Source organism: Pipistrellus hanaki (assembly GCF_964339955.1).
Source record: "Pipistrellus hanaki genome assembly, chromosome: 4".
Classification (NCBI taxonomy): domain Eukaryota; kingdom Metazoa; phylum Chordata; class Mammalia; order Chiroptera; family Vespertilionidae; genus Pipistrellus; species Pipistrellus hanaki.
This window is the reverse complement of record NC_140506.1, coordinates 2,734,971-2,804,351: the sequence shown is the minus strand read 5'-3', so window position 1 is coordinate 2,804,351 and position 69,381 is coordinate 2,734,971. Positions and strand designations below refer to the sequence as shown.

General features: G+C 54.2%; 2 protein-coding genes across 4 annotated transcripts in view; both read left to right on the top strand.

Moving 5' to 3' along the window:
* Positions 1-1,298, top strand: part of ZFR (zinc finger RNA binding protein) — a 169,083-nt gene extending 167,785 nt beyond the window's left edge. For both annotated transcript variants that reach the window (XM_084881002.1, XM_084881003.1), the window contains one exon: positions 1-1,298. This exon is cut by the window's left edge and continues 219 nt beyond it. The gene's annotated coding sequence lies outside the window, so the exon portion shown is untranslated.
* Positions 1,299-12,139: 10,841 nt separating this feature from the next.
* MTMR12 (myotubularin related protein 12) lies at positions 12,140-53,930 on the top strand. 2 transcript variants are annotated; one of them, XM_084881006.1, is made up of 16 exons: positions 12,140-12,341; positions 28,187-28,247; positions 30,830-30,969; positions 31,768-31,840; positions 32,551-32,681; positions 34,332-34,425; positions 38,636-38,765; positions 41,279-41,354; positions 43,422-43,528; positions 44,392-44,516; positions 45,184-45,262; positions 46,152-46,222; positions 47,752-47,924; positions 48,958-49,125; positions 49,835-49,996; positions 51,400-53,930. In XM_084881006.1, exons 1-16 carry the CDS (start codon positions 12,261-12,263, stop codon positions 51,985-51,987), a joined length of 2,259 nt encoding a protein of 752 aa, XP_084737132.1. In that variant the 5' UTR covers positions 12,140-12,260; the 3' UTR covers positions 51,988-53,930. The 2 variants fall into 2 exon arrangements, with proteins under 2 accessions (XP_084737132.1, XP_084737133.1); XM_084881007.1 differs by lacking the exons at positions 12,140-12,341; positions 28,187-28,247; positions 30,830-30,969; positions 31,768-31,840 and having other exon boundaries at positions 32,624-32,653.
* Positions 53,931-69,381: the final 15,451 nt, after the last annotated feature.

Genomic DNA, 69,381 nt, shown 5'->3' with positions numbered 1-69,381 from the left:
TGCCCATTTGTTGGCTTTTTTTTTCATTCATAATAATGTCTACTTTAAAAAATTTTATCAAGAATTTCATGGAAGAACCAAGTTTTTCTGTGACATTAAAATCTTCATGTACAGTGTTAGGTGTTATATGAATGGAAAGACACCTCCCAAAATTGTGCTCCAGCTAGGGGGTAAGAACAATGGTTCAGATTCCCCCTCCCCTATTATTTTGGTTTTATTTACTAGTTGCCCTAGTTTCTTCTCTTTTTGTGTCTTTTATTGACTAGTCTTATTAAATCTTCACTGTATTTAATGCAGTATTTGTACTTCAGTTACTCTGTGTACTTGGATATGTTTAGTTAGAGGTTTTGTTTGTTCTTTGACACTAGCTGTTTGTGTTATAGATGATGTCCTTTTCTCCTTACTGTTTCACAGCAGTCTATTTTTTGTAACGTGAGACTGCAGAATTTTTTCCTGTTTTGTTTTGTTAATCTATATGTGATGAATTATAACACAAAAAGTTATCCTGCCATTTAAGTGCTCAGAACTGAATGTTTCTGCAGATCTTGTGGCATTTGTCTCTCTAGTGTGATATATAAAGGTGTAATTAAGACAGATTTCTGTTAATCTAATCAAGTTTGCTGTTAGTTGTGCATTAGCAGTATAAAAGCTAATATATACTATGGTCTTGCAACAGTTTTAAAGCCTCTGCATAATTAATAAAAATGCATGACATTTTTGTTTTTAATAGACTTTTAAAATTATAATTTTAGGTTTGACACGTAGATCTTTGTACAGTTGACTTTTTGACATAGCAAGGCAAAAAATAACTTTCTGAATATTTTTTTCTTCTGCATAATTGGAGAGGACATTTTTCATACTATAAGTGGGCTAACCAATATTTTGAAAAGAACTTTATCATTGTGCAACTAACAACAGTAACTAGCCCTTAATTATGATGACAGTTCCTTATTGGTGTGTGTGAGATTACTCTAGCAAATATTACAGTATAACACAATTGAATGATTCCTTTCCCCTGTCCCCATACCCTGTCACCCAGAGAATTTACAGTTCTATTAACAGGTTGATAAAGTATTACTGATAAAAAATTAAGATTATCTAAGGAAAAAAAACAAACAGAAAATTATTTGGTGTGGCCATCTTACATGCTTATGTGTCCTACAAAAAGCTAAATATTCTAGCAGTGGTGTAATGAGAAGTTACATCTTACTGTTGATGTGTGTATGCTCTGGTATACAGGTGTCATTTTCTTGTCACAGCACTACAATGAAATACACAAATAAAAATTTAAATCATATGACTTAAATCTATTATATGTTAGAATTGACATAAACTACTTTTGCTTTGAAATGACTTATGCTTTAGTAAAACTATATTCAAAAGTATTGGGTAGTTATATTTTGTTATTGCTGATAAATGTTTCGTTGCCTGAGCACATTATTTCCAGAAAATTTTATAATTTTCAATACTCTATTGGTTCAGTATACTAGAGTTTCCTGAATTGGGTCAGATCATCAGAGTTCTATTGATTTAAAAGCCTGAGCTTTTATTTATTTTTTAAAGATATTTTATTGATTTTTTTACAGAGAGGATGGGAGAGAGCTAAAGAGCTAGAAACATCGATGAGAGAGAAACATCGACCAGTTGCCTCTTGCAACTGGATGTGCCTGCAACCAAGGTACATGCCCTTGACTGGAATCGAACCTGGGACCTTTCAGTCCACAGATCGACGCTCTAGCCACTGAGCCAAACCGGTTTTGGCTAAAAGCCTGAGCTTTTAATCTTTAAGCAATGTGTGTCCTATAGATGTGTTTTTAGCCAACCCTCTTTCTGTAGAATTTAAATGCTCAAGACATGGCATGCAAATTGATTTTTAAAAATATATATTTTATTGATTTTTTACAGAGGAAGAGAGGGATAGAGAGTTAGAAACATCGATGAGAGAGAATCACCGATTAGCTGCCTCTTGCACACCCCCTACTAGGGATATGCCCACATCCAAGGTACATGCCCTTGACCAGAATCGAACCTGGGACCTTTTAGTCCGCAAGCTGACACTCTATCCACTGAGCCAAACTGGTTTTGGCACAAATTGATTTTTAAAAAAATATATTTTATTGATTTTTCTATAAAGGGGAAGGGAGAGGGATAGAGAGCTAGAAACATCGATGAGAGAGGAACATCAGCCAGCTGCCTCCTGCACACCCCCCACTGGGGATGTGCCCACAACCAAGGTACATGCCCTTGACAGGAATTGAACCTGGGACCCCTCAGTCCGCAGACCGACGCTCTATCCACTGAGCCAAACCGGTTTCGGCGCAGATTGATTTTTTAAGTACCCCAATTTTGGTCTACTCCACAGGCCTGCCCATCAACCTTTCCCACCCCTATTCTTTTTTTTTTTAAAGGTTATACGATTTTATTTATTTATTTATTTAATATATTTTATTGGTTTTGTACAGAGAGGAAGGGAGAGAGATAGAGAGAAACATCGATGAGAGAGAGTCATCAATCAGCTGCCTCCTGCACACCCCCCTACTGGGGATGTCCCCGCAACCAAGGTACATGCCCTTGACCGGAATCGAACCCGGGACCCTTCAGTCCCCAAGCCGACGCTCTATCCATTGAGCCAAACCAGTTTCGGCCCCACCCCTATTCTAAAGAACTTACAAAGCTATCTCTGTTTCTGAGGTCAGTGGTTACGTAAGGATGGGAACATAAAGGGAATCTCATCTCCTTTGCTCTGCATTTTAACCTCTTCCAGAGCCAGCAGTCAGAAAGGATATTGTCTGTACTATATCCATAATATAGATGGCAGTTACTCCTCCCAAATTCTGTTAGAGACTCCGAGCCAATATTAAAAGATTTTAAACAAAGAAATCCTGATTTGACTTCTCTTGAAACATTGGCAGAACTGATGACACAGGACATGTTACTACATGGTGTTACTTAGCTAACGCTGAAGGTCATGGCTACTCCCTGGAGGACAGATTTGAGACAAAGCCTCTTCCGAACAGTGGCCACAGCCTTCTCCTCTGCTCCCGGTTTTCCTCCCAGGCGGCCCTGTGGGCATGTAGTTGTGTCACAGTGCGGATGCCGGCCGGTGGGCTGTTTGCCTGTGGCCCTCCCAGTCTGTGTGTGTGACCACATCCGGTAAACTGAGGCTCGGAGAAACTCTAAGATTACTTCGTTTCCAAATCCTTATGTTCTGTGATCCTGCGCTTCCTGCACTAGCACACGTGGTGTTATCACGTGAGTGTAAAGGGCAGTCATAAAGCAACACCTGCACTTCCCTCGGTGGTGGTTTGCAGAGAAATGTCAGGAGGCGGCCTGAAAGTCAAGCTTTGGTCTTCCTTTCAGCTAGGCACAACCCTGTCTCCTGAAGCTCTCCCATCGGAGCAGCCTCCTGTCCTGCCTGCGTTCTGGACCAGGAGAGAAGAGAAGGTGCGGGAGTGAAAACAAGACGGGCTAAAAGGAAAAGAAGACTTCCTAGCTAGGAAGATTCTTGGTTGCATAGGTGCTTCCGTTTTTTTATTTTTTGAAATCTTATTGTACATCAAAAGAGATGAAATGGAGAGGGCTTAGTTTATGGTGAAGTGGAAAGGGAGAGGCAGCTAAATTATTAAATTGAGACCCAGTTTGTGAGTTACAGCTCTGGATAAGATGAGGTAAGCACCCTCTTCCATGTCTCTCAATGCAACTAGAAAACGGGGATAAGATGCTTCGAGCAGCAGTGTGAGGACTCGGGCGTAATTAGTAGCAGAGAGTTCGGAGAAGACTAGCAGGTGACCCTCCAGAGGTGCACTCCCTGCCTAGCATGGGCATGCGTGCAGCCATGGAAGAGCATAGTAGCGTGTGGTAATGAAAGCCTGGATTTCTGGCCAGAGAAGGAAAAGAGCCCTGGCAACTGGAACATGATGGCAGGTTGGGAGGGAGGAGTGAGGGTAAGTGACCCCATAAAGTTCTTGTGAGTAATTTTGTAATAGGTTTTTTTCCCAGGGCTCAACCCCAAGTTATTTTGTAAGGCTAACATTACCCTGATTAACATTACACGATTAACAAAAAAAAAAAGAAAATGGAAAAGTTAAAAAAATATATGCAAAGCTGATTCAATATGTGAAAATCAATACATGAATTTTTATAATGTTAACCTATCCTAGAATAAAGTTTAAAGAAATAACTGGGAAAGCCATTACAACATACTAGACTAGCTGAAACCGGCTTGGCTCAGTGGACTGAAGGGTCCCAGGTTCGATTCCGGTCAGGGGCATGTACATGGGTTGTGGGCACATCCCAGTAGGGGGTGTGCAGGAGGCAGCTGGTCGATGATTCTCATCGATGTTTCTGGCTATCCCTTTCCCTTCCTCTGTGAAAAATCAATAAAATATATTTAAAAAAAACAACATACTAGACTAGGAAGTTGATATTGATAAAGATGTTCAAATCATTTGAATCTGATCCCACTAAGAATTGGACACAGGCATAAAGATTTACTACCTAAGTAGTCAAGAATTGCAAAAATGGGTCCAGCTGGTGTGTCTCAGTGGTTAGGCGTTGACCTATGAACCATGAGGTCACGGTTCAATGCCCAGTTAGGGCACATGCCTGGATTTCAGGGCTCGATCCCTAGTGTGGAGCGTGCAGGAGGTAGCCAATCAGTGATTCTCATCATTGATGTTTCTATCTATGAAATTAATAAAACATTTTTTAAAAATTGGGAAAATGGGACATCCATATAGTGAGTGGATCACTACAAATAATGATGTAGCTATGTATTTATCAGCAAGCTGAGACGTTCACAAATAGCATGTGCCAAACCAGCATCACTTTGGCGATACATGCGTCTGCATACACACCCACATACAAAGGGAAAGTCCTAACAAAACTATTGGCGTTGGTTACTCTGGGGTACGAGATCCTGGATGACTTTTTCAACTGGTTCAGAGGTTTTGTCTGAACAAGGAATACTTTGGTAATGAGAGAAAAACTTCTTAAAAATATATATATATTTTATTGATTTTTTACAGAGAGGAAGAGAGGGATATAGAGAGTTAGAAACATCGATGAGAGAATCATCGACCAGCTGCCTCTTGCACACCCACTACCGGGGATGTGCCTGCAGCCAAGGTACATGCCCTTGACCGGAATCGAATCTGGGACCTTTCAGTCCGCAGACCGACGCTCTATCCACTGAGCTACACCGGTTTCGGCAAGAGAAAAACTTTGATGAGCATATTTTTAATGCTGGATTTACCCCGGGCACACATGTTTGTTTCTCCAGTCTCTTGTGGGGCATCTTCTGTGAAGCCCCCCCTTCTGGTTCAGGAGCACTCTGCTCCTTTTCCGTAGGATCCTCTCTGATGGCAGGGAGTGCTCCAGGGCGGGCTCCTCCGCCTGTGAGCCTCAGGCTCTGCCCCTCATCTCGGAGCTGCTGGGGAGAAGCCTGAGACGTGGCTCTGAGGCCGGCCAGCACCGCTCCTGGAGTTCCCTTCCTGCCTCTGGCCAGGAGGGTTTTGGAAAAACAGTTTTGAATCCGTTTGAACCTGGGACAGACAGGCTCTCACAGGGGAACAGTGGCTCTTTCACGGCCCCAGCCGCCCCAGTGACTGAACAATGAGCCTTTCAGGCCGCAGCGGGGAGGGCCGCCAGGCTGGCTGCCAGGGAGGGATCGGATGGCCCAGTGGGGGGCGTCGGCCTGCTCCCTGCCGGGGCCAGCAGCAGCTTCCCCTCCTGGCCAGAGCCCCCGGAGGCACCACACCCGTGGGGCAGGGGCCTCCCACTCTGGGCCAGCTTTTCTCACAGATTCCGCCTCCAGCCAAACTGGGAAGGAGGGAGAGGGCTCCCAGTCCCACCCCCCTTCCCAGGAGCCAACAAACAGCCAGAGGCCGGCCGCCGCCCGGCCAGCCCTGTCCCTCCGCAGTCAGGGTGCACACCGGGCTGCCCGCTCGGGGAAGACTCAGCAGGAATACACGCTACTTCTGTTTTGCGGCACTCGGATGGCTGAATGGCACGGAGAGCACTGGCTACTCCGCCCGGCCATCCGGTCATCCGGTCATCCGGGCCGTCAGAAGCCTCTCCCCCTCCTCCCGAGGCCACCGCCTGGAGTCAGAGGCCAGGTTCTCCCCAGTGAGGCAACCAAAATAACAGGTTTTTCTGCCTGCTGGTTCCACCCCTCCCCACACCCCATCCTCCCCACACAGACACACTGCCACCGCCGTCCCACCCTGCCGAGGCACAGGGAACTTGAAACCTTCCCGGAATTTGCAGAAACCCCTTCGCTCTTCCGTGTCCCCCCGGGGTGAACATGCCCCTGAGAGACCCAGAAAGGGATCGGTGAGCCTGGGTGCTCCTGGGAGGCTGCGGACAGAGGACACCACAGACCAGCGGGAGGAGGACTCCGCTGCCACTGGGGACACTGGCCTGCTCAGAAGCACACGGACAAGCCGTGGGACCACGTCAGGAGGACGGGCCTGGCCCTGCTCCCCCCGGGCCTGCCGCGGCTCGGGGCCAGCCCAGAGCAAGGGGGGCACACGGAAGGAAGGCGTTCTGAAAGGGCCTGACTGCCTCCGACCTTGACCAAGCTGAAGCTCAGGAGTAATCTGGTCACGTCAGGCCACGTGGGCTGGAGCTCGCGCTCAGAAACCAGATAGGACGAGGTGTTCCCCTGCTCTGGCCTTGCGACGTCCCACCCCCAGGCTCTCCAGTGAATGGTGTGTCCCTCTGGGAGTTGTGGTGGCGCAGCGGCTGACACAAGCCAAGGTCTAGTGCATGCTTCATGCCCACCCCTGGGCCCAGAGGAGGCCTGGGGAGGGAGGACGGGGAGGGGCAGTCCCAGGTTCCTCCTCCAGTTATTCATCCCGCACCCAGCCGTGCTTGAGAGTGCCTTGCTGGCTCGACAGTTCCTAACAGCCTGCAGAGGGCACAGTGTCCTTGTCCCAGAGGCTGCTGGTTTCGGAGTGTCAGGTCAGAAAACTTATCCACCCATCCATCCACCCACCCATCCACCCATCCACCCATCCACCCATCCATCCACCCACCCATCCATCCATCCACCCATCCATCCAGAAATCCACCCATCCATCCAGAAATCCACCCATCCACCCACCCATCCATCCACCCACCCACCCACCCATCCACCCACCCATCCATTCACCCATCCATCCACCCATAAATCCACCCACCCATCCATCCACCCACCCACCCACCCACCCATCCACCCATCCATCCATAAATCCACCCATCCAACCATCCACCCATAAATCCACCCACCCATCCATTCACCCACCCACCCATCCACCCATCCATCCATAAATCCACCCATCCAACCATCCATCCATAAATCCACCCATCCACCTACCCATCCATCCACCCACCCATCCACCCATCCATTCACCCATCCATCCATTCACCCATCCATCCATTCACCCATCCATCCATCCATCCATCCACCCATCCACCCATCCACCCATCCATCCATCCACCCACCCATCACCCACCCACCCACCATCCATTCACCGGGTCATCTCTTCACAGCACCGAGCACTGGCTGTAGGGAATACCGGAAGCGCAGGAGGGCGTCCTCAGGCCAAGAGAAGCTCTGGCATAGCGCCAGGGAATGAGGCAAGGCCTGGACCCAGTGCAGTGATGCCAAGGCAGGTTCGAGGTTACAGCCAAGGCAGCGTGCAGCTCTGGTGCCTAGGAATTCAGAGTCTAGATTGGCCCCAACAGTCTCTGAGGAAGATGCCGAGGTGTGGCACCGGGAGGAGACCCTGGCGGACGGGAGTGAATGCCAAGACAAGCAGAGACGGAAAATGGCAAGACTGTTACAGGCTCTTGTTTACAAATTAAAAGTCGAGGTATTTTAATTGTTCACTTTAAAATGACTTTTACCTTATGTGATTTTTGCTTTAATTTAAAAAATCTACACGAGATAGGTATGTGTATGTGTATATACATTTTGATTTATTGTTGATCTAGGTAACAATGCTCATAGTTCAAAATCCAGAGGTAAAAAGTAAAAATTCTTTATTTAAAAATTTTATTTTTCAGTTACAGTTTGCCTTTAATGTTATTTTTATTATTTTTATTTTGGTTTGTTATTTTTGCCCAAGGACACAGGTAAAAGATGCAGGGTAGGCAAGGCCAGCTACATAATTTGCAGGACCCAGAGCAAAATGAAAATGTGGGGTCCTGGCCCATGGCAAGGGAGTCAGTGCCCTCCCCACAGGGTCTGGGCGGCCCCAGGGGATGGCGCCTGTGTGCCCGGCCACACCAGGGCATCGGGACGGAGTGGGTGAGAGGCCCTGACCAGACACTAGGGCAGGGATGGCTACTCATCTCACCACAGACACAGGAATGAGTTGGGGGACTGCACCTAGGCACTCAAGGGGGTGAGGGGTGGATGGTGACAGTGGAACAAGAGAGTCCACCCTTGTCCCTCCTAGGCAACGAGGCCTCGCTGCTCTGTGCTCACAAAGGTTGGCAGCTGAGACTTAGATTGGGTGGGGAGGGCCAGGGTGCCAGGGCATGGTGGGCACCCAGAGGGGGTGGGGAAAGGATGGGAGCTGGCACTTTGCAGAAGTTGAGGCTGCAAGATGCCAGGCTGCCTCCATTGTCTCATCCCACTTCACTCCAAAACCACGGATTAGAGATACAGCGATTCCGAATCTCAAGGCTGCAAGCGCAGAGCCCTTCTAAGTGTGGGCCTGTGGGGCTGCACCAGGGCATGTCCAACAAGCCAGCCCGACCATAGGGACCGCGCTGACATACCGACTCTGGTGGTATCACGGAAAATCCAAATTATTTGAAAAGCAAGGAACTAAAAATTTGCTCAGAACATCAGCCCTGCCCTAACAGGTTTGGCTCAGTGGATAGAGCGCCAGCCTGCAGACTGAAGGGTCCCAGGTTCGATTCCAGTCACGGGCATGCACCTTGGTTGCGGGCACATCCCCAGTGTGGGGTGTGCAGGAGGCAGCTGATGGATGTTTCTCTCTCATCGATGTTTCTGACTCTATCCTTCTCCCTTCCTCTCTGTAAAAATTCAATAAATTATATTTAAAAAAAAAAAAAAGAAGAAGAAAAAAAGAATGTCAGTTCTGGTTGGGCGGCTCGGTTGTGGCAGCGTCGTCCGTACACCAAAAGGTGGTGGGTTTGGTTCCTGGCCAGGGCGTGCACCTCGGTTGCAGTGCCCTGGGCGGGGCTGCCACTTCACTGTGAAAAGTGAAAAACGGTTGTGAAATATAAGGTGGTGTTCTCGGTCCTGACAGAGACCTTCATTCTTCAGCGCCTCCTGAAGGAGAGTCTTTCTTTACGGAGCTTGGCGTGGCCTCCCCCAGTAGAATGGACACTCGCACGGTGCTCTGTCCTAGTGTGCGTAATTATAGTAAAAAGAGCACGGGCTCTGGAGCCTGACACTGGCTGGAATCCCAGTTCTGTCGGTAACTAGCTGTCGGACCTGGGCAAACGACTTACACCTGTTCTCTCACCTGGAAACAGGATAATGCAGCTCAGTGGTGGCGACGGCGCTGGAAACGGGGTGGGCTTACCAGGGGCTGTCTTGTGGGAAACGAGGCTGAGACCGTAGAGGAGTAACACGCACTCCGTCTTCGCTGAAACAACTCCATCTCAGTAAAATTCTGTAGTTAAAATGACCCAACACATCCTAGGATAGTAACATCATGGTCTGCAAGAGAGTTGTCTTGTCAATTAAATGGTAACGAGCGTTATTTTCCAGGCCCTTCGGGGCCCAACGACCATGGGGAACATGGTGTGGCTCCCCCGAGATCACCGCCCCAGAGGGGGCTTTCGGGACAACGGACCTCCGCCTCATGCCCGAGCCCCGCACTCACCCAAGGCTCCTACAAGAACCCAGCCGAACCCGGTGGATAGAGAGTTGGCCTGCGGACTGAAGGGTCCCAGGTTCGATTCCGGTCAAGGGCATGTACCTTGGTTGCGGGCACATCCCCAGTGGGGGGTGTGCAAGAGGCAGCTGATCGATGATTCTCTCTCATCGATGTTTCTAACTCTCTATTCCTCTCTTCCTCTCTGTACAAAATCAATAAAATATATTAAAAAAAAAAAAAAAAAAAAGGAATCCACAAGAACACCCTAGGGAGCTCAAAGAGAGGGAGAGAAGGACACACACACACACACACACACACACACACACGTTTGTTCTCTACTTATTTATGTATTCACTTAAGGCCCGATGCATGAAATTTGTGCAAGAGCAGGCCCTCCTTCCCCGGCTGCGGGCACCGGCTTCCCTCTGGACCTGGGACCCAGGTCTCTCTTGCAGCCCAGCTTCGTTAGGAGGGTTGGCCGAAAGGATGTCCAGTCTAATTAACATATTACACTTTTATTATTATAGATAAGTTGATTCTGGTATCAGCTCTGACAAGGGATTGAACTTGCAACCTTTACGTATCAGGAGAACTCTAATCAACTGAGCTACCCAGTTAGGGCCACAAGCTCTTTTCAATAAAGTAATAAACTCCAGCTGCGTGATCTTGTACTGAATTCAGTGCTCATTTCTATGAGATTGAAACTCAAGACGTGGCATTCAAGGTCTGAGAACAAGGCTATAGGACTTGTCCTAAAACTATGTTTGCAAAAGCAAGTGCATTCATTATCTGTTAGATTTTGTATTTATTCAGAGTTGCTTGGAAGAGTGTGGGTGAGGAGCATTTATGGTAATGAAGAAGGCAAGAGCATTAGTTCTTGACATGGAAAAAATTAACTGCAAATATTTATTAGCGTTTTCCACTAGACTGAATTAAATTCTAGTGGAAAACGCTAATAAATATTTGCAGTTAATTTTTTCTACTGAACCTGGGACCACTCAGTCTCTGGGCCCACAGTCTATCCACTGAGCCACACCAGGCAGCCAGGGCTAGACGGAATTCCTTGACAGCTGTGCCCTGTATTTATTCATCTGAGCCTAACAGTGCGTGGCGCCAAACATGTTATTTCAATGAACTTTCTTTGCAATCTTCACTAAAAATGAGGGTTTTATTGGTAACTTGGGAGAGTGGTTAAGAGAAGTCTCTTACAGTCTTTGAATATTGTCAGAAACACAAAGAAACAAAAAAATTTTGGAAAACGAGATCGACAAGGCCTTTTATAATCAAACATTAAACCTATTCCCAAGTGCCTGTTAACTCTTGGTTTATCTCATTTTTTTTTTCAACATTTAAAATAAACCCGAAGCCGTTAATGTGGATTTGGAACTCACCCGCAGACATCTGACATCCTATACTTCTGCGAAGTTTTTTTTTTTTTTTAAAGTTTTTATTTTATTTTATTATTTTTTAAATATATCAATATATATATTTATTGATTTTTTTATAGAGAGGAAGAGAGAGGGATAGAGAGTTAGAAACATCGAGGAGAAAGAGAGACATTGATCAGCTGCTTCTTGCACATCTCCTACTGGGGATGTGCCCGCAACCAAGGTACATGCCCTTGACCGGAATCGAACCCGGGACCCTTCAGTCCCCAGGCCGACGCTCTATCCACTGAGCCACACCGGTTTCGGCACTTCTGGGAAGATTTCTTTCTTTCTTTTTTAAATTTTTTATTCTTTATTGATTTCAGAGAGGAAGAGAGAGGGGTAGAGAGAGAGAAAAATCAATGATGAGAATTATTGATCAGCTGCCTTCTGCACGCCCCCTATTGGGGATCGAGCCCACAACCCGGGACCGCAGGCCGAGGCTCTATCCACTGAGCCAAACCGGCCAGGAGGCTGGAAAGTCTCATTTCAAAGCAACAAGACAACTGCCCTGAAGCTGCTCCGAGTTTAGTCCCCGCCGGACCATTGGACGACGGCGACATGCTTACTATCCAATCGCCGACGAGCTCCGAGAGAACGCTCTCTGGATTGGTCAGAGGAAACATCTCTCCAGGTGCATTCAAACAGGGGCATGGGGTGGGCCGAGAGCGGTTCTGGCCAATCAGAGAAGCAGGAGGGCGGGCTTTCCCGCTGGTGAATCAGCCAATCTCAGATGGCGAATCTTCGCCAGTTAGACGAGGGGAGTGGGCGGGGCCCGGCGGGGAGTGGGCGGGGCCCGGCGGGGAGTGGGCGGGGCGGGCGGGGAGTGGGCGCGGCGGGCGGCGGGCGGGGCGCGCGGCGGCGCCGGATGCGGGCGGCGGCGGCCTCGCGGGCCTGGGAGGGGCGGAGCCCGCCTGAGCCGGTGGCCGCCGCTCCGGAGCCCGAGCCCAGCCGCCGCCTGTGCCCGCGCGTCGCGGCCCCCGGCGCGGGGATGCTGGGCAAGGGCGTCGTCGGCGGGGGCGGCGGCTCCCGGGCGCCGAAGCCCTCCTTCGTGTCGTACGTGCGCCCCGAGGTGAGCGGCGCGGCCGGGCGGCGGGTCCGGGGGGCCGGGCGGGCGGCGGGTGGAGGGCCGGGCGGCCGGGCGGGTCTGGGGGGACCGGTCGGGCGGGGGCCGGGCGCCGGGGTGGGGGCCGGGCGGGATGAAGGGCCGGAGCCCGAGGTCCGCGGCCGGCGCCGGGGCCCGTCGGGGAGCAGCCGGGCCGGGGAGGCCGGCGGGGCCGGGCCCGCGGGGCCTGCGCTGCCCGGGTTTCCCGCGTCCTCGCCGCTTCCGAGCGCCCGGATGCCGCGGGCGGACCCGGCGCCTCCCGCCCTGAGCTCCGCCGGCGGGACTGCGGCCCGGCCCCCGCCTCCTCCCGGGGAAGTCCCTCCGCCGCTGCCCGGTCCCCCACCCCAGCCTCCCCTTCGCCTCCTCCCCTCCTCCCCAACCTCCCCGCTCCCCGCACCCCACCTTCCCACCGCGGCCGTCCCCCTAGTGCTCCTGCCAAGCCCGTCCATTCACTCATTCACTCACTCATCCATTCACTCACTCATCCATTCACTCACTCATCCATTCATTCACTCATCCATTCATTCACTCATTCATTCACTCATTCACTCACTCACTCACTCACTCACTCACTCACTCACTCACTCACTCACTCACTCACTCACTCATTCATTCACTCACTCACTCACTCATTCACTCATTCATTCACTCACTCACTCATTCATTCACTCATTCATCTATTCACTCATTCACTCATTCACTCATTCATTCACTCATTCACTCATCCATTCACTCATTCACTCATTCATTCATTCACTCACTCATTCACTCATTCATTCACTCATTCACTCATTCATTCACTCATTCATTCAGAACATGTTTCTTGAGCTCCTGCCCTGTGCCGGGCCCTGTCCTAGGCGGTCGGGACCTGCATCCGTGGACAGAAGGGGCATCTGGGCGTCGGAGAGAGGAGCGAGCGGCGGGCAGGACAGCGGGGAGTCCCGTGGAGTGTCCGCAGGCCGCCAGGGTCTGGGGGAGAGCGCCCCCGTTTTCCTCCTTGCAGAGGCCTGAAGGGTGCTCGGGTGGGAGGACAGGCCTGGGTGTGTGTGTGTGTGGGGGGCAGCACCCAGGGAAACCGCCTGGTGTGAGAGGGGCCTGGCGAGGGGACCGCTTGTGGGTGCTGAGGGCCTCTGGAGCAGGAGCTGGCCGGCCCTTCTGGATTCCAGAAGTCTGGTGTCTTCTGCCCGCCTCCTGCGCACTGCCATCCGCAGCCTGGGCACTGTCATCGGCCCAGGCACTGCCATCAGCCCGGGCACTGCCATCAGCAGCACAGGCACTGCCATCGGCCCGGGCACTGCCATCAGCAGCCCGGGCACTGCCATCGGCCCGGGCACTGCCATCAGCAGCCCGGGCACTGCCATCGGCCTGGGCACTGCCATCGGCTGCCTGGGCATGGGCACTGCCATCAGCCTGGTCACTGCCATCGGCCCGGGCACTGCCATCGGCCCGGGCACTGCCATCGGCCTGGGCACTGCCATCAGCCTGGGCACTGCCATCGGCCTGGGCACTGCCATCGGCCTGGGCACTGTCATCAGCCCGGGCACTGTCATCAGCCTGGGCACTGTCATCGGCAGCCCGGGCACTGCCATCAGCCTGGGCACTGCCATCGGCCTGGGCACTGCCATCAGCCTGGGCACTGCCATCGGCCTGGGCACTGCCATCGGCCTGGGCACTGCCATCGGCAGCCCGGGCACTGCCATTGGCAGCCCGCAGAGGCTCTGCCCGCTCTGCCTTCGCCCTCCCGCCTCTGCAGCAGGGCCAGGCCGGTGGGCTGTGAGGCCTGTCTGAGGCCTGTGGGTCGCTATCTTCAATGCCAAGACGTGTGGTGTCTCGGGTGGAGCCGGCGCCGGCCCTGGGGCTGATGGTTAGACCTAATTTTAAAAATAAAGTGCAAACCACTTCCTCTTCCTCTGTAAGTGCCTGATAAGGAGTCAGGGTCACTTTGAATTTCCAGCTGGCTTCCCTTGTCGGGTCCTGGGCAACCCTGAGTCCGTTGTCTCTCTCTCTCTCTCTCTCTCTCTCTCTCTCTCTCTCTCTCTCTCTCTCTCTCTCTCTTTCTCTCTGCGGCTTTTGATTTTTTTACTTATTTATTTTTTTATTGCGCCCTGGTTGAGGTACAACTGATCTTTAACCTTCCCTTGTAAGCGAGGTTAAACTGCAAGTGGAAACTTCTGAAATGTGGCCAGAGTTCAGGAACGCTCAGATTTTTTCACCGGCCAAGTGCACATGTTGTAATTAGGCGTGTTTTCCCTCTGCCCGCAGCGCCGGTTCCCTTTCTTCTGAGGGTGGCCAGGGAAGGGAGCCTGCAGTGACCGGATCCCTACAGCTGGCAGTTTTTTCAGATCCTCATGGCTGGCAGTTTTTTTTCAGATCCTTAAAGTTGGCAGTTTTGTTTTCTTGCAAGAAAATAGTGCTGTGTAGGTTGTAAGCAGTCTCCAAAAATGTTTTGTGACAGAGGGTAAGGCTCTGATGTAAATTGTGGGTGGTTTTTAAGAGACACGCGAGAGCGGGGGTGAGGAGACAGTTGGTGTGGAAGTATGTGTGCCGCTCTGCCAGATGTCAGGCTGGAGATGGTGAGCGCAGCCTGGAGGCCCAGCCTGCGTGCGTCGGAGGGCGCTGGGCTGGGGCACGCTCTGGCTCTCCGCGGGGGAGCTCCTCTGCCCTTTCTCCTTTCCTTGGGTTGCCTTCACCTGCTGCCTGTGAAGGCTGGCTTCCTAGCCCACTGGTCGGCAAACTGCGGCTCGGCTCGAGAGCCTCGGTTTGCTGCTCTGCTGACGAATGAGTTTGCCGACCACTGCTGTAAGGCATTACCCTGACCCAGCAGTTTTGACCTCAGGTTAAAGACATCAGTACATCATTAAAATGTTTTTTAAGTGTTTTTCCCGAAGGCAGTGGTCGGCAAACCACGGCTTGTGAGCTACATGTGGCTCTGGAGCCGCCGTTTGCTGACCACTGTCCTAGCCCTTCTTCGTATGCACGTTCCTTTTGTTAGCGGGAGATCCTGGGTTTGCGGGGCGGTCTGAGCTGCCAGGACAGCCTGCACGCCTCCTGATACCATGGTATCTGTGCCTGGTGATGAACTTGGTCCTGGCCCATCAGGCCTGGGGGCGTTCAGCGGCGGCTGCTTTTGCTATGCCAAGCAATCTGTTAGGAGCCAGCACTTCCTGTTAAAGGCAGAAGTGTTTAACTGGATAATGGATTTGACGATGATGCTTTTCAACATCATGGCTTATTTTTTATTCTTATCAGAAAGGATTGGCTCAGCCGGCCTGGCTCATGGTTGAGTGTTGACCTATGAACCAGGAGGTCACAGTTCGATTCCAGGCCAAGGAGGCAGCCGATCAATAATTCTCATCATTGATGTTTCTACCTCTCCCCCTTCCCTTCTCTCTGAAATAATAAAAACATATTTTAAGAAAAAAAAAAAAAGGAAAGGCTTGGCATTGGCCAGCTTAACACGAGGGCTAGAGATTAGCTCCAATTTATAAAACTGGATCTCTGCCAGAGTAACTGTTCTTCTGTTACTGATCCCTTAGCCGATGAGGGTGAGAGTTAAAATCCTGAACTGTCATGAGGACCTTTGGTCAGTGTGTGAGCTCTGCCCAGAGGTTACAGTCGGCGAAGCTGTGAGGGGAGCGGCGGTGAGCAGGAAGGAGAGGCCTGGGCCTGCTTGGTGGTACTTGACGGCTGGTACATGTCTCCGCGCCCCCATCCCAGCTTAGCCCAGGTACATTGTGCAAAGGGTGCTGGGGAGCCCCTGTGGGGAACCCCTGAGCTGTGCCTCAGGGAGGCGTCTGTGCATTGGGTGCCAGATCCGTTTTTCTTGTTACATAAAATGTTTGAATTATTGCAGGAGGTATAAGTGTTCACTGTAGACAAATCGGAAAATTGTTTGGCTGGCGAGGCTCAGTGATTGGACATCGACCTATGAACTAGGAGGTCCCAGTTCGATTCCTGGTCAGGGTATGTGCCGGGTTTGCAGGCCTGATCCCCAGTGTGGGGCGTGCAAGGGGCAGCTGATCAATTATTCTCTCTCATTGATGTTTCTGTCTCTCCCTCTCCTTTCCTCTCTGAAATCAATAACAGTATATTTTTAAAAAAGAATAAGAAAATATAGATATGCAAACATTTTACAGAAAAGTTATAAGTTTATTGTCAACTTGGAGTGTATCCTATGGGTGTGTGTAGGTGTATCCATATATATATATATATATATATATATATATATATATATACACCAAAATAGGATTGATATTGTTGATTATATTACTTTGTAATCTGCCTTTTTCGCCAGAAATATACCGTATATTGTAAATGTCTTTCCATGTCATTTGTTAACCTCATTTTGATTTGACCCCTTTTTCTCAACAGAGACATACAGTGTCTTGGGGAGATAGATGTTAAGTACTAGGTAGCACAAAGAACCAAGAACGTAATATGGTAATGTGATTGTGAAGTGTTTTTCCACTTAGTCATCTTCTCTGGTGATGAGTGACAGGTCTGATTCTTCAAAGCTGTCAGCTTTCTGCTCAGTTAGCTTGAAATTGTGAACACTGGTTTGGTAATTTCTAGTGATTAGAAATGCTTGCCTGGCTGGTGTTGCTGGTTGAGTTTCGACCTATGAACCAGGAGGTCACAGTTCAGTTCCCCGTCGGGGCACATGCCCAGGTTGCAGGCTCAATCTCAGTGGGGGTGTGCAGGAGGCAGCTGGTCAACGATTCTCATCATTGATGTTTCTATTTCTCTCTCCCGCTCCCTTCCTCTCTGAAATTAATTTAAAAAATTTAAAGAACATATTTGTAATTAAAAAAAAAGAAGAAATCTAGTGTCTGTAAGCAGAAGCTTAAGAGGTCCTAAGAGAAAGCTGTGATTCAGTAATAGTCCGTTCCGTTGTGATAAGGAAGTTGAGTGGAAACTGCGGGGACTTGTGTGTGTAGAGCTGCTGTACTTTGCCCGGATTTGTGCAATATTCCAGATCGGTCACAACGCACTTTCCAGGAGAATCTGGTCAGTGTTTGACTTCAGTGCACTAATGGTAATAGTTTTCACCGTCTTCTTTGTGGAGATGGGGATCGGGAGGAATTGGAAGGCCATCCAGTCGATGCTGCGCCTCTGTGACCAGATGTGGAAGCGAGGCCCGGGGTTCCTGTCCTCCCTGCAGCCAGCGCCATGGCAGGACAGCCCGGGCTGCCCCTGAGCCGCCGGCAGGGGCGCAGGGAGGCTGTGGGAGGCGCGGGGAGAAAAGGCGGGGAGAGAGGAAGACGGGGAAGGGGCAGAACAAGAATCCAGACTTAAGAGCTGACTTTTTTTTCCCCATTTGTCCCTTTTGGGGAAAAGAACCCATTCCATTGCTTGTCCTCACTTAAGGTTATTTCTTCGGTGGGGAGAGGTAAACCTGCGGTCCTGTGTCTTCCTAGAGACGGGACTGTGGGTCTGTATCCAAACTGAAAAGCCTAGTGATCACTGATGGTGTAGGTACGTCTGTGTTCCCGAAACAGCACTGGCCTGTTCCCCCCCCCCCCCCCCCCCCGTCTCCTGTGGGGACACCGGCTGCCGTTACCTCCCTTCTGTGTTCACAGGCGGGAAGTCAGGCCCAGAGAAGGTGAGTCGTCAGGGTCCCAGCGGGCGAAGGGTGCTGGGTGTCCACATTCTTCCTCCTCATGTGTGAGTGCAGAACACGTTGTCCGGAAGCACGCGCACACACCGAGTGCTCCTCACAGTGTTCTCAGCAGCAGTGTCTCCTTGGCTCTTGTTGGTTTCCCTCCATGACAGTGGAACAGGCCCCCTGGAGACACGTCAGCTAGTTCCTCGGTGTTTCCTCAGCACCTAGTTCCAGGCACTGCTCAGTGCCGGGGATACAAACGTATTGAGCTTATTTTGTGGTAAAAGACTACTGTATTGGGCCACTCATTTTGATGACTGATCAATAGATGACAAGAAGAGATTGTTTTATCCTAAAATAGCTCTACTTCCGCAGTCCTAGCAATAAAACTACCTTTAAAAGCAAAATCTAGATCCATTACCTTTTTTTTTTATTTTAAAGATTATAACTTTTTCCTTTTCCAAAAGACTTTCTTAATGGCAGAAGTTTTTCCTTTTATAGAGTCCTTGCTAATGACTTAACAGGCCACTAAAGGACATGACAAGTTCTTCCTGAAATGACCACTTTCTTAGCTGTGGCTTCAGCCTGCTGATCTGGCCCGAGCTTCCGCTCTTTCCCTGCTGCATGTGCTTCCTGCGGGGCCGCCTGGCCGCGTCCAGCCCACACGGCTCCTGCTCGGGCCGCCAGACGTGTCAGGAGGCTGCCAGGCGGCACTTCCTGGTCCCCCAGCTCCATCCGGCAGCCGCCGCCGCCAGAGCCAGACCCGCCTCCGCACGCCTTCCCTCTCCGGCTGCCATCAGAATCCTGGGCTCTGGGGAACCCGGACTTAGAAATCCAGAGTTCTAGATTTTTCTCTGAATATCTATCCTCAACAGGACGTTAATGGTCTTGGACTGCTTCCACATTAAACCGTCCTGCATGGTAGCGTACGCTAGAGAAACCTAGTTTTGGGGGCCACAGTGTTTTTTATCACTATGAGATGTGCACCCTATTTTTATGATAAAGACAGTGCAATAAAGTTGCAGACTTTACAAGTTAGAGAAATAAAGTCACCCTTAGTTATGCTGTCCTAACGAAAGCACCTGTTTTCTAGCATGCCCAGGCTCTGTGTGTGTGTCTGTCCTACATGGTTGCAATCACATGTGTACAAATTACCACCTGCATGTGGTTGCCACGTTTGACCATGGTACTGCTGGTCTGTGTCAGGAGAGCTTATACTGGGAGTTGTTTTTCCAGCAGGAAAACACCCCCAATTTCTCTTCACATTCTGCTCCTGACTTCTGATGTGCTACTTTTTAAGACCATAAGGACAGTGGGTTTGCAGTTTAATGAATCATTTAAAAACACTTTGTAAGATAGTGTAGGATCGAACTGGAATAATTCTTAGGTAGCCTCTAATCTTCTGTTGCTTTGGGAAGGAAGAAAGGAGGTGAGGGGGAGAGGGGAGGACAGGAGGAGGGAGTGAAGCTACAGGAAGGGCTGCAGGGTCTGCGGCCCTGGAATCCCTTCTGCCTGCCTGCCTGCCTTTCTGCCTGCCTGCCTGCCTGCCTGCCTGCCTGCCTAACTGCCTAACTGCCTGCCTTCCTAACTGCCTGCTTGCCTGCCTAACTGCCTGCCTGCCTAACTGCCTACCTGCCTAACTGCCTAACTGCCTAACTGCCTGCCTGCCTGCCTAACTGCCTAACTGCCTGCCTGCCTGCCTGCCTGCCTGCCTAACTGCCTAACTGCCTGCCTGCCTGTCTGCCTGCCTGCCTAACTGCCTGCCTGCCCAACTGCCTGCCTGCCTAACTGCCTGCCTGCCTAACTGCCTGCCTGCCCAACTGCCTGCCTGCCTAACTGCCTGCCTGCCTGCCTAACTGCCTGCCTTTCTGCCTGCCTAACTGCCTGCTTGCCTGCCTAACTGCCTGCCTGCCTAACTGCCTGCCTGCCTAACTGCCTAACTGTCTGCCTGCCTAACTGCCTGCCTGCCTAACTGCCTAACTGCCTGCCTGCCTAACTGCCTGCCTGCCTGTCTGCCTGCATGTGCAGCTCCAGGAGTCAGCAGCCAGTTGCTCTCCCATGCTCGCCTCTGTGTCTCAGTGGCATTGCTGCATGAAACACAGGAATAATAAGAACGCCTCTTTACCTGCAGTGTCTGAGTGTTTATGAATAGTAAATGTGATTTATGAATAGTAAATGTGATTTGCAGGGAGAGAGAGCCCTGAGCAGGGTCCAGGCGCAGGGTCAGCCTTCAGGAGCTGGGCTGTCACGGTTGCTGTTCGGAGCGGTGGTCAGAGCCACCTGGGTGGCTTCGGAAAGTGCGTGACCGTTATCTCAGCATGCAGACATCTCCGCTGAGGCGTTAACGGAAGTGAGTGCCAGTGGTGTGCAGCGTGGCCTCATGCAGGGAAGTCCGCGTACAGGATTTTCCACTCTCGCTGAGTGCTCCTTTTCCTCTTTTCTTGTTCCTTCGTGTCTGCGAATGGTGTGATTACATGTAAAATTCCACCCGAACGGAACACTGAGGAGTTGACTTTTTTCATTGTTCACATTTGGCCTTTGACATTTTGCTAGTTTCAGTCCGTGTGCCTATTTCTCTCTCCTCGCTTCTAAGTCTTGTCTGTCATAGAGCAGAATCTGTCCATTTATCAGGTCCGGTCAGTGGTTCACATGAGATCTGGGTAAGTAAAATCAATGGCCTCCGGTGATTCCATATGTAAATGTTTTCCTGAGATAGCATGGGCGCCCCCTCCTGTGCCGTCCTCTGTTGCTCAGACCCGGCTGGCGGCAGCCTTTCCCGCGGGCCTTGCACCTCAAGGCTGTGCTTCAGGGGGAGGGAGAGGTTCAGCCACAGCAAAGCCAGGCTGCCTGGAAGCCAGGCCACTGTGGTGCGAGGTTGTGGGCCTGCCTTCCCTGCCAGAGGGCCAGCCCTGCTCCACACAATGCCCTGCGCTCTGAGGCTTTGTTTTTGCTCCGAGAGTTTTAAATCCTGAGAGAACCTCGCAGGAAATGAGCCCAGTGTTTCAGATGAAAAGTCCACTGTTCCCGCCTTTTCTCCAGACGTAAAATGGAATTCCTGTTCTGCTTCCGTCCCATGAGCTCCGTTTCCCGTTGTGCCGTGGGTTTTCTGACTTCCTTCCTCCCCTGTAGCTTGGATGGCGTGTGCCCTGCAGGCTTGTTTGGAGCGCAGGGTGGACAGGCGGTGCACGCTCAGCACAGCTGGATGCTGTGGTTAGCAGTGACGGGTCGGAGGAATTCTGGATTGCCTGCCTCCCCTTTGCTAAGCACTGAGCTGGGGTTAGGAAGGCAGGAGACCAGCCCCAGCACCAGGAGTTCTCCTGGGGAAGAGGGCGTCAGCAGAGGGCTGCCAGCGGCTGTCCGGAGCGGTGCTGCCTGCTGTGCGGGAGCACTGAGGAGGGCACCGCGGAGCACGGAGCGCAGAGGAGGGCTGCTGAGCACAGCCTCCCGCGGGCTGTAGGAGGACTGGAAAGGGCGGCGGCAGAGGGGCCTGGTGGGGAGGGGGCTGCTGTAGCTGGCAGCCAGAGGGGCGACTCCGAAGGCGCATTGGGACCAGGTGGCTGGAGCGTCCGTCCTCACCCCCACGGAGGCATGTGCACTTGAGAGCGCCCGGAGAGTGGAACCCCGGCCGCTGCGAGGCCGGCAGGACTGTCTCTTCCTCTGGAGCTGCTGTCCGTCCGTCGGCCTGGCCCTCAGGAGCAGGCCCCTCTGCCCCTGGCTCCTCTGGCACCGAGCCCTCGGACAGCTCCTGCTGAAGGCGTCCGCTCCGCACCGCTCTCCAGCTGGTCTGGCCCTTACGGGGCAGTCCTGGAGGGGGTGGGCGGAGGCAGAGGGCAAGGCCATGTGTCTGCAGCTGCCGCGGGTCACATCAGTCAGCTGGAATGATAAGACCCTGACGCCCCTCGCTGCCACCTGCCACCCTCTCTGAGCACCTGCTCACACCCAGTGCTGCCTCTGTCACTCGTGGTGAGAGCGTGGCTTTGGGCTTGGAGCTCTGTGCTGGCACTGTGGGTTTGGGCTGGAATTTAACTCTGACCTGGGAAGTGGGAATTAAAACAGTAGGATCGAGCCCATAGATTGTTGTTAGTTCAGTAAGGCAGTCCTCGTCACAGTACCTGGCGTGCAGTAAACACTAACTGAATTGTAGTGGCCGTTACTCCTCTCCCAGAAGCTGCAGCCGTGTGTGTGTGTGTGTGTGTGTGTGTGTGTGTGTGTGTGTTCACATGCTCTTTGGGCCACCAGTGCGGGTCCCGATAGAAACAAGACTTGGCCTACATTCTAACGCCCTTCCAGCACTGCTCTCCCTGGCGCCCGCGGAGGCTGTGCCTGGACTGGGTGCTGTCCGTCTTGTGGGCGCTGCCCTGTCCCACAGGCACCACCCCTCTCCCGGAGGGCCTCTTCCCGCACTTTCCCTCCCAGTGAGCTGTCCCTTCTCTGCCCTCCTGAAACAACCTGACTCCTGTCTGAGGGCTCCAGCAGGACCCGTCAGCGGCCCCTTTCCCCGCCGCTGTGCTCCCACCAGGCGTGGTCCCCGGGCCCTTGGGGAGGGAGGTCTGTCTGCATGTCCATCGCCATCCTCTCCTGGCATCTCCTCTCGTGCCTGGGACCACACCCCACCGCTCCCGTCGGCAGCGCCCGAGGCAGCCCAAGCACTGCGGCCTGGCCTGCTGCAGCCTCCGTGCGTCATTCCCACTGGAGTTCTCTCTCCCGGCCCTCCACTGAACCCACTGGAGTTCACTCCCGGCCTCCCACGTCTCCTCTGAGCCCACTGGAGTTCACTCCCGGCCTCCCACGTCTCCTCTGAGCCCACTGGAGTTCACTCCCGGCCCCTCCACGTCTCCTCTGAGCCCACTGGAGTTCTCTCTCCCGGCCCCTCCACGTCTCCTCTGAGCCCACTGGAGTTCACTCCCGGCCCCTCCACGTCTCCTCTGAGCCCACTGGAGTTCACTCCCGGCCCCTCCACGTCTCCTCTGAGCCCACTGGAGTTCTCTCTCCCGGCCCCTCCACGTCTCCTCTGAGCCCACTGGAGTTCTCTCTCCCGGCCTCCCACGTCTCCTCTGAGCCCACTGGAGTTCTCTCTCCCGGCCTCCCACGTCTCCTCTGAGCCCACTGGAGTTCTCTCTCCCGGCCTCTCCACGTCTCCTCTGAGCCCACTGGAGTTCTCTCTCCCGGCCCTCCACGTCTCCTCTGAGCCCACTGGAGTTCTCTCTCCCGGCCCCTCCACGTCTCCTCTGAGCCCACTGGAGTTCTCTCTCCCGGCCTCCCACGTCTCCTCTGAGCCCACTGGAGTTCTCTCTCCCGGCCTCCCAGGCCATCGGCGAGCGGCCTCTCGGTTGGGATCGAGCCGCTGTCTGTGCGGTCAGATCTGTGTTGGGAGGCTCCCTGGCATTTGGGCCTCACATTGCCCGGCAGCTGGAGTGGCTGACCGGGGGAGTGTGACCAAGCGTTGGATTGTTCCAGGCCAGGCACTGTGGTGAGAGCGATCCTTGCTGAGGCGCTTGAGTGAGTAATACTTTCACTGCCTCAGTGAGTGCCGAGCTGTCAGAACAGTGCGGGCTCTGGTTTGGGTCTTAGTGAGCAGTTCCTTCCTTCCTTAAAAAAGAGAGACTCTGCGGGAAGGGGAAAAGCGGTCTAAATGTGAACAATGGACACGCGAGTAAGGATGGCTCAGGGGCTGGGGGAGCGCACCACCAGAGGTGCTGCCTGCTCCTCTGCTGCAGCCTGTTACCGCTGGCTGGTTTATAACCGGAACCCAGTTTATGATTGGCAGTTGCCTAGGCTGGGGGCGGGGGTGGGGGGCGATAAGGAGAATGAGGGGATGAATGCTTATGGGTACAGGGTTTCATTTGTTGTTGTTTGAGAGAGAGAGAGAGAGAGAGAGAGAGAGAGAGAGAGAGAGAGAGAGAGAGAGAGACGAGAGAGAGAGAGAGAGAGACGAGAGAGAGAGAGAGAGAGAGAGACAGACAGACAGACATTGATTGGGGTGTCTCCTCTAGGCACAGGACTGGAATCGAACCTGCAACCTTTGGTGTACGGGATGATGCTCCAACCAACGGAGCCACCGCCCAGGGCGGGTACAGGGCTTCTCTTAGACACAAAAGGTTCTAAAATGGATTGTGGTCATGGCTTTACAACTCCGGGAACATACTAAACCCCACCGAGTTGTACACTCAGGTGAACTGTATCTTATGCGAATTACTAGTGTGTCTTAATAAACGTGGACAGAAACGAAGTTGGCATCAAGATCACTGAACTGGTCACCGCGTGTGCAGCTGTGTGGCCCAGGCCCATCGCTCACCCTCGAGGGGCTTCGTCGGCCTTGTCTGGCAGGGCGGTGGGCATACTTACAATGTTGTTGTCAGGGCAAAGACATAGGCCTGTGAGAGTGGGCACAGGAGAGCCTCCAGCGGATTACACATGGGCGTGTTGAAGTTAGACGTATGTTTTGTGGATAATAAATGCTTAGCCCCGAATGCTCGTCGAGTTCCCTGTGAGATGAGCACTGCGGTGCTGAGAACTGGTTTGCGTGCTGGCGAATAGCAGTCCCTCCGCGCAGGCTGGGCCGGCACCTGGAGCGCAGACGGCGCAGTGCCCTCGTGCCGCCTGTCTGCCTCCTGGCTCCAGAGGCTGGCCGCGTGTATCGGCGGAGTAGCTGTTGCAGGAATTGCCGGAGCCAGTGTCCAGTGGGTCACGTTGAGGCGAGCTGGTCATGCTCAGAGGAGTGAGCCTGCTGGTCCTGCCGCTGGAAGGGAGCCCAGGAGCAGGGAGCCAGCAGCCCAGGAGTCAGTTCTAGGAAACAGGTCCTGTTCTGATTCCCAGCTTCCTGGACCTGGGCAGTGATAGTGTCGCTGAGTCCCTAGTCCCTGTCCTCGGTGCTAAGGCTTCAGATTTGGAGTCTGGCTTTGAGAATGCCCCTCCCCTCTTGGTGAGACCACAGCAGCGGTCACCAACCGGTGGTCCGTGAGGTCCGGAAGGTTGGCGACCCTGGGCCGGAGTGTATTCAGAAAGCAGCTAAGGGAGGGTCTGCAGAGGTTCCGTAATACCTGGCACTCATCATACACTTAGGTACTGCAGCTGTTTCTCTCTTAACTGTTTAGGATTGAAGAATAGCACCAGGATAAAAAATTATTTACCTCTTTTTATGCTTTTGTTTATTCATTCTTTCAGTAGACTTTTATTGACAGTTTACTGTCAGGACAGGCTGCTTCTCCATCGCATTGGAGTGGGGGACAGTGGATTACCCCAGTGCAACCGTGATCACGAAGCCTGCAAGGCAGAGCTAACCGTAGCCTGGAGTAAGAGCAGCAAGAGGGATGGGCAGACGTGCATGCGTTCTGGGCTGTTAAGAAAGCCGAGCAAACAGAATGAGAAGAGCAGAAAGTAAGGCGTTAGGATGACTCGTGGGTGTCTGTGTGGCTGGCGGCCATCTACTGAGCCAGAGTCTGGGAGGGTGAACTGGCTTGGTGAGGGACGGGAGGTGACAGCTGGCTGTGACATGGGCACACTGGTGGCCCGGCGGCTGTTTGGGTGTCCAGGTCTCCAGCTCTGAGGAGAGAGGCGGAGGGAAGAGCTGTTTGGGGCCATCAGCGTCTGTTGTTGGCGATGCTGTGAGTGGGAGGCTCACCCAGGAGCACAGGCCCCCCAGGAGAGACATGAGGAGGGCAGCTGGAGTGGGTGGGTCGTTTGGCCTGTCCTCATTTCTGCTGATTTTCAAGTCTCAGCTGCCCTCTGACTGGCTCTGCCATGCTGCCGTTCCCACCAGCCTGGCCTTCCCGAGCAGAGGGAGCAGAGCGTGCTGCCCTGTCTTTATCGTGTGTGGCTCCGGGCGCTCCGGGCAGGCCCAGCGGGTGCTTGTTCCTCCTGGGCCCGCAGTGCTGGCTCAGCGCGGTGCAGTGAGGTGACAGCTCAGCAGACGGCAGAGTGAAAGCTGAGGAGGAGGAGCCAGCGCCTGGGGAGGATGTGTTGTAGTCAAGAGTCTGAGCGGCCAGGTAAACTGAGGCTCGAGTCCCACTTCCCTAACCAGGGCCAGCTTCATCGCCGGCTCTGGAAGGACAGTGCTGGCATTAAGGCTTTGAGGACTAAACGTGATGAGGAGTCGAGAAGTCACCTCTGCAGGCTCTAGGTTACTGCCTGATCGCCCAGCGTTCCAGGTATTTTGTGTGTGTGCACTTGTTGAGGGCAGAGGTCAGTTCTCACTCTCTTATCCTCGGCATTTGATGCTTAGGGGAGTCGGGGCTGTCAGTGGAATGCATTGGTTTGTGTTGGAAATGGGTCAGCTCTGAGGAACCAAATGTGGGCGAGAGTGCTGACTCACAGTTTCGCTCCTTGTGTCCATAGGAGCCTGTGCCCGGCACACCCTTCCTCAGAAACCTGTTTCCGAGGAGCCGGCAGATGGCAGCTTGGTGAGGCTGCCAGCTGTGGGCGGTGGTCCCAGGAGGTCTCCTTTGGCCACAGGCTTGCTGAGGAGCGCTGGCAGTCTCCCCTCTAGTCAGGCATGGCCTTTGGGTGAGGTTCTTAGATAACGGGGGGCATGGCAGCTGGGGGCTCAGGGGATTGTTGTTATTAGCAGTGGGAGCAGGAACAGATGTCGCTCCTCGTCATCAGTGGGGTAAAGCGTGGAAACTGGAGGACTTATTACCCATGCTCTTATCCTCTTTACATTTTTTTACTTATCGAGTTGAGAGGTGGAGCGAGAGAGACAGAGAAAGAGACACGTTGCTTTGTTGTTCCATTTACTTATACACTCATTGGTTGAGTTTTGTATGTGTCCTGACCAGGGATTGAACCCACAGCCCTGGTATATCAGGACAGTGCTCCAACCAACTGAGCTACCCGGCCAGGGCTTGTCCTGTGTTTTTTTTTAAAGGATTTTAAAGTTGATTTTTAGAGAGAGAGGAACGGAAAGGGAGGAAGAGAGAGAAACGAGATGTGAGAGTGAAACATTGCAAGGCCCCCAGTGGGCATGGAGCCCACACCCTGGGCATGGGCCCTGACCGGAATCAGGCGGCCAGCCTTTCGGGGCACAGGACATTGCCCAACCAACCGAGCCACACTGGCCAGGGCTTACCCTCTTCTTAAATCAACCCAACAAACGCAATTGGCCTGCTCAGAATGGGTCTCTGAGGCAGCCACAGATGTTCTGCTTCAGCCTCAGTGGGCTGCCTCGCCTCTCCCTGACTCAGCTGTACCATGTTTCTTCCGATTCAATTGGGATCAGCTTCTTCAGAAAACTACCCAGAGCCCCTGTCAAAAAACAGAACAAGACGAAACCAATTTCAGTGGCATTGCTGACGAACTGGTGGTGTGCTGCATTACTTTTCGGAGTCAGGCCTGACTGAGGGCATCTGCCTGCTGTCCTCGAACACGTCTCTGCCCGGCGCTGCTGTGAGCGGGTGGTAGCAGAGATGCTCCCGCAGGCAGATGGGCCGATGGGCAGGACTGCTTCCTGGCTGAGTGGAGGTGCATTCGGAGGCCCCCAGGCCTCTCTTGTGAGGCTGACAGCCATGCAAGACTATTGCTTTGGCCGTTAATTCATGAAGGATTGCTGCCTGTCTTGGAATTTTCAATAAACACTGAGCCCACCAGGGAGGCATTTGAAGGCATTTTCATTGAGAAACAGCGACACAGAGCCCGGCCTTAATTCCTTAACCCATTGGCACTGTCCTGGGGTCGTGGGTAATCAAAAGGGGCCCTGGCATCCCAGCTGTCTGCTGGTCCTGGTGCCACAGAGCAGCTGCATGGCATTGGCTTCTTTGGCTTTTAACTGTTTTATTTTTTACGATCAGAGTATTGCCTCCTACGTTCATGTTTCCTGTTCTTCTCGTTAAGCTCTAGGACAGCGGTGGTTTACCTGTCACCCTGCTTCTCCCTGGAGGGGCCGTTCTGTGGGCTGCCTCCCGCCCTCTCTGCCTCGGCTGCCGTCTTTCTGTGGGGCCTTTATCCTCAGCCAGGGAGTACCCGCCCGCCCCTCCACTCCCCCCAGGCGGCGAATAGTTGTCAGCCCTAAATAATTATCTTCGTGCATTGAGCTAATCTGTTGGAATTTTCTGTTATCCTTTAGTTATAAAATACTCTTAAAAAAAGTAATTAGCTTGTCAAATAAACAAAAAACTCCTGCAGGCATATTTTCATGAATATTCTGAAAGCATGGCTTTAAGTTACTGATTTTGAGCCCTAAACAAATAAAATATTACCCTTTGCTCTTGTCTTTTAGGAAATTCACACGAACGAAAAGGAAGCAGCAGAGAAGGAAGTCACGCTTCACTTGTTGCCAGGTAACAGTCATGTCAGCATCATGTACAGCTCAAAGCCAGTGACCATCATGTCATTCCTCTGTCACTGTGTGTGCCTTTGTTTCCATCACACAAAACCTAACGGCCGGGAGCTGGACAGATACCAGGTTTTTAGCTCAGTACTTAGACACTGGGTGCGAGGGCTACAGCGGTGTGAAGATTCCCCCCCCCCCAGATGAAAGGAAACCTGGACGTCCTCATCTCTGTCAGGTCGCCTCACTGGGCCTGTCCAGTATCTGGTCCTCAGTCAGGCCCCCCACAAAGCCCTGCTGCCCACACTCTGCCTGCTGCCTAACTGTAGCCGCCTTACCTGGTGTAGCCGCCCTTACCTGGCGCAGCGGCCCTCACCTAGCACAGCGGCCCTCACCTAGCACAGCTGCCCTCACCTGGCGCAGCGGCCCTCACCTGGCGCAGCGGCCCTCACCTGGCGCAGCGGCCCTCACCTAGCACAGCTGCTGGGGCTTCCCCAGGCAGGCGTTGGTGAGTGGCCTCGCCTGTCATCTCTGCTTGGTCATCTGAGCACCAGTGTCAGGTGTGCTGGCTCACCAACGCCATCCCTGGCCACCATGGCTACCAGGACTTGGCTCTGTGGTCATCACCAAGGAGCGTGGGTTGGTGGGTATTTTTTGTTGTGGCTAATCCTCACCAAGGATATTTTGTCCATTGATTTTCAGAGAGTGGAAGGGAGGGGGAGAGACACAGAGAGAAAAATTGGTGAGAGAGAGACACATTGATGGGTTGCCTCCTGCATGTGCCCCGACCAAACTGAGGATGGTCAGTGCAGGGTCAGTGCTCCAACCACTGAGCAATATTGCCAGGCTGGTGGGTGTTTTTGAGATAGGGGAAGTGGCTCTGTGACTTGAGTCAAGCTTTTGTCAGTTTTGAATTCAGAACCGGAAACTGCTTGATGGTGTGTCCTCTTCATACGTGGGGCTGTCCAGTGCATTCAGTTCTTACGCTTTGTTTTTTCTAACCTCAAATAGCTTTTAACATAAGTGTTTAAAGGTGCGTTTTCCCAAAGCAATAGGGGCTGTTCTGGTGCTTTTTATTATTTCCATTTTTTGGGGAGTATGTGAGTATGCACAGGTTTCTGGCTGATCCGCCTTATTTGGTAAATACGTTGGAATTTTATAACTTTTAAAAAAAATGCTTTAAGTTTCAAAGGGTTTTTCCCACAATAATGGCCTAAATCTTAGTCCATATACCCTATTGTATTTCCTTTTCTTGGACTGTAGGTTCAAAAAAATATTTTGTTTTAAGCTGAGTGTTACACGCATTCTCCCCCCCCTGGTTACTGCTGGTCTCTTACGGGTGTGCAGTGTGAGCTCCCGCTGGCTCCCCGGTTCTGAGACAGACGGAGCCTGTCAGCGCCCACGGCCCGGATCCTCTGCGCACACAGGCTGGTACGCTTGCACAGCCTCACTGGTGCGCCAGCTGCTGTCCAGTGTCCAGGGCACGGCGCAGGCTGCAGCCTGGTCTGGGGGAGGCCCACCCCGGAGCCGGAGGCTCAGGAAGCCTTGCTCACAGGCCTTCCACCGGGACTTAGGAGGCACCTTTTCTGGGACTGTTCGAACCCCGAGGGCCCGGACCGCATTGCTTTCTTCAGGCTCTGCGGTCTGGCTGGAGGGCCTGGCAGCCATCTTCCCGTCTCCTTAGCAGCTAGCCCCTGGAAGGCAAAGCCATCCCGGTGTGTCCCTGACCGCCCGGTGATGTCACTTTCACAGGCTGGAGGTCAGGCTGAATGAATCCAAGCCAAACAGGGCCCTGGAGGAAGCAGCCAGCGCAGATTCGGGGGTTACTGATTGGGAGCAGAATTTCCTTCTCCTTTTTGTTGCAAAGTGTCTACACTTCACTTCCCCCTAACCTTCTCTTCTCCTGCCTCAGCCGTCCCCCCGCCCCGATGGGCTCCTGTGGGAGCAGACTGTCCCCGCACCCTCACCTCTGACCAGCAGGACGGTGCTGGCTCAGGAGGGCAGCTTTCCCGCGGGCGGGCCTGGGAGAGGAAGGTGACACACTGGGAGGAAACGCTCCCAGCGAAGAAAGAGAGGAAACCGTTCTTTCCCACAGGCCTCTGACCTCCCCTTCCTCCATCCCGGACGGCGGGGACGGCGGGGCCAGGATGCTGTGGGCACGTGCAGCCCGGGAGGCTGCCGGCCAGCCCTGCGGCCAGGGAGCCGCCGCTCCTGTCCCTGCTCCAGTGGCCGGAGGCTGGGAGGCCGGGAGGCCGGGAGGCCGGGGAGGCCGGGGAGGCCTGGGAGGCTGGGAGGTCTGGGTCGGAGTGGAGCGGGGGCAGGCCTTGCTGCCTCCTGTTGCTCCTGGAACCTCTGCTCAGGCCAAGCAGTAACACCGAGGCCTTAGCTGCGATGTAGCTGTCACCCTTCCCTCCCAGGAAACGTCCAGGATTCATAGTGAGAGGCCAGAGGGCCCTGTGTGGAGGGGTATCTGAGGGGCTCTGCTCCCATTGAGCAGCTGTGGGAGGGGAGGCCGTGAGGGCTGCGGTGCCGGGTGCGGCCTCTGGCTGCGGGGAGCTGGTGCCCGGGGCTAAGGACGTGCTCCGTGTCCAGGGGAGCACCTGCTCTGCGAGGCCAGCATGGTGCTCAAGTGCGTCCAGGAGGACTCCTGCCAGCGGGGCATCTGCGGGAAGCTGGTCTGCACGGACTTCAAGATCGCGTTCCTGGGCGACGAGCCTGCGCTGGAGAGCGATGTATGTCCGAGCGCCTCGGCTGGGGCGTGCAGCCCCGATGTGTGTTCCCCTCCCCAGCCCCGCTCCCCAGCACGCACGGCGCAGGGACAGGGTCGCTCCCTCTGCTCCCTGTCCCCAGGTGTCCGGGACGGGGGGGGGGCGGGGGGGAGAGGGGGCCTGAACTCCCGCCCGGCCTCCGCACGGGCTGGGTTTGCTCGGAGGCTGGCGCTTTCCCTCGGTCTCTGTCACCCAATGTCTAACTCACTGAATCCGGATCCTCAAATGTGCGGCCCCATGTTCCGTGTACTGAGCTCTCCTTAGTCCGGGAACTGAGCTCATTAGGAACAGGCCTGCGGCAGCATGGGGTCGGTGTGCTCTGCACCGAGGGGGTGGGATGGGCAGTGCAATGGGAGGCCTGGCCACGCCGCTCGGGAGCGCCACGCCGGCCGCCACCCTCCGCGAAGCAGCGGCTCCGTGGCCGTCGCAGGGCGGTCTGTGCGCCCGCGGGCTCCCGGCCTGTGAGAGCACCTACAGATCGAGCCTGCCATGCTCGTCCTGTGCAGCTCTCACCTGCTGGGGTGACCGAGCGCAACCCCTCCCGGCGCTCCTGTGTGCTGGCCAGGGCGGCCCAGGAGCGGCGTGCCCGGCCTGGGTCTGACTCCGGATCCAGCTCTTCCCACACGTTTTACTGTCCCCTGCCCAGGCATGTGGCCGCACTTCCTGTGTGCCTAACATGCACATGCAGGACAGCCAGCTGCCCATGCTAATGTCTGGCAGTGCACGGAAAGGAGTCACAGTTGTTCCTTCTGAATCCTTTAGGAAACCCAGTTTAAGAATAAGATCGTAGGAGAAAATGACATCACGCTGCACTGTGTGGATCAGATTTATGGAGGTAAGGCTCTCTTTTCCCCGAGGTGGAGGGGGAAGGGGGTTCTGAAAGTGTAGCTGATAATGTTTCTATGGTTTTCTGTCGTTTACTAAAATTCCTCCACAGGTTTGTCTTATTTAAATCAGGGCCGTGGTTGATAAAATTGAGATGGGAAGTGATTGTTTGGGGTCACTTAGCTGCAGGAGCTCGGACGTGACCTTAGAACCGGTCTTTGCAATGCCCACGGTGCTGCTGCTGCGGAGGAGGTGGCTGTCGCCGTTAGCGTGGGCTTTACTGTAAGGGGAATCCGGGGAAGGGCGTGGCTGTGTGTGGCTGTCAAGCCTCGGCTCCCCTCTATTTCTGTGAGAAGGGCTTTTCCAGAAACCACGCAGCAGCCATTTGAGATGCTTCTAACACCAGTAGGAGCCGCACGGTCAAACTTGGGGCCAGGGAGGGAGGTGGCTGAGGGCCCCGGCCACAGACCAGGAGTTGACTGCCCTGAAACCATGTTTCTGGGCCTCCGTCCGTCGTCTGTAATCTCAGCTTTCGGAGCTGGGTTCTCTCCTGTCGCGGGAGGCCGCTCTCCCTGAGTCTAGTGCCCTCCAGAGGAATGAGGGGCCTGAGGTCTCAGAGGCAGGCGCTGCGGGGTGCTGGGCGGCCTGCTGGCTGCTACGGCATTGTTTCTTCAGCTTGGTGCCTTAGAACACCGTTTCCCTCTGACTTATCACGTGCAGTGTTTGATGAGAAAAAGAAAACCCTCTTTGGACAACTGAAGAAATACCCCGAGAAGCTCATCATCCACTGCAAAGACCTGCGGGTATTCCACTTCTGTCTGAGGTACACAAAGGAAGATGAAGTCAAAAGGGTAACTAGCTGCCTGTGCTCCAGGCTCTTTCCCCCAGGCTCCCACTCCTGTTTGCTTACATTGCATGAAGGTTGAGGGGCGCCTTTTGCTCTGCAAAGCTGAGCTTGGTTGAAATCCCATCGGCTTTGATCAGAACCGAGAGACATTTGGTAAAGCGTGCCCATGTCTTATCCTGGCAAATGCCACTTTAGTCCACAATGTTTTTATCCCTGGAGCCACTGCAGGGGCCAGTAAGCAGTCAGGGGAAGGGAACGGCTAAAGCAGCCCTCTTACCTGGCCCCCGACAGCCTTCCGGGGGCAGGAGCAGGGACCCCAGCTCCTGGGCAGATGGGGTCTGTCTGGGAAGGAGGAGGAGGCCACAGGTCAGATGAGCACAGCCGGGTCACGGGTGACCCTGTGTTTGGGGACACTGTAGTAGACTCCATCTAGTTACCACAGCAAAAAAGATGAGTAACGGGGTCAGCCGGTCACAGTGGTCACTGTGGCTCCTGAGCTCTCTCTCTGAGATACTGAAGGTCAGACTTCCTCCTGACCACGGGCACCAGGGCAGCCCGGCGAGACCCCGTTCATCTTTTCTCTGGCCCCTGAGTTACGCACACTGACAGGCAGGTCCTGATGTTCTCTCGGTCAGACTAGAGAACGGGGCCCAGGATCTCTCCAAGCCGGAGAGTGGTGGAGACACGGAAAGTTCCCTGAGAAGCTGAAACTCGCTCTGAACGCTGGTTTAGTCATCTACCCAAACTTGCTTTGGCTGGGAACCTCGAACAAAAAAGCACAATTGATTAATGACTTCTTCTGATCTTCTAGAAGGAAGTCCTAAAGGCCAGAAATGGGCCAGGATAACTCCATGTGTTGGTTATTATCTGAAATCAGCCGAATGCTGTTAATGTCATATTTTTAGAGTATCTAAATATAGCCCTTGAGGTTTTTTAGCACTTAGTTTTTGAGAAATTTGTGCTTAAAAAATTTCCCTAGAAATTCAAAGCTCTTAGAAAACCTAAAAGAATGGCTAGCCTTTGTTTGTTGAGTGTTATTATAAGAGCCTAGAGGCCCAGTGCATGAAATTGGTGCACTGGAGGGGGGGTGTCCCTCAGCCCAGCCTGCACCCTCTCCAATCTGGGACCCATTGGGGGATGTCCAGCTACTGGTTTAGGCCTGATCCCGGGACTGCTGGCTCCTAACCACTATCTCCTGCTTGCCTGCTTGCCTCCTAACTGCTCTCCTGCTGGCCAGATGGAGGCCTAACTACTCCCCTGCCAGCATGATCGTCCCCAGCTGCCCTCCCCTGCGGTCCTATCACCCCCAACTACCTTCCCCTGTGGGGCTGAGAGGACGAGGGGTCTCTGGCTGGAGGAGGCAGGGCTGAGGGGACTGGGCCCTGCCATCTTGTTGCTGTGGGCGCCTCCATCTTGTGAGGGTGTGCTAGTCAATTAGCATATTCCTGCTTTATTGGCTGTGGGCACTGCCATCTTGTGAGGGTGTGACAGTCAGATAGCTTATTCTCCCCTTATTAGATAGGATAGCATCCTGGAAGCAGATCTCAGCACATTGTCGCATGCTGCCTGAGGCGCCTCTTAGCAGACTGAAGACTTAGATACTCTGTGCTTTCTGCCAAAGACATGACGGCTCCATTGCCTGCTTCTTTTCCAGATTGTCAGTGGCATCATCCATCACACCCAGTCTTCTAAACGGCTGAAGCGATTGTTCCTCTTCTCCTATGCAGCCGCTGCGCACAGCAACACACGTGAGTGTCTTGTGGGCTGTAGTTTGTAGGGGGTGGAGCTTCCGGTTTCTGCCTGAAACCCGTGGGAGCAAACCCATTCATGGGGCATTTCTCCTCTGCTAAGCAATTGTCACCTTTGCTGAAATGACACGTGCAGGATTCTTTAAATGAAAAAAGTTTCTCCCCCTCCTCCCACTGTGATCTTTGTTGCTTTAACTCATCTTTTAGGTTTGTTGCCTTTTTGTGAGGATTATTGGTTTGATTGTTTCTTATGAAAGATAAAATCAGTATATTATAACCGGGGATGTGAGACTACAGAGAAAGAAAATTGAAAATTGAGACAAGTTTAAAATTGTCCTGTTTGTGCCTGGATTCTTTTTTCCACTTTAATATACTTGGTTTCATTTCATAAGACTCTAGAGTAGGGGTGTCGAACTCAATCAGAGAAGGGGCCAAAATCTAAAATCCAGCCTAAATCGCGGGCCGAATGGTTTACTGAACAGTCATAAACTGACAATGTCATAAACTGACAGCGGAGTGCAGTGATGACAGCGCGGTGCGGGCCACATTGCAAGGCCTGGCGGGCTGGATTTGGCCCGCGGGCCTTGTGTTTGACACATGTGCTCTAGAGGATGCTTTACATTCCAGAAAGTTTTTTTTAATGTTTATATTTTTTAATCCTTACCTGAGGATATGTCTTTATTGACTGTAGAGAGAAAGAGAGAGAGAAAGAGAGAGAAACATTGATTGGTTGCCTCCTAAAAGTGCCCCAACCAGGAATTGAACTTGCAATCTGGGTACACACTGTGGCCGGGAACCGAACCCACCACCTTTTGGTCGATGTGGGACTGTCTGGTAGGCACACCAACTGAGCCACACTAGCCAGAGCCTGAAAGTTTTTAAATAATCAGAACATGCTTGATAGCAGATGCCTGGGGGAGAGTGGGGCAGCTGTACATAGAAGGACACATCAGGCGACAACCAGAGGTTCATGGAATAGCCTGAGAGGCGGTGTGGACACCGGCGCCAGAACGCCTGCCTGGGTTTGAATGCCAAGTCCACACGCTGCTAGCTGCGTGGTCTTGAGCAAATTACTTACCTTTTCTGTGTCCACTTTAATCATCTGTAAAGTGGAGATAATAATAGTATCTACCTCCCTGAGGTGTTTGGGAGATTAAGTCGGGGAATTGGGTGAAGTACTCAGAGGGTGTGCAGTTAGCATTATTTAAAGGACACCTCAAAACTGGCGTGGTCAGGACACGTGAGAGCCCACACGTTTTCCGCTCAGCTCTCTGGAAAAGAGCGCGGCCGCTTAGCTAGGACAGCTCGGCCATCGAGTTCGCTCTCAGCCAGGCCTGGCACTGCCGTGGGTCCCCGTGTCCGCCCGCCTGCTCCGGGCTCTCCCTCTGCTGGTCCTCCCGCTCTGCCATTGCTCCTACCGGGAAAGGGATGTCTGGTGCTCCCGTGCTGTGTGCTCCGTCAGGGCAGTGGCATGTCAGTCAGCGCCGGATCAGGCTTCTGGAACGCGGAGTGCGTGCCGCTTGCTGCTGTTCCGCCAGCACTTGTGCTCTGCTTGCTGAGGGGCAGGCGTGGGGCTGGTGGACAGGACTGAGCCCCCGCCCCAGAGCGCCGCTGGAGCAGCTGAGGGCGTGGGCTCTGTTGGAAGGGCTGAGGGCAGGAGGACGCCCGGTCCTGGGGAGGCGCAGGCTGTGCGGAGCTGACAGGCAGCACGTGGGAATGTGCGGTGGCCCAGAGGGGACGGGCAGAGCGGCGGCGGCTGAGAGCAGGTGGCGTTTAGGGAACTCGGTGATGGAGTAGAAAGGAATGGCTCTCGGATCTATCCCATTCCAGTTCACATCCTTGCTCAGCTGCTTAGTAGCTGTGGGGCCTGGGGCCTCTGTTTTCTCATTTTAAAAACCAATAGTGTTAATGCTTCCTTTGAAGTGTTGTGAAGATTATAAATTATTAAATGTGCCACACACCGAAACCAGTGTGGCTCAGTGGATAGAGCGTCGGCCTGCGGACTGAAAGGTCCCAGGTTCGATTCCGGTCAAGGGCATGCACCTTGGTTGCGGGCACATCACCAGTGGGAGGTGTGCAGGAGGCAGCTGATCGATGTTTCTCTCTCATCGACGTTTCTAACTCTCTGTCCCTCTCCCTTCTCTGTGTAAAATCAATAAAATATATTAAAAAAAAATGTGCGGCACAGAGGGGACGGTGATTAAGTAGAGTATACCTGCATATTACACAGGACGGGCTATGTTCAGAGAACTACGATGACATAAAATGTAGTTAGCACGGCTATTAAGCTGAACATAAAATTTGTTTCTTCATTCAGTAAGTTCATCTTTTCACTTTAAAAAAAATATTTTTAAAATTGATTTTAGAGAGGAAGGGAGAGAGCCAGAGAAACATCAGTGATGAGAGAGAATCATTGAACGGCTGCCTCATGTGCACCCCCTACTGGGGATGGAGCCCCCAACCTGGACATGTGCCCTGGTCAGAAATTGAACCCAGGGCCCTTCAGTCCTCAGGCTGACACCCTATCCACTGAGCCACACCAGCTGGGGCCATCTTTTCACTTTAGATGTATGTGCTAGCTTACACCTGCTAGTTGCAATACAAGGTATTGCTGACTACTGTGATTTAAATAAACTGTATTGGGTTTCCACGTGAAAAACCCTCCACTGTTTTTAGGGATTTTGCTTCCTCCTTATACCTGACTCTTGGTCTGGACGTAGCACAGGGCAGTTTTTCAGCTGGCGAGCATGTGCCAGCTGTGTGCCGATGCCCCTGGCAGTTCCCTTACCTTGTGGTGACTGGTTGTGCCAGAGGCCCAGGGTACGAAGCATCTTTTACTCTATTTTAATTCCAGCTTCTTTTCTCCTCATAACCCAAACTTTTGATAAGTAAAGATTATAACAGATCATTGTGACTTGACCAGGCAGTCTTTTCGCTGAGTAGGGGGTGGAGAGCTGGCTGCTTTGCACTCTGAACACCGGTAACTATTCTCAGGCTGAGTAATTCCTCAGGGTGCTTGGCTGGAAGGCCCTCCTAATCCCTGTGACGGCGTTTTGGGGGAGGACCTGTCTGTTTTGTGGAGAAAACGATCTGTTATGCTTGAATGGAGTGGTGTTATTTATGCCTGGGGGGAAGTTTTTCTGCATTTATTCTTTCATGGACTTTTAAAAGTATTTGCCTAGGTTTCAGTTACATTCTGCCATGGCCAGCTCTGTGACTTGGGAAAGTTATTTGCCCTTCCTGTGCTGCATCTGTAAACTAGGAGAAAGAACGTCACTTAACTCGTAGGGTTATTAGGATTTAGCCCCTTCATGTAGTATGCTCAGAACAGTGCCTAGCTCATGTACTTAACTGCTGTGTTTTTAAAGTCATTTTTCTTGTTATCATCCTTAGTACAGTGATCAGGTGTTATTAAAAAGAGCAGGGGGGGTTTTATCAAACATTTCACTTCCCCCAGAAGGCGTGGTTCTTTAAGATGTGTAAAGGCTTAACTAACGGATTTGTGTGAATACCCCAAACTGCTGTGCATGTCACCCCAGCCAGCAGTGCTGTGGCCTGGGCAGGGCCGGGCCAGGGGCTGAGCTACAGAAGCAGTCTCCTGGGCGTGCCCTCCCCGCAGGTGGTCGCCGGGCAGGGCAGGGCAGGGCAGGGGCAGAGGCGTCAGCGCCCGGAGCTCTGCGTTGTTTGTGGCCTCAGGAGCGAGGTGTCTGCAGAGTGAAGGAGGATTTACACCCAGGAGTCTGGCCTGCTGTCAGATGAGTTTGCATCCTGTGCAGTAATGGTAGGGCTAAAGACTCTGTTTAGCATTTGTGCTGCGCCCGTCTCGTAGTGCCTCTCAGGATCTTCTGTGTCATATAAATCACCTCACGGTCAGAAGACTGAAAATGGAGCTGTAATGACTTCAGCAAGAGAAGGAATGAGAGCAAGTCCTTTGTTACAGGATGAAAAGACAGCGCCTCACCCGCTGGGAGGGCTCAGTGGGTTGACCCGTGCACTGAAGGGCTGCCAGTTCGGTCTCCGGTCAGAGCACTTGCCTGGGTTGCAGGTTTGATCCCCAGTTGGGGCGCGAGGTTAGGATGAAGCAGTGGCTCATTCTGCTTGGATGGTAATGGGCTAGGAGAGAATTTGGGCCTGAGGGTTCACTTTCACATCCTTAGCACTCTGGTGCTTCATGCTGAGAGCGTGTTGTCCTTTACATTTGTTTTGTTAGCCGCCAGTCCCCAAAAGCACACGGTGATGTTTGACACGCTGGAGGACTGGCGCGGGGAGCTGGAGCGGACCAGAGGCAACTTGAAGTACAAAGCAGTGAGCGTCAACGAAGGCTACAGGGTCTGCGAGAGGTAAGCGTTCGGTGCCTGCATCTGGGAAACAGCTGGTTGAGATTTAATTCACATGCCACACGGTTCGCCTGTCGGAAACATACGGTGTTTTCAGTATACTCACACCTGTGCATCCATGACTCCAGCCAGTTTCCTCGGCCTCATTGGGAGTCTCCCCACCTCCCACCACACCTCCAGCCCCGGCAGCCACTCACCCACTCGCTGTCTCTGCAGACTGGCCTGCTCTGACATTCCATATGATGGGATCATGTGACACGTGGCCTGTGTGCTGGCTGCTTTCACTCGCTCATCCCTGTGGTAGCGTGTATTAGAAGGCCATGCTTTTTTGTTGCTGAATAGTGTTTCACGGAATGGATGTGTAAACCACGTTTTATTTACCCACCGTCGGTGGGTGGGCATGTGAGTAATTTCCACTCTTTGGCTTTATGAGGAACCCTGAGTGGACATTGGGGCCAGGCTGTGTGTGGGTGTAATTTCCGGCTCTCTGGTGAATACTGGGAGAGGAGTTGCTAGGCCAGGCAGCAACTGAGTTTACCTTTTTGAGGAACTGCTGCTGTTTTCCACAGCAGCTGTTCCATTTACATTCCCATCAAGTTCCCCCTTCTCCACACTAGTACCGTGAGGTGTCCCTTAAAACATTCCAACGCAGATTTGTGTCTTTCCCCCCATTATTGTATCTGTAATCGAAGCATAAAGTTTTTTGAGGCATCTCTAAATTTATATTGTGTATTTGCTTTCCTCTTATCAAACATTTCAATTTATTTATTCATTCCATAAAAGCTCTTAGTGCCTCCTCTGTGCCAGGCGTGTCCTGGTCACTGAGGACACGGCAGTGAGCTGTCATTGCAGGAGGAGAGGGGACGGAGGCGGGGGGCATCTGCAGGATGCGGAAAGGCAGTGCCTGCGAGGGGAAAGGGGAGCGGGGCAGGTGAGGGAGCGCCTGGTGGGCAGGGAGCGAGGCCAGCGGAGCCAAGGCCTCGGGAGACTCCTGTCCGCTGGGTGAGGAGCAGCGAGGCCTGGGCTGGAGGGGGTGAGCAGGGCCCGAGGAGTGGGAGGAGAGGGCGGGAGGAGGAAGTGGCTGGAGGTGACTGCCCGGGAGGGAGGCTTCAGAGGGATCGGTAGCTCAGGGAGGAGTCTGAGCAGAGGCGGGATGTGCTCTGACCTACATTTAAGGATGACTCTGCATGTTCTCCCTGAGGAACTGGAATCTTATCATTTGGAACGTAGCGCCCAGCACTCTGCTGACAGCTGCATCAACTTGGTACATTCACGTATGTGCTTGGAGCAGCCCCTTACCCACAGTTTTGCTTTCCACGGTTTTAGTTACCTGTGGTCAACTGCAGGTCAAAATATTACACGGAAAAATTCCAGAAATAAACAATTCATAAGGGTGAAGTCGGGTGCTGTTCTGAGCAGCATGAAGGAACCGGATGCTGTTCACCAGCGTCGCACCCAGGATGTGACTCATGCCGCCCCATCCGCGTGCCCATGCCGCCTGGTGGTGAGAGGGACTGGTCAGTCTGGAGAAGAGTGAGAGGCTCGGTTCTCATCACCTCCCCCACCACCTCCCCCACCACCTCCCCTCCGTCAGAGCGGGCTGCCCCAGCACCACAGCCTGCTTCGTGTCCGCCCCCCCCCCCCCCCCCCCCCCCCCCCGCCCAAGCCTTCTATCCCCGCCCAGGAAGGTGGCGGCAGGCCTTGACCTGTAGGACTCGTAGAGCAGGGCCTGTGGACAGACAGCACAGCGTGACATTGCTGCTCTGGGGTGTCGCCCTGGGTCCCTGCCCCGGAAGGCTTTCTCTCAGGCTGAGTGAAAGAGCTCCCAGCCACACAGACAGCCCGAGGGCCATAGCCCAGGGCCATAGCTGGGGCGGCTCCTTGGAAGAAGCTGTCCTGCTGATGGAGGTCTGGAGCCCACGGAGCCCTGTGCTCTGCCCCTCGGACCTCTTCCCCACGTCCCGTCCAGCGGGGGTCATTGTAGACGGTCCCTGGGAACCTGCAGTCACAGTGCTGGGCCAGGTCCCCCACTGATGCTCACTCGGTGGAGCCTGGGGGCCTTAGCTGTGCTGTCTCCGCTGCTTCACCTGCCGAAAGGAGTAGCCTCGGGAAGGTGACGTAAATCCATGGTAGGGGATAGGAACAGTCTGCGTACAGTAACCCCGAGTGTTGTGAGATCCCTGGTGAAATGGGCAGGAGTCACCCTACTTACTGCTTTCCTAGTAATCCGACTGAGAGCAACACAGTGGCCTATGTTGTCAGACGTGATGGCAAAGGTCACTCCGTGTTGGCATTTGCGCACTGTGGAGATCACCAATCAGTCCCTCCTTCTGGGGGTGAGGCCTGGCCCAGAGGTGGTCATGGACCTGCGGTGACAGACGCGGCAGAGCGCGGCTGTGACGGAGGCTCCTGCTGACTGGCTGGAGAGAGCTCACCCGCGCTGGGTCCTCGGAGCCCACGGAGCTGCGCTATCAGACGGGGACGAGCCCACACTAACGCGACGCCTCTCTCCGCAGGCTGCCCGCGTACTTCGCCGTGCCCGCGCCGCTGCCCGAAGACAGCGTGTCGCGCTTCCAGGGCCACGGCGTCCCGGTGAGTGCACGGGTCCCTGGCCGCCGCTGCTCATCGCTCCGCTCGGCACCTTCTGTGGAGCTGCGGCTTTAGTGCCAGAGTCTGTCTTCAGCCCCAGAGTGATCCCGGAGGAGCGAGGCGGCTCCCTCGGGGTGTCAGCCTGAGGCTGCCGGGACGGGCCGCACGGCGAGCTCAGCAGACGCTTCGGGAGCTCAGGGCTGTGGACGAAGCTACGAGAGCCGGCCTGATGTGACACCAGGTCACCTAAGGCTGCGCCGACCCTCGAAGGGCGTGGGGTCCGAGCTCCTCTGGGCTCCCCCACTCACCTTGATGGGGTGTCTCTTGTCCAGAGACAGCATAGAGCTGCCGAGCGTGCACAGACTGGGCTGGGAGCACATTTAACATCTCAACGAGCAAAGGCAGACTCTGGCGGTGACGCCAGTTTCTAGTGGGCGGCTGGGCGTGGCCGAGCGGAGGAATTCAGTGAGGAATGAGGACTGCACACGGTGCTCTTTCCTGTGAGGAGAGGAAGGCCCTCACCCTGGGCGGGAGGGGGTGGAGCCGGGTGCCTGCCCGGAGGGGCGTGCGGCCGGGCGCCGTGAGTGTGGCCTGACAGCGGCCGGCGGCCTGTGCCGGGGAACACGGCCTGGCGGGGCCAGTGCTCTGACGCCGCAGGAGGAGGCTCAGACAGGGATTTCTGTGCGTCTCCTCATTTCTAAATGCCTGCGTCTGAGTCGAAGGCGTAAACAACTTGTCTTTGGGCCCGAGTTGGATCATGTCCACCTGTTTGCAACCTTACATTTAGAGCAGCCGTTCTCAAACTTCCTTGTCTCTAGACTTTTTCACTCTTAAGAATTATTGAGGATCTCAAAAGAGTCTTTGTTTCCGTGGCTGCCTGCACTGATGTTTGCCATATTGAAGACTAACCTGGCGCAGGCCGGGGTCTCTCTGTGAGCATTGTCCATGCACCGAGGCAGTGAGTACCTAGCGGGGTGGTTGTGCCGCAGCAGAAAACGAGTGACGGTGATCGCTGGAGCCAGCCGTTCTGCTGTGGGCAGGGAGGAAAGGACGGAGGCACTCGGTTCCTTAGAGCCTGGCACCGGCCAGGCTGGAGTGCCGCGGAGGAGTGGAGCTGGAACCCTCCGGCCCGCCTGTGAGCCCCGGGCCCGATGCCGGGCAGCGGAGCTGTAGCCACTTCGAACCCTGAGCCAGGCTGTGTACCAGGCACCAAGCCCAGGCATGGACTAGTGGCCCCAGCTGCCTCGCCTGCCTCCCTCCCAGGCCCTTCTGGCCGCTCAGTGCCCCGAGCACTGCTGATCTGCTTCGGCTCCTGCAAACAGCAGACCAACCAGCCAGGAGAATGGCGGCGTGTCCAGAACAACAGGAGACTGCCACTGGTGGCTCGCAGGACTCTCCCGCCCTGCCCGCCTTCCCTTTATTGTCCTGGCGTTCTCTCCCGGTGGCCGCATCCTACCTACGTTGGTAGACTCCTGTCCCTTTGGAGGGTGAGCTAGTGCTGGCGGCCAGTGTCTTGGCCCCCTGTGCTTCCTCTCGCAGCCCCAGTCAGTGTCTGTCTTGCACATGAAGGTCTCGTATCCATGTTCGTTCAATGGCCAACTTGCCGTTCTGTGTGAGCTTTCTCTGCGGACAGCAGCTGCCCCTCCTGCAGAGCACACCCCTCCCAGGCGGGCTGCTGGGGCCGTCCGTGCGACTTTGGGAAGTTACTGGTCTGCAAGCCTCAGTGTCTTCCTGTTAACGGGGATGATAGTCATACCTGCCCCCGGGCGAGGACTGAGTGCACTGACTCAGGTGCCGGCCTGGCCCCGGCTCGCCCAGCGGGAGCCACCGCAGTAATCACGGCGATGGTGTCGCCGTCCTCCAGCTCCAGCGCACAGGCCCGGTCGGACGGTGTGTGTCACCACGGCAGTCTGTGCGTGTCCACCCGGACCTTGTTGTCTAAGCCAGTCAGCCTTTTTCGTGTAGCTCTTCCTTCATTTAGTATTGAACTTACACATTTTTCTCTGAATTTAAAGGCTGTTCCCTGTCGGTCGTGGGTATGAGTTTAGGAAACCTTCCCTTCCCCTGCAGATCTGGTGCTGGTCCTACCACAATGGGTGTGCCCTTCTGAAGATGTCCGCGCTGCCCAAGGAGCAGGACGAGGCCGTTCTGCAGACCCACAGGAGCTTCCTGGACGGGTGAGTCTATCAGCATTTGTGATTGTCAGCTCTGTTCTTGTTGTCCGAGAGGAAGGGACAGTTCCCAGCAGCGCCTCCACATCTGTATGCCTCAGAGAGCGTGGTGCTGCCTGTGCACCCTCCATGGCCGTCTGTAATGATGCACGCTGAGCACTAGGGGGCAGTGGCGGGTGTCTGTGCTGGTCAAAGCTGTCCATTGAGGTCACACCACATGTCACTGTGCTGGGTGTTTGAAATTTTCAAAATTAAAAGTTAAACCGCAAAGTCCACGGGTTGAGAAGCACAAATGGATAGTTACAGAATAGTCACGTTGACGTAGGTAGAGCGGAGGGAATATAATCAGTAACATTGCAGTACATTGTATGGTCCCAGGTGGATATTGGAACTATCAAGAGGAACATTATGTAGAGGATGTGATTGTCTAACCACTAAGCTGTCCACCTGAAACCAATTCAAAACAAAACGGAGAGGAAAAGAGCGTTTGTGAGATCATGGACGTTCGTTACCGTGTGGTCATTCACAGTAGCTGTAGGCCAGCCTCTGCACTCCGCAGACAGAGCTGTGTGTCAGTTATATCCCAGTGAAGCTGAAAAACCAAACAACGCGGAAAAGGCATAGACGTGGGAGGTGAATGGCCGTAGCCAAACCACGCTCCATCAGTGTCTAAACGGCCTCATCGCGGGCCGGAAGCTGCCCGCCCCGCACACACCTCATTGCCACGCGCACTGCCTGGCCCGGGGCCGGGTGCCTGCCTCGCTCCAGGGGAGGGTCACGTGGAGGGTCGGCCGGAGTCGGTGCTCAGACACGTCCGCCCCTCTGGCCCACGCCTGCCTTTCTGATCATGCGTTACTTTCGGTCCCTAGAGTTTACAGGGTCATCCACAGGCCACCCTATGAGATGGTCAGAACTGAAGACCTGTCAAGCAACTTCCTGTCCCTGCCAGACATCCAGACCGCGTACTCCAAGTTCAAGCAGCTGTTTCTGATAGGTGAGAGCATGCCGGGGAAGGCGGCTGTCATGAAGGAAGACAGCCAGCGGGCCAGGTGGGCGGTGCTGCCTGGTCCCTGGGCCCTTTCCTCGCCGATGCAGGACTGGCGTGTCCTCTAGAGTTTACCGTCCGCGACTGACTTTGCAGCTTGAAGCAGTAGGCGCCTGTGGATGCGGGCTGTGGTCAGGTGGGCTGGCCCGGGCAGTGGTGTGCGAGGTGAACGTAGGGGTGTGCCTAGGGCTCCAGTGGAGGCCGGGTCTCCCCCGGGCCCTCACGGCACCAGGATGTGCCTACTTCTAGGAGCAGCGGCCTGTGGCCCTTCCCTGGGCCTTAGGTGAGGGTGAAGCAGGAGGACACGTCCCCAGGAATCCACCGTGTCCGCGAGAGCAAGCCGCTCCCTCCTGGCACCAGCGGGCGTGCTCTGGTGTGGCGGGCATCCTCTCCTTCGGCACTGCGCCCGGTTCACTGCCCCGCGCTCCGGGCGCCCAGCTCAGCCCTGCCAGCTCAGCCCTGCCAGCTCAGCCCTGCCAGCTCAGCCCTGCCAGCTCAGCCCTGCCAGCCGCAGCCGGACGCGCCGTTCGGACGGGGGCCGGTGCCGGGCGCAGCAGTGGGAGCAGCGGAGGCTGCGGAGGCTGAGTGCGCGGGCTGACCCCTCTGCTCTCCCCAGACAACAGCGCTGAGTTCTGGGACACGGACATCAAGTGGTTCTCCTTGTTGGAAAGCAGCAGCTGGCTCGACATAATCAGGTATTTGGAGCCGTTGTTTTGCTCGTGACTTTTATAGTTCTCTGACTGCCGTAAAGCAGATTGACAGATGGTTTACGTGTCTGTTTCACAGTTATCCATTCTCTCTGTGCACATGGGTCCGAGCGTACAGACCTGCTCCCTGCTCCCCAGGAGACAGGCTCTCCACCGTGGACTAGGCCTGGAGAGAAGCGACAGGGCGAGGCAGCCAGAACCCTGCTGCGGCAGCGGTGCCGGCCTCGTGGCGGGGGGGGGGGGGGGGGGGGGTGCTGATTGTGGACTAGACACCTTTGCTCTGGTCCTGGGCTTGGCGTGGGGGAGGAGGGCCACGCGCACTGTGGGAGAGCCTCCTTCCCACGCTCCCTCACAGATACGCTTCGAAGCGCTGGCTGCATGTCTCGCTCGGAATATGTTCTTGCGAGCAGCAACACGTGTCCACAGGCCTCTTTCTGTGGGGCGGGGAGGGTGATGTCCGCAAGCAGATGAAGGGGCAGAGTGGGCGGTGCCCTGGGCAGAGGACTGTCCACGGGGCCCTGGGATGAGGAGAGGCAGGCTGCCTGCCTCGGCCAGAAGTGGGGGGGGGGGGGGCGGGGGGGATGGGGGGGGGGCGGCATGCAGCACCCGGTGGGGGCTGGCAGGTCTCTGTCCGAGTTCTCACTGAGGATTTCTAGTTAGAAACCACCTGGGAGCATTTTTACATCCGTCTTGAGATTCCCTTCTGAAAAGGTTAAGTTTCTAATAGGCAAACGAGTGTCTGGCAGGATCTGTTTCTTTTGGAGGGTTTTAGCGACAGTGAGTAAGAGGGAAACTGAAGGTCAGCGTGCACTGTCTCTCAGTCTCTTCCTGTTCGATGCCGAGCCCACAACGACGCCTCTTTTGTCTCGTCACGCAGACGCTGCCTGAAGAAGGCGATCGAGGTCGCGGAGTGCCTGGACGCGCAGAGCACCAGTGTCCTCCTCGTAGGTAGGAGCCTGTCTCAGATCCCTCCTGAGGCACAGCCCACGCGCCCGCTCCGCCTGGCCTGGCAGAACTGGGCGCCCGCTTCCGTGCTCAGCTAGACACGCGCTCCTTCCCCGGAGCTCGCAGCGTGTCCGCAGCCCAGCAGGGAATGGTTCCGTGTCTGTACAAGGCCCGCTTTCTGATGTCTGGGATCTGGTTTTATATTAACTCGTCTTGGTTAAAGTTACAGTCTTTGCATAATCCCTTTCGTAAAAGGAGACCCAGGGGAGGTTTAATTATTGTCTTTCTATGTTTCTGTTCAACACCCTGGGCAGTTGCCACAGGAGCTCTGGTGCACGGCTTCCCGTCCGCGGCGCGGCCTGCGGTATGTGGGACAGACAGGCACTCCCGTGTGTGAGAGCGGGTGGGGCCGCCACGCGTCCGCTGGGACCGGTGAGGCTGGATCCCAGCGCGGCCCGCTGCTGGGAACACTGGGTTCTCTCAGCCCACATTGCCCGTTGCGTAGGTCGCCTCGGGCTCTCTCTGACACCCGCATGGCGGCTGAGCGTGAGCGTCTATGGGCAGGCGGGAGAAGTGTCTGCCTCTCGCTGGCCCGGATTCTAATACGTTTACTGAGCACTAACTGCGTGCTGAGCTCCGTCCCCTGCCTTCCAGGAGCTTACTGCCAGCTGGGAGAGTTGGCCTAAGCACGTTACTGAGAAAGACCTAACCGGCAGCCACAGAACAGTCCTGCCGGCGGCAAGGAGGTGGGGTGAAGGCGGGTCTGAGGGGGGTCCCAGGGCCAGACGGCTCCCCCTGCTCTCGGTGCCTTCTTACCGTCTCTGACCCCCAATGCCAGCACCACCGTCCTCGTGGGACACTTTAAAATAGCAACTGGAATGGAACTTCTCTTTATGGAGAGGAAACCCGGGTGTCAGAACCTGACTTTTAATATTTTAAAACACTCCAAGACAGACGCACAGTTGCAGATGGGTTTTATTGGCCATGAGCGTACGCAGATGTTTGTGCGGCGTTGTCATGGAGTGGGCTTTGTGCAGGGCCCCTCAGGGCTGGTGGGGACTCGCCACAGGAGCTGCCCGGCCAGGCCGGGAGCGCAGCCCTGCACCCGCAGACGCACAGGCGTGGAGCCCTGGGCGCTTCCTCCGGGCGGAAAGGAGTTCTGAGGAGGGTCCGAGAGCAGCTCCTGGGAACAGAGGGCTCCGTGACGGAGACGTGGACATGCAGCCCGGGTGGTGAGCGTGGTCTGCAGGCCCAGCAGCTCACCATTGCGTGTGTGACCCAGCCTCCCAGGGGCACACGGGATGCCCACGTGCTCCGTCTGCGGTGCTGCGTTCACTCCTGCGGGCACCTGTGCTCAGTGCCGTGTGCGGGCCTGCTGACTCTGGACGTCGCCGTTTGCCGTGCCGGAGTTCTTCGCGCACTCCTGGGGGCATTGGAGCGGGCCGTCCATGGCGGGCCGGGTGCTGGGGGCCTGCTCTCGCGTGTGCTGCGTGCTCTGGAGGTCTAACTCTCTCCCTCCTTCCGGCTCCTAGAGGAGAACGCTTCCGACCTCTGCTGCCTCGTCTCCTCGCTGGTGCAGGTGATGATGGACCCGCACTGCCGGACCAGGGCCGGCTTCCAGGGCCTCGTGCAGAAGGAGTGGGTCGCCGGCGGCCACTGCTTCCTGGACCGCTGCAACCACCTGCGGCAGAGCGACAGGGAGGAGGTGCGTGTCCGCGCGGCCCCTCCTGTCTTCCGGGCGGGGCTGTGTGCGGGTGCCCCGGCCGCTCGGCGGGAAGGCTGTGGGCCGCCGTGCTGCCTTTGGGGTTTGAACACTGAAGCCCTTCCCGGAGGAAAGAAGTGATGCTAGCGAGCGGGCTCAGCACCTCTTCTGAAGGGTGTGCACGAGGATGCAGGTATTTCATGGCGGGGAGTACTGATGTGTCAGACTTAAACGAAAGTTGGCTCAGTAAGAGATCATTTCTGCTAAGTTACTTTTTGCAAAATGATGGATTCTCAGGTGTGAGCTTCCTATAGAAAACGCGTGACACAGGATCCATTTTCCTGGCACATAAATGGTCCAGAGTAAAGCGGAGGGTGACGGTAGCGCCACCTGCTGTCGGGGCCTGGTGGTGTGTCTGAGTGACCGGCCCTGCCTCTGCCTGTGGACTGTGAATGCAGGGCAGTGCGGGAGCGGCAGCATTAGAGTTTGGTTCTCCGGTCTCGCTGCAGCGGGCTGGGCCGGGCGGTGTGATTAACGATCACAGGAGGAGAGGGAAGCGCGTCCGCCCTTGAATGGAATCACCTGCAGAGCAGCGTATGCTGGTCGCATGCCTCGTGGCTTTTCTCACTCCAGATGACAGCGTGTCTGTTCCGGCGGGCCTCTCACTGGCCTGGATTCCTTTCTTCATGCCGGGCTGGGTCTCCCGAGCTGGGGGAAATCACCGTCTTCGTTCTCGGGTGGAGTCTGCCTTTCAGGGACATCAGTTTGGAAGCTTCTGGGACTCACATGATACGACGGGCCAGAGAGCTGGGACCGGGGGGGGGGGGGGGGGGGGAGTGTTCGTGTCTGAGAAGAGGGTCCGACAGGCGCCGTGCCCAGGGAGAGAGCCCAGAGAATGCTGGGCCGCTCTGCAGCGGGGGCGCGGGCCGTGCTTTCCGTTGCCGGCAGCGGTGCTAGGCGGCTCCTCTGGCTGGCGGGGGCTGCCGAGCCCTGGGCCACGGCCTGCGGGCCGCAGTGACGGGCCTTGTTCCCGCAGGTCCCCGTGTTCCTGCTCTTCCTGGACTGCGTGTGGCAGCTGGTGCGCCAGCACCCCCCGGCGTTCGAGTTCACGGAGACCTACCTGACCGTCCTGTCCGACAGCCTGTACATCCCCATCTTCAGCACCTTCTTCTTCAACTCGCCCCACCAGAAGGAGACCAGCACGGTGAGTCCCTCCGAGGGCCTGTGGGGAGCGTCGGCGAGGAGGTGCGGGAAGGGAAGGCCGGGTGACGGGGAAGCGGCCGCCCACGGCAGTGGGAGCCACGCTGAGCGCCTCCTGGGCGCTGTCCCTGTCCCCGAGGGGCACAGCGGAGCCCTCGCTCACCTCGTGGACGGGAGGACGGAGCGGGAGACAGGCTGGAGCCGGGGAATGAACCACAGTGAATGCCGTCCTCCATGACACGGTGGATCGAGGCCTCTCCTGTCCGCTGATGCCTCGATGCGGGAGCCCCTGGGGGAATGGAGACCGGCAGTGGGCAGCGCGGCCTGTGCTCCCTCGTGTCCCGAGCCTGCTGCCGGGGCCTCCTGCCGCCCGGTGCCCTCCAGCCGGCCTTCCCGGAGGGCTTGCCAGATCCCACGGTGAGGTGGGGAACAGTCCTGAGCCCCAACTTCATGACCTCAGACGGGCACTTAGTTTTCTGAGCCTCCGATTCCTCAAATGTAAAATTGGAAAAATAACGGACTTCACAGGTGGTTGTGGGAGTGCCAGGACAGCGACTGGCACGTGCCCCCTCCTCTCCCAGCCCACAGCCGGGGGCAGGAGCCTGGGAGCCAGGCGCGTGGGTGCTGGTCCCAGCAGGAGCCTCCCATGCCCGCCGCCGCGTCCACCCGCCTCGCCCTGCCCCCCGAGCGGCCTGACCGTGCTTGTCCCGCAGGGCAGGGAAGGCCTGGATGTGCCCAGTGCGCCTCTGCGCCTGCTCACCGTGTGGGACTGGTCCGTACAGTTTGAACCCGAAGCCCAGACCTTGCTCCAGAACCCTCTGTACGTGGAAAAGCCCAAACTGGACAAAAGCCAGCGGAAAGGCATGCATCTCAAAGTAAGGCCCTGCCCGGCCCTGCACCCGCCGGCGAGTGTGGAGGGATGAGCGGGACGCGGGGGCTGGACTGTCCGCAGAGCTGGAAACCAGTGGCGGGTCCCCTGTGGGGGGCGTGCAGGAGGCAGCCTCAGTGATTCTCTCATCACTGCTGTTTCTCTCTCTCTCCCTCTCTTCCTCTCCAAAGTCAATAAAATATATAAAATAAACCAACCAACCAACCCGCCAACCAACTAAGGGTTAGGCCTTGCCACCGCTGAGGTCCCTCACCCACCGGCCTGGGGCAGGTCTGAGATCCTAGCTCCGCTGTCACCAGAAGTGGGCATGGCACCACCAGGGGGCGCAGCACACAAGCAGAAGCTAATCTCTGGCCACTCTGGATGCTTACAGGCCGGAAAGAGGGTAGCAGTGAGGGGACAGCCACCCTGGGCTGAGGCCTGGCTGAGGCCCCTCCGGAGGGCCCAGCAGCAGCTGTTGTGAGTCCTGGCCTGGCTCACCTGGGCCCCAGGCCACTGGAAGGTGGCCACCGCCCACACGGACAGCCAGGCTCCCGCCTTTAGGGGCGGGAAGAGGGACCGGCAGGGGCTTGGGATTGGCCTGACTGCCCTCCCTTTGTGGGGTCTGTGGGGAGAAGTCCCGACAGGCATGTCCCCGAGCGAGCTGAGTTACTAACTGGTAAAGCCAGACACGCCCCGTCTCCCCAGAGCTGTGTGTGTCCCCCCCCCCCCCCCCCCCCAGCACCTGCTGGGCGGCAGGGAGAGGGACCGGGAGGAAACGGGTGAGCGCGCTCACCTTCCCTCCTGCAGCTTGTCAGAGGAGACCGTCTGGCCAGTCAGTCTGTCCTCGCATGTCCCCCCCTCTGGTCTAGAGCAACCTGCTGACTTGAGCCTGAGCTCCCCTGCCGCCTGGAGACCACGGTCATTCCCCTGAGGTGGCCCAGGTGGTTGGCGCTGCCTCCTCCGGGTCAGAGGGGACGCTTGTTCCCAGAGCTTCCCCGTGCCGGGTGCCGTGGCGGCCTGTGCCCGGGGGCGGGCGGGCGGCTCCCCTCGTGCACAGCTCGGACGCCAGGTTCCCCACCGCAGGGCGGTGCCGCCCGCGCACGGGGGCTGTGGAGGGCCACGAAGCCGTCCTCGAAGCGTTCTCGGGGCCTGGCGTGCACGAGGCCCTTCTGAGGCCGGTGGCGCGCTGGCCGGGCCGGGCCGGCCCTTTCTGGGGGGAACAGCGGCCGGTGCGGCGGGCTGAGGCCGGTGGCTCGCTGGCCGGGCCGGGCCGGCCCTTTGGGGGGGGAACAGCGGCCGGTGCGGCGGGCTGAGGGCTGGTGGCTCGCCGGCCGGGCCGGGCTGGCTCTTTCTGGGCGTAAGTGGCCGGGGCGGCGGGCTGACCAGGCTGTTTGTGTTTCCTCTCAGCACCAGCGACAGCTTTCTCTGCCGCTCACCCAGTCCAAGTCATCGCCCAAAAGAGGGTTTTTCAGGGAAGAAACGGACCATTTAATTAAAAACCTTCTGGGCAAGAGAATCAGCAAACTGATCAACTACTCGGATGAGCTGCAGGACAACTTCCGAGAGTTCTACGACAGCTGGCACAGCAGGGCCCCCGACTACCACGGCCTGCTGCTGCCGCACGTCGAGGGCCCCGAGGTGCGCGTCTGGGCACAGCGCTACCTGCGCTGGATCCCCGAGGCCCAGATCCCGGGCGGGGGCGCGGGCGCCCTGGCCAGCAGCCTCCTGGGGGTGATGGAGGAGGTGCGGCGCCTGCAGGAGAGGGTGGGCGAGCGGCCCCAGCCGGGGGCGGGGGCGGGGGCGGGGGCGGGGGCAGAGGCGCCGGGCCTGCCGCGCCTGCCGCGGAGCGCGCGCCTGTCCTCGCTGTTCCCCTTCGCCCTGCTGCAGCGGCCCTCCGCCAAGCCCCTGCTGCCCACCAGCGGCTGGAAGGCCCTGGGCGGCGAGGACGACCTGGCCACGCGCGAGGACGAGTTTGTGGACTTGGGGGAGGTGTGAGCCGCGGCCGGTGCTGTGGGGAGGAAGCCGGGACGGACGAGGCCGCACGCACACGCCCATCGGACTGTCGCGGGGGCCGTGCTGGGGGTGCCGGCGGCCCCGAGCCCCCGGGGGGCGGCCTCAGGAGAAGAGCCGGCTCTGCTCACGTCCTGGGAGAGGAGAGCCGTCTCCAGTATCGTCACTGATCCCACACACAGTGTTCCCGGGATCGCCGCAGCCGGTCCACTGGGAAGGGCTCTGGTCAGAGATTCCTGGGTCGTTCTCTCTCAGGCCCTCTCGGTGCCAGGATGACGTGTCTGGGCACCGGGCACGGTCAGTGTCCCTAACAACGGCTCAGTGCGGGCGGTCAGCCGTGGATGTGAGTGGCCCGGGGAGTGTCCAGGGGAGGCACCAGCTGTGGTATTCCCTTCACACGCCCGCACCATTCCTTCCGCATCGCTGCCCGTCACCATCCTGCGGGCAGACTCCCCCCGCGGGAGGGCCCTGTGTGGGGGTGCTGGGCCGCCCACCACGCCACCCTCCTCCCCGCGCTGGTCCTCCAGGTCTGCCCGCTCCGTCCATCGCCCCGTCCCTCCCTGCGGGTGGCCCGGGGCCTGCTGCTAACCCTGCGGTGACATGGGGGGCTCTGTCTGCCCAGAGGCGCTGCCCTTCTGGGGGCTCAGCGTGCGGATTGCTTGCCTTTTCCCAGCCGCACGCCAGGCCTCCCAGCCTTAGTGCCCAGAGCCCTGCGGATGGCTCCCGTGCCCTCTGACCTGACAGGTGGTGAGGGTCCCCGCTGGCCGTGGCTCCTAGGAGGAGTTCAGATGAACATCAGAGGTGGCGGCTGTCTGATTGTGCCTCAGCCACTTAAAAGCCATAGAGAACCTTCACTGCTGGCAGCCTCTCGCACCTGCTGTCCACATGGCCTGCGTTTTAAATGCGGGAAGTACAGCTCGCAGGGACCCGCTAACCCACGAAAGGAAGGGAAAGAACACGCCTGAGGTCAGCTGTCTGAGCGGGAACATTTGCCCTTCAGTCCCTGTGCTGTCCGGTGCAGCCCCGTCAGCACACGTTCAGAAGCACTGCGCTGTCCTGGGCGGTGAGGGGCGGGTTTCTCGGGGTGCACGGATCGTCGTCTGTCCGACCAGAGACTGCGGGCTGCTCCCCGCTCGTGCTGACACGGGAGCCGGGCTGGTCTGCTGGAGGCGGGCTCCTCCACTGGGGGCGGGTGCAGTGCCCTCGCCCACTAGCCCTCCCCGCTCGGGGCCTCTGTGCACAGCACTGGCCGCCCCTCTCCGCCCGGAGCCTCCGAGCACATGCGGAGCTGTGTTTGGTTCCTATTGTAGCGGGAGAGTCTATGCGATGGCCTCCGGCCTTAGGACCTCAGCCACGTTCATTCCAGAAACGCCCGGGCGACGCTTTACACCTCACAGCATGGTTCAGAGGCACAGGCCACGGCCCCGTCACAGCAGCTGAATGTGCATTGGAATATTTTTCTATGACTTTAAAAAACTACAGTAGAAAAATAAGCTGTTATAACATGGAAGGTCATGACAATTTATGTATTTATATTTGAAGTCAGATTTCTATAAACTTGTATTTCTGTACAGAATTCTCAATGGGTTTATATATTGTGATGTTTTTATTCAGAACTAAAATGTGGGTTATGCTGAACCGTTAAAGCTGAAAGGAGACCGTTTGCTTTGTGTAAGATGCTGCACTGTGCACGACGGGAAATGGCCATTAACTCACCGCGTATGACGTCCTGAGTGTGTTCATACCTCCAAGTTTTTACACTGAAGACAACTTAGCTTTATTACACGTAAGACTTTTTTTCTAAGGGAATAAGCTGTTGGGCTAAACCTGTATAAATGTGCGTTTTATTTTTTGAACGTACAATGGAAGTTTACTTGTATCTCACTGCACATGTCTGACTGCAGGAATTAAAGCACAATTTACCAGCATTGCATGCTCAGTGTGGCTGATAAAACATGAAACAGTTCCTTTCACACATGCTGCGTGTGTGTGTGTGTGTGTGTGTGTGTGTGGTTGGAGGGGATGGAAAATCAATAACCAAATATTTAAATTTCCAGTGGTGACAGAATACTCAGAGGAACATCAGACGGGGGAGGCCTGTGGGAGTGGCTGAGGGACAGTTTAAATCCTGGAGTGAATGCCGCCTCTGCTGGGGGCTGTTTGGGAGGAGGAGCCTCGATCCTCCTTCCTGATGGGGCGCCGGGCAGGGGGTGCCGGGCAGGGGGCGCCGGGCAGGGGGCGCCGGGCAGGGGGCGCCGGGCAGGGGGTGCCTGGCAGGGGGCGCCGGGCAGGGGGCGCCGGGCAGGGGGTACCGGGCAGGGGGCGCCGGGCAGGGGGCGCCGGGCAGGGGTACCTGGGCAGGGGGCGCCGGGCAGGGGGCGCCGGGCGGCAGGGGGCGCCGGGAAGGGGGTGCCGGGCAGGGGGCGCCGGGCAGGGGGCGCCGGGCAGGGGGTGCAGGAGGCCTGTTACCACCGCTGGGCGGAGGCCCCGCCCCTGTGTGGGGGAAGGAGCCCCATTTCTCTGCCTTTCCCTCCGCCGGGACCAGAGGCAGTGCCCTCTCCTGAGGTCACAGCCGGACCCTGGGCCCGGCTGCCGCCATGTCCTGTGCCCAGGTCCGTTTCTTCGTTGATCCCCGGAGGGCCGGCACCTGCGGTGAGCAGGCTCGTGCGGTTCCCCACGGGAGGAGGCTCCTGGCTGGGCCGGGCCGTGTCCCGAGTGTCTTGTTCCTTGGCTTCGGGTGAGGGCGGGAGGACAGGGGCGGGAAGAGGGGGCATTTCCATGGGGGGCAGGCCGGGCTGGGGGCAGGGCCCCTGCGCCTTCCTGGGCCACCTCCAGGCCTGACAGACGGACGGACGGACGGGCGGGCAGGGCGAGCCTGGACTGCAGCTGCTTCCCAGGCCCCACGGCTGTGGTCCGAGCCGCTCGGCAGGAGGAGAGGCTTCACTCGGGGGCGTTTAGAGAGAGAGGGACGGGCCCCCGGCGTCCCCTTCGCCGTGAGGACAGGGCCTGTGACTGAGGCTCTGCTCCCCAGGGGCCTCTGAGTGCTCCCATCACAGGCCTGGCTGGGAGAAGCACCTGCATCGCCAGCACCGGGTCAGCTGAGGTCGACCAGGTCACCGGACGGGGCGGCAGGGATCCGCCCGGCCATCGGGTGGGTGATTGGATTAGGAGGTGGCGAGCATGAGGAGAGAAGCGGGAGACGACGGGAAGTGAGAGAATGAGGCTTGATTAGCCGATTAGCTCGGCTTGTTGGGGCTACGCCCGGCTCTTCTGGGCTCTGCTCGGCTCTCAGAGGACCCTTCACCAGGAGATCCCTGGCAGCATTCCCTGTGGTTCCCTTGGAAGTTCTGGGAGGCTGCCAGCAGCTCCCAGGTGGGGGCGCCCGGGATTGCTTCCTCTTCGCCTCTTCCTCAGGAGATTCCTGCGGTGGAAGGCTTCACGGCTTCTCCAGGCTTAGGGTCAGGGTCAGGGTCAGGGTCAGGGTTAGGGTCAGGGTCAGGGTCAGGCTTAGGGTCAGGGTCAGTTAGGGTTAGGGTCAGAGTTAGGATTAGGGTCAGAGTCAGGGTTAGGGTCAGGGTCAGAGTTAGGGTTAGGGTCAGGGTTAGGGTTAGGGTCAGGGTCAGGCTTAGGGTCAGCATCAGGGCTAGGGTTAGGGTCAGGGTCAGGGTTAGGGTTAGAACGGTCAGAGTCAGGATTAGGGTCAGAGTCAGGGTCATAGTCAGGGTCAGGGTCAGGGTCAGGGTTAGGGTCAGGGTCAGGGTCAGGGTTAGGGTCAGAGTCAGGGTCAGGGTCAGAGTCAGGGTCAGGGTTAGGGTCAGGGTCAGGGTTAGGGTCAGGGTCAGAGTTAGGGTTAGGATCAGGGTCAGGATCAGAGTCAGGGTCAGGGTCAGGGTTAGGGTCAGGGTTAAGGTCAGAGTCAGGGTCAGGGTCAGAGTCAGGGTTAGGGTCAGGGTTAAGGTCAGAGTCAGGGTCAGGGTCAGAGTCAGGGTTAGGGTCAGGGTCAGGGTCAGGGTTAGGGTTAGGGTCGGGGTCAGGGTTAGGGTCGGGGTCAGGGTTAGGGTCAAGGTCAGAGTTAGGGTCAGAGTCAGGGTCAGGGTTAGGGCTAGGGTCGGGGTCAGAGTTAGGGTCAGGGTCAGGGTTAAGGTTAGGGTCGGGGTCAGGGTCAGGGTCAGGGTTAAGGTTAGGGTCGGGGTCAGGGTTAGGGTCGAGGTCAGAGTCAGGGTCAGGGTTAGGGTCAGGGTCAGGGTTAGGGTCAGGGTCAGGGTTAGGGTTAGGGTCAGGGTTAGGATCAGGGTCAGGGTTAAGGTTAGGGTCGGGGTCAGGGTTAGGGTCGAGGTCAGGGTTAGGGTCAGGGTCAGGGTCAGGGTTAGTGTCAGGGTCAGGGTCAGGGTTAGTGTCAGGGTCAGGGTCAGAGTTAGGGTTAGGGTCAGAGTCAGGGTTAGGGTCAGAGTTAGGGTTAGGGTCAGGGTCAGGGTTAGGGCTAGGGTCAGGGTTGGTTAGGGTCAGGGTCAGGGTCAGAGTCAGGGTCAGGGTTGACTGTCAACTACGGGAATGCCGCGGAGCCGCAGTGCCGCCATGGCTTTGGGGGGGGACTCCGTGTCAATGTTGACGTCCTTCAGAGGTTCACAATCCTGGACCTGATCTTGAAGGATTCTCCAGGTGAACAGGATGGACCATGGTCCGGGCTACATCCGGGGCTCCCTGGGAAGTGGACAGGGTCCAGGGTCCAGAGCCCGGTGGGAGCGTGCTGGGAAGGGTGGTGAGCGCCAAGGCGAGCGTTGGCAAAGCTACAGGGTCCGTTCCCCGCCCCCTCATTGTGAGCATGACCTGGAGGGGGCCGGTCTGCACGGGGCCCCGTCCCGCAGTCATTACATAAACGTGGCAGATACTCCAGCTCCCTCTGCATCGCAGTGTCCTCATCTTTAGAGTGGGGAAGGGAACACCAGACGCATAAGCTGTCCTCTGGGATGAGCGGAATGCTGGGGGAGCGCCATCCAGAGGGAGCCCTGCGGTGAAGAGTGGACTGGGGCGGTGTGGCTGTGCAGGGCCCTTCTTAGTGAACAGGAGAGAGCCCGCCCTCGGGGAGGGGCCGGTAACGAGGAGGCAGGCACTGTGAGATAAGGCTCCTGGGAAACCTCTGTGCCGCCCTCATTGTAACTGCAAACTTCCAGCTGCTCCACAAGATTGAGTTTATGCTAAAAGCACAGGCGAAGGAGAGAGTGAAAAGAAAAAAGAAGGAAGAAAAGAGATGTACAATCATTCAAAGAAGAAAAAATACTTTTTATAATAAATTTAATAGAGTAGACGTTCAGACACACTTGAAAAAATAATTTCAAGATATTCTTTTTTTTTAAAAATATATTTTATACAGAGAGGAAGGGAGAGAGATAGAGAGTTAGAAACATCGATGAGAGAGAGTCATCGATCAGCTGCCTCTTGCACACCCCCCACTGGGGATATGCCCGCAACCAAGGTACATGCCCTTGACCGGAATCGAACCCGGGACCTTTCAGTCCCCAAGCCGACACTCTATCCATTGAGCCAAACCGGTCCCGGCTCAAGATATTCTTATTAAACATTCCCCAAAGAATGATTTGTGCTTGGCAAATAAATAAATAAATAAATATTGTAATTTACTTACTTGGCAATATCGTTGACTTAGATGTCATTTCTACATACAGTTTCCAGACATTCAAATCTCACCCTGTGAAATTCCCTTTAAAAATAACTGCCCTTGAAAATCACAGAAGGGGTCCAGGTGTCAGCGTAGCAGCTGGCTTCAGAGATGAATCAGACCGTCCGAAGCTAGAAGTTCCTGTGTGGTCTTTGGGGAGAGGGGGAAATCCGATGGAACCAAGGACTGTGAGAAGCGATCATGGGATCCCAGGCACCTGAGCCGTCAGCCCCTCCCAACGTGTGTCCCATGGTCATGCCGACCGCGTGTGCTCAGGGACCGCGTGTGCTCAGGGCGCCTGCTGCCTCCTCTGCAAACGCCGCTTCCTTTTCTCATTAACATCCCTGTGTGTCCTCCATCGGGAGGCCCTGAGAGAGACGCTTGTCTTTCCGTCCTCTTGATTTCTTTCTTTTAAAAAAACAAACTATATTTTTAGTGATTTCAAAGAGGTAGGGAGAGGGATAGAGAAACATCAATGAGGAGAGAGAATCATTGATGGGCTGCCCCCTGCCCGCTTCCCACTGGGGATTCAAATCGCAACCTGGGCATGTGCCCTTGACCAGAGTCGTACCCGGGACCCTTCGTCTGCAGGCCAATGCCCTATCTACTGAGCCACCCCAGCCAGGGCCTCATTTGACTTGAGAGCACATGTCTGACCAGGGATCAAGTTCTAAAAACGTTTCTGGAGACAAGAAACGGAGACTGGCAGTTACTTCTTACCTGCTGTCTTCGCCTCCAGCCTGGCGGGGGAAGGAAATTCTAAGGTGATGGCCGCAGGTCTGTCATTTGCTCACCGATGGCAGAAGGTGCCTCTGGATTTAAAAACAGCCCTGCCCGGCGCCTGCTGATCAGCACTATTCCTGCCTCAGCTGCTGAGGCGCCTGTGACGGCGGCTGGGACACTCCCTCGCTCGGCGGGAAGGTGGGAGTGGGCGGCTTTCTAAAACCCCGTGAGCCGCCTCTCAGAGGATCCCTTCTCTCCATCCCACCGCGCCGCCGCACCAGGCTCTGGCACCGTCAGTGGCATTCCTGCCACCCACCGCAGCTCTGGCCCTAACTCCACCTCTGACCGCCTCCAGATTCAACTTCCCGAACACCCTTTTCCCAGTTCATGTCGTATCTAAAAGGGTGGGCCTGTGGCTTCGTAAGGCTGGAGTCCAGATGATCTGTCCAAGCCCTGCCACTGGCACTTCTCCCCAGCCAGTCCCTGCGGGATCAGCCTTCGGCTCCTGTGCCAGGCTGCCCTCACCAGAACCCGCTCCGGGCTCCGGCCCCTGTGGCCGGTCATGTATGTCGGCCTCTAATGCCCACCCTCCCGGCTGCTCCCGCTCCGATGATCTCACAGCCCCTCGTCTGTGCGGCCCCAAAGCAGGCAGGTCCCTGCAGCGGCCTCCCTCTCAGAGGAGGCCCAGTGCCATCGGCTGCCAGGCCTCGGGGACGGAGGCTGCTTTGGGGAGGGGGAAGGGGGAGGGGGGTCCCCACTGTGGCTCCCAGTCTTGCTGAAATGTTTCCAAGAGCCATGAGGGCTGTGGTCCAGGCTGCGGGGCGCTGCCCAGGACTCATGGGCACCGGGCGTGCCCCCAGCGCTTGCTGCTCGCACCGGGGGCTCTCTGGGGAGGAGCAGCCCGAAGGTTCCGGAGAACTAGCGCCAGGAGGGCCCTCAACAGCGCAGGGAGTCTGTGGGTGAGCACCCCGCTTCCCTCGCCCTGGGGGAGCACAGTTCCGAGGAGAGCTCCCCACGGCCTCCCGGGCCTCAGGGGGCTGGAGTCCCAGGGCCCCGCGGGGGACCTGCCCAGTGTTCCCTGCCACCTTCCTTCTTTCCTTCCTTCCTTCCTTCCTTCCTTCCTTCCTTCCTTCCTTCCTTCCTTCCTTCCTTCCTTCCTTCCTTCCCTTCTTCTTCTTCTTCTTCTTCTTCTTCTTCTTCTTCTTCTTCTTCTTCCTTCCTTCCTTCCTTCCTTCCTTCCTTCCTTCCTTCCTTCCTTCCTTCCTTCCTTCCTTCCTTCCTTTCTCTCCTTCCTTCCTTCCTTCCTTCCTTCCTTCCTTCCTTCCTTCCTTCCTTCCTTCCTTCCTTCCTTCCTTCCTTTCTTCCTCTTTCTTTCTTCTTCCTTTCTTTAAAAAAAAAAATATATATATATATATATTTTATTGATTTCTTACACAGGGGAAGGGAGAGGGATAGAGAGTTAGAAACACATCTTTGAGAGAGAAACATCGTGCCTCCTGCATGCCCCCTACTGGGGATGTGCCCGCAACCAAAGTACATGTCCTTGACTGGAATCGAACCTGGGACCCCTCAGTCTGCAGGCCGACGCTGCATCCACTGAGCCATACCAGTTTTGGCTTCTCTTTCTGCTCAGGCTTCCTTCTCCATTGCCCTGTCAGAACTCTGGGAGGTCAGCTTCCATGTAAACTGCTCACCTGGCTGGCATAGCTCAGGGGTTGAGCGTCAACCTATGAACCAGGAGGTCACGGGTTTGATTCCCAGTCAGGGCACATGCCTGGGTGTGGGCTCCATCCCCAATGGGGCATGCAGGAGGCAGCCCATCAATGATTCTCATCATTGCTCTCTCTCTCTCTCTCTCTCTCTCTCTCTCTCTCTCTCTCTCTCTCTCTCTTTCTCTCTCTCTCCCTTCCTCTCTGAAATCAATTTAAAAAAAAAATAGACTGCTCACACCCAAATACTTATATTGGGGTCTGCTTCTGAGGAAAATGGATAGGTTTTCTATATCTTTTATTTTATTTTATTATTTTTATCTTTTTCCTTTAGCCTTGGTTTGATTTACATACTTGAATCTTTTGAGAACATTATATATAATTTCATTTATCCTTGAAAATTTGCTGATAAATATTTGTGCATTATGTTCTCTTGCAAGTTAAAAAGTTTCTAATGTAGGTTCTTTGTTTTCATTCCTAATACTGTACTATTTTTTACTTCATTCTCCAGGTTTTATTTACCACGCTTATAGGAATGTCTAATTTATTTTTCTTTCTAATGGATTATCTTTTAGTTCTGTTGATCATTATATTTGATTTGGGGTTATAATTGTTTCAGTTACTTTTGTGATTTTTCTATTTTATTAATTTCCACTTTTACCTTTAGTAGCTCTTCCTCTGCAGTCTCTCAGTTTGTTACATTTCTGAGATGCCAAATTCATTTATTCTCAATTCGCCTTTTCTTTTAATTAATGGATATGAAATTATTCATTCACATCCAAATATTGATTTAGGACCACCAGATGGGACATAATGTGCCTTTTTGGTTTATTAGTTTTGGACATGATTAAATCTTCATTGTTATTTAGCAATGCGATAGTTTATTTCCAAAATTACTGCGTTTTTGTTTCTTTTCTATTGAATTTATTGGGGTGACTCTGGTTAACAAAATTGTACATGCATCTGCCATCTTGACCTTCAAGTCTATCTAATTGATTCCTAAATAGAAAACGTGGTTAATTGGCATTTCCATTCAATTTCTGGAATTGCAAATGCAGTGGTTTCATTCGGGATCAATTTCCCTGAGCAATTGAGTGAATGGTCTCATCGCTCGCAGGTGGAAGTTGTCCCAGAGATTTTATAAAAGGTGCTGATGATGGTTTTGCTGTTTCACTGGGAACTCCTGGCTGCCCTCCCCGCCCCCTCCCCCAGGATACCACCAATGAGCTCTTTGGGAGGCCTGGTCACATGCTTAGCACTGGCACTGGGCGGATGCCCACGCTGTACCAAGAGGGAATGGGATTCACGTGCCTTTACAAAAGCATCTTTTATAGCCAAGCAGGAAGAAAAATCTCTTACTCCCATAATGTGCTTTATGTATTGCTATCATCATTGTCAATTATAGCATCCAAATAAAGTGTTTATTTCTGAGGTCTGTTTAAGTTTTCTCAATTAGTAAAATTTATTACCCTGTCTCAGTAAAATTTATTTCTTCCTATTAACATTTTATAAACTTGATTGGATAAAGGATATGGATGGATGACCAGAATACCTAATGGCGGAGAGGCTGTTTTCTTTGTCATTCTATTGAGACGTTAAAATTCAAGCTCTTTTTTCCTTTCTAAAATGAAAAAGGCTTAAGGAGTTCTAAATCTCCCTCACCTAGACACAGCACCTTATATCGCTAACAATTTTGAATGTGTTTTGACAGGTTTTCTTCCTTTGCCATCTAGATTATAATACAGGGTTTCATTTTACAGCACTTAAATATTATAGTCATTTTCAGGAAGAGAAAAAGTTACCCTAACCTAGCCCCCCCCTTTATACTGTCATGCATGAATCATCTAGAAAATTTTAGGAATCCATCCAACTGCATTTCTCATTAAAAAAAAAAAAATTCCCATATCTGCATACTGTGCCAAGAATTCTATCTGTGTAGTTTAGAAAATTGGTATAACTGAGTAAAGCAAAACAAAAGAAATTAAATAAAGCAGGTTTTGCAGTACCATTGAATAAAACAAACTTTATTCAAATGCATTTTCTTACATAACAGTTCCCAGAATTTTACATAATATGCTATGAATAATATATAAAGTAAGTCTTCACATATATGCCAAAAAATCTATATTTTATTGTCAAATGGCCTATATTCTATTGTTTATAAAATCTGTTCTATGGAATCCTATTCTATAGAATCTACAATATATTCTCAAATGATCTATAATCTATTGTCTATAGAATCTTTTCTATAGAATGCTATTCTATAGAATCTATACTCTATTATCTGGCTGTAAATGATAAAAAATATGTTTTCTTTTCTCATTAAGACTCCAATTGTTATCCCAAATATAACTGAAGTTGATTTTTAAAGAGGTAAAATAAATGGTTTATTTATGTTTACATTATATAGTTATTTAAACAGCATAGCTTGTGTTCATTGCATTTTCAAATCAGATTTACACACATTTAAAAATGTGTTGTGTGATTCAGTGACTAGATCATTTGGGACAGAAAAGTCTGTTCTTACCTAAACCGGTTTGGCTCAGTGAATAGAGCGTCGGACTGCGGACTCAAAGGTCCCAGGTTTGATTCCGGTCAAGGGCATGTACTCTGGTTGCGGGCACATCCCTAGTAGGGGGTGTGCAAGAGGCAACTGATGGATGATTCTCTCTCATCGATGTTTCTAACTCTCTATCCTTCTCTCTTTCTCTGTAAAAAATCAATAAAAATATATTTTAAAAAAAAGAAAGAAAAGAAAAGCCTGCTCTTTAGCACGTGTTTCTTCTGACAGTTGGCCTGGAAGTCAATCTAAATTTTCTAAAGCAAAACAATGTTATTAATTGATATTACCAATAAGTTACCTGTTGAAGGTATTATTGGTCTAGATGTGCTTTCTTTCTATTTTTAATATTTTGTCATGGCTTGATTATCTTAATTTATTCTCTTTTTTAAAAAATATATTTTATTGATTTTTTACAGAGAGGAGAGGGGATAGAGTTAGAAGCATCAATGCGAAACATAGATCAGCCATCTCCTGCACACCCCTCACTGGGGATGTGCCGCAACCGACGTACATGCCCCCGACCGGAATCGAACCCGGGACCCCTCAGTCCTCAGGCCGACGCTCTATCCACTGAGCCAAACCGGCCAGGGCTTAATTTATTCTCTTGAGAATATTGTTACGTTTCAGGTTTTCACATTTAAATGGCAGGTACTTGGTCATTAAGTCCTTTTTAAACGTTCTAGTATAGCTTTTAGTTTATGTCCCTGCTTTCATTTTCAGTGAAAATGGTTATCATTTGCAATGTGCAATAAAAAGAATTACTTTGGTTATATGTTAGGATATATTCAGTCTTTTTCAATGGTGTCATTGACTCCTTTTGATGCTAAAATGTTCAGTCTTTGTCACTTTCTATTATAAAGCGTGCTCATTGAAATCGCCTTCCCATTTATTGGATGCCTTCAGGGCTCTGGGTGAAAGGATGTGGTGGCAGAGCAGTTCACTTGCGGTACATCCACAGTGCGGATTTCTCCCTGAAGAGTGACTACTGATGGCATGGCTGTTTTGGCCAGTAGTAATTTTTTCTAACAAGGCATTCGTGATGGTCTGACCATATCACGGTGTTATCCCAAATGGTTTTCTCTCGACACCTGTGAGGACGAGGACAGCCTCGGCAGCCTCGGGCAGAGCTCATTGTCCTGGGGGTCATGGGCTCCCAGTGAGACTGTGCTCGGGGCCGCAGAGGAAGGCACAGCACACAGATCTACAGTCCTGAGAGTCTGGCCGTGTCCACATCGCTTCGCTCAATGGAAAAACTGCGCAACGAAAATGCCTACAGCAGTGGTCGGCAAACTCAGTCCACAGAGCCAAATATCAACAGCACAACGATTGGAATTTCTTTGGAGAGCCACATTTTTTAAACTTAAACTTCTTCTAATGCCACTTCTTCAACATAGACTCGCCCAGGCCGTGGTGTTTTGTGGAAGAACCACACTCAAGGGGCCAAAGAGCCGCATGTGGCTCGAGAGCCTCGGTTTGCCGACCACAGACCTAGAGGCTAAAGGAGGGAGAAAGAGAAGAGGAAGAAGGGGAACACAGAGAGGGAGTTGGCGATCCTACATAAAAGCTTTAAATTGTGTCACAGGGTTTCTTTCAGTGCTCGGGCTCTCTCTTAGAACGCATGTCATGATTCACCAAAATGACAGCTGAGCAATCCACATGGGAGAGAATCACACTCCGCCGATCGCAGGTTGCTTTCCACAGGAAGCACAGACTGCGGGCCCAGTCCGCACGGCTCAGAGGTTGAGCTTCGACCTGTGAACCAGGAGGTCAAGGCTCGATGACTCGTCTGGGCAACTGTCTGAGCTGTGGGCTCCCTCTCTGGGGGGGTGGGGGGGGCTGTGCAGGAGGCAGCTGATCATCATTGATGTTTCTCTCTCTCCCTCTCCCTTCCTCTCTCTGAAATCCATAAAAATATATTTAGATAAATAAAATAAAATAAAATAAATAAAAAGAACAAAGCCTGTGGCAAATGTGGAAGCTTTCTGCCCCTCTGGCTTTGACGTGGCTCTGTCTTTTGTTGGCAGAGAAGCTGCTGGCTAGCACTGTGAGCACGCACATACCATCCATGCATGCAAATAAGGGTGCCTTGCATTTGAAACAGAGTGATGCTGACATTGTGACAGACTCCTCCTTTCATGCTTTTATAACTACTATCCAGTGAGCATTTGAAACACTTCGCAATCTCAGTGTATTATTAACCACAACATACTTTACAGCAGCGGCATTGCCAGGGACTCAGCCTTGAGCTGCAGGCTTTGCAGATTGCTCGGACACCGAAGTCACCTGTGCTGTCTTCCACAACAGTGGCTGGAGTGGCTGTTTGAAAAACAGGAATCTTCTTCACTTCCCTGCCTACCTCCTCTCTGGCTCCCCAGGCGAACATCCCCAGCAAAACCGTAACCACGCCCTCTGCACCTGCCCGCGACCGCATTCCGGTTTTCCCATGTCCACACGCCCGGGTCCTCGGCACCTTTGCGTGGCCTGCTTTTCGCTGAGACGTGCCCGCCCCCCTTTCAGCTAAGATAAGGTGACCAGACGTCCCACTTTTGGGACGCAGGACAAATTGTTAAAAATCGGGACTGTCCGGCCAAAAGCGGGACATCTGGTCCCCTAGGCCCTCCAGCCCAGAGTTAACGCCCCCCCAGGCCCCGGTGCTGGGTTCCCGCCGTTTGTCACAGCTTACCTCGAGTGAGTGCGAATCAATAACCCTGCTGTAGATCACACTCACAATGTCTCTCACCATGTTGTCCTCGCAGTGTCCGCGGGATCGAGGAGGCGCTCAAGAAATACGTTTGACTGAACCGAGTGAATGCAGGGCACGGCGGGTATAGCTCCCTCTGTGCTGACGAAAAACACGTTTCCGTCACAGCAAATAGAACGCCCACCGCGTGTGACTTACACGGCGAAGCCAGCCCCATCCTGTTCACAAGGAGCACAAGGTTCAGTCTTCTGAAATCGGCAGGAGCGTGTGCTCTGTTCTCTCCAGCATCCCTGGGGTTTTTAAGTTAACTTAGAAAAAAACAAAACAAACAAAAAAAAAGCCCCTGGGCCGCACCTACCTGAATGTCTCCAAATTAGCTAACACGCCCCTCTGTCCACTCTGCGCGTATAGGAACTCAGCTGCTGCAGAAACTCATGTCTAACATCCTCGCCTGCTTTCTGGGGACTGCGTATGAAGTCACAGGTAGCAGATAAAAACAAGGGCTCCACCCATGTTGAAAGCTTAATTTTAACACTCAGTTCTTCATGGAAGTCTGCCTATAAAAATAAATCTATATCCGTTACATACATCTCATTATCAACCGCTGTCTTTTGCTTTCTTTAAAAAAAAAAATATTTTATTGGTCTTTTACAGAGAGGAAGGGAGAGGGATAGAGAGTGAGAAACATTGATGAGGGAGAAACATCGATGTGCCCGCAACCAAGGTACATGCCCTTGACTGGAATCGAACTCAGGATCTCTCAGTCCTCAGGTTGACGCTCTATCCACTGAGCCACACCAATCAGGGCAACCGCTATGGTTTGCTTTGCCTTTCGGAGGGAACGTAGGCTTGGGAGCCTCTGTGCGGTCGGGGCCCAGCCGGCGGCACCGGGGGCGTTGGCGGCTGAGGATGCGTGGAAGGTATCCGGGCCGCAGTGCTGCTTCACGTGCCAACACGTTCACCGCGGGCCACGCTGTGGGCACTCCGATGAGCCTGAGTGTCATTAGAAGAAACAGGACAACTGGCCCCTCCGTTTACTAAACAGAACGGTTCTAGATCCGTCCACGGCCACCTTCAGAAACAGCCTCGGGTTGGGAAAGCTCTGCTGGGGGGAGGAAGCCTGGCCTCTCTCTGTCCATGGAGGGCCGCCTGCAGCTGACTGTTACCCTCTGACCGCCTCCACCTGGGACACTGAGGCTGCCGGGACCAGCTGCCCTCCCGGCGAAGGGGAGCGCTGGGGGCCTCACGCTGGGCTCACTCAGGAGCTCACAGCCGTGAGCTCTGCCCTGGAACCCCAAGTGCAACCAGACTCGTGTGCACCCCGTCTCAGTGCGGCAGCTCTGCAGGCACAGCCCAGCGCCCTGTACGGTCCGGCTCCAGGTCCAGAAAGGAGGACTCAGCGTCTGCTCTAGGCCTGGGGGCACTACCGCCCTCAGCAGGTGAGCTGGGGCTGAGCACCCCCCAGGCCAAACCCTTGCAGACGCTCCTGTTGTCTTTATGTTTTCCTCTCTGGCCAGCAGGCTGGAAGGGCAGGTCGGTATATTTAGTTTATATTTTTGTACCAAGAAGTTTGGTTTTATGACAATAGAGTACTAGGAACCTTAACCTCACATGTATTTCCTAAATTTCTCTTAAAAATGTTTTGGTTGGGGGGATTGGTAACCTAGAAATAGTTTATAACTGACCTGAATTTACTGCAGGTTGTAGAATGCTGGCTCAATCTTTCTGGGGTTTTATTGGAATGTCAGATATTAAGAAAACTTGAGAAATAATAACATAGTAAGACATTTCTTCACAAATATTGGCTGGTGCTACACTTGAAAATAAACAACATAGTAATAAAATACATAATCTGAAGAGTTTGCTAAACATTAAAAATATTACTTATGTAAAGAATAATGCACAGAAATGTAAATTTTATGTTACTTGCTTTAGTTAGTAATAGAGTAGGAAAACACTTAACAAACATAAATATTTGTAAGTCTAGAAATGAAAAGGTTTACTTAGTAGGCCAAGTTTCCACAAAAGCTTTTATTATTCTTATTGAGAAAAAATGATGATAAACTTTCACAAATGTAATCACTTATGCAAGATCTACTTGACTACCTTCGTTCTGCTGGCAGAACAATGTCATTATTGTGCTTATTTTGTTTGCACATTATTGGTGAAGTACGGAGTCAGCTAAAAATCAGAGACCAGGACTGAGTCCCATTAATCTCGATGCCAACAATTCACAGCATGCCAGTGTCTTAGCGAGTCTTCCGGTTCCGTGCTCCTGTTTACGCCCTGAACATCTGTCACGCTGCTGCATGGTCTTCCTTTTTAAAGAGAATATATTTTTAAAAATATATATTTTATTGATTTTTTACAGAGAGAAAGGGAGAGAGATAGTTAGAAACATCGATGAGAGAGAAACATCCACCAGCTGCCTCCTGCACACTTCCTACTGGGGATGTGCCCGCAACCAAGGTACATGCCCTTGACCGGAATCGAACCTGGGTCCTTTCAGTCTGCAGCCCGACGCTCTATCCCCTGAGCCAAGCCATTTAGGGTGAGAATCTTTTTTATTTTATTAATTTTTTAGAGAGAAAAAGGAAGGGGAGCAGGAGAGAAAGAAACCTCCATTTGTTCCACTTATTGATGCATTCATTGGCTGATTCCTGTATGTGCCCTGACCAGGGATGGGGCCTGCAGCCTTAGCATGTCGGGACACGCTCTAACCAACTCAGCTCCCGGCCAGGGCTCCTTGGTCTTAATGACCAGAAATGTTAACTGCCCTGAGCACCGGTGCTATTCGCCACTGAGACACCGGAACCTGACTTTACCATAGCCAACTGCTAGTTGTATAGTCTGTTTCAATTCTTTGTTTTGCTGAACTAGGAAACACCAAAATGAATATTTTCCAGCAAATAATTCTTTAAATTTAAAAAATATATATATTTTATTGATTCTTTACAGAGAGGGAGAGTGAGAGTTAGAAACATTGATGAGAGAGAAACATCTATCAGTTGCTTCTTGCACACTCCCCACTAGGGATATGTCTGCAACCAAGGCACATACCCCTGACCGGAACTGATCCTGGGACCCTTGAGTCCGCAGGCCGACTCTGTAACCACTGAGCCAGACCAGTTAGGGAAACTCTTTAAATTTAAAAAAAAATCCTTACCCAAGGATATTTTTCCATTGTTTTTTAGAGAGAGTGGGCAAGAAAGGGAAAGATAGAGAGAAATATATATGTGAGAGAGACACATCGATTGGTTGCCTCCTACATGCTCCCTGACCAGGGCCCAGGCCAGGGAGGAGACTGCAGTAGAGAGAGATACGTGCTCTTGACCTGAATTGAACCCGGACCCTCAGTCCACGGGCTGATGCTCTATGCACTGAGCCAAACCAGCTCAGGCCAGCAAAGAACTCTTTAGAAGATCTACTTAAGCTTGTAAGTAAATCTTTCCTTTTGAAATCAATTTTATTGAGATATAATTGACATCTAATAAAAGGCACACATTTTAATTACACAGACCAACGAGTCTTGACAAATGTACATTTCTGCACAGTCACCAATGCAACACAGAGCATGCTCATCTCCTGAGCAGGTCCCCAGAGCGCATTTGCTCCAGTCCCTCTGCCTGGCCCCAGGCCATCGTCCACGTCTCATCACCATATATCACGTTGGATTGTTCTAGAATGAGATATAAACTAACCCTACAGCGTGTATTCTTCTGTCCAGCTTTTCTGGCCCAGTATAATTTTTTTTTATATTTATCCACATTGTCCATATCTGTAGTTTGCTCTTCATCGGTAGGCAGTATTTCTTTTTTTAAGAAAATATTTTTTATTGATATCAGGAAGGGAGAGGGAGAGAAACATCAATGATGAGAAATCATTGATCGGTTGCCTGTTGCACACTCTTTATTGGTGATCAAGTCCACAACCCAGACGGGTGTCCTTGACCGGAATTGAATGTGAGGCCCTCCAGTCTGCAGGCCGGCACTCTGTCCACTGGGCCACA

Excerpts from the sequence above, each read along its gene's own strand:
- MTMR12 (XM_084881006.1), top strand. The coding sequence starts at position 12,261 with ATGCTGGGCAAGGGCGTCGTCGGCGGGGGCGGCGGCTCCCGGGCGCCG. Across the intron at positions 12,342-28,186 it reads TGTCGTACGTGCGCCCCGAG|GAAATTCACACGAACGAAAA; the intron begins GTGAGCGGCGCG and ends CTTGTCTTTTAG. Across the intron at positions 41,355-43,421 it reads TCCAGGGCCACGGCGTCCCG|ATCTGGTGCTGGTCCTACCA; the intron begins GTGAGTGCACGG and ends CTTCCCCTGCAG.